Source organism: Oncorhynchus tshawytscha, linkage group LG30 (assembly GCF_018296145.1).
Source record: "Oncorhynchus tshawytscha isolate Ot180627B linkage group LG30, Otsh_v2.0, whole genome shotgun sequence".
In the NCBI taxonomy this organism is placed as follows: Eukaryota; Metazoa; Chordata; class Actinopteri; order Salmoniformes; family Salmonidae; genus Oncorhynchus; species Oncorhynchus tshawytscha.
This window is the reverse complement of record NC_056458.1, coordinates 41,498,174-41,554,295: the sequence shown is the minus strand read 5'-3', so window position 1 is coordinate 41,554,295 and position 56,122 is coordinate 41,498,174. Positions and strand designations below refer to the sequence as shown.

General features: G+C 44.4%; 1 protein-coding gene across 1 annotated transcript; it reads left to right on the top strand.

Moving 5' to 3' along the window:
• The first annotated feature begins 8,998 nt into the window (after positions 1-8,998).
• On the top strand, positions 8,999-54,450 carry LOC112236489 (neuronal vesicle trafficking-associated protein 2). Its single transcript, XM_024405079.2, has 5 exons — positions 8,999-9,213; positions 9,694-9,860; positions 15,810-15,926; positions 52,488-52,598; positions 53,085-54,450. The coding sequence occupies exons 2-5, from the start codon at positions 9,732-9,734 to the stop codon at positions 53,274-53,276; spliced, it is 549 nt and encodes a 182-aa protein (XP_024260847.1). The 5' UTR covers positions 8,999-9,213; positions 9,694-9,731; the 3' UTR covers positions 53,277-54,450.
• Positions 54,451-56,122: the final 1,672 nt, after the last annotated feature.

Sequence of the window (56,122 nt, the reverse complement as noted above, 5' to 3'; positions counted from 1 at the left end):
CAGAAAAATCGCCACCGGACAATGTACATTGACCCCCTCCCTCTTCTACACTGCTGCTACTTGCTGTTTGTTATCTATGCATAGTCACTTCGCCCCCACCTACATGTACAGGTTACCTAGCCTGTTCCCCTGCACACTGACTCGGTACCGGTGCCTCGTTATTGTTATTCTGACTGTATTACTTTTGATTATTACTTTTTATTTAGTCTACTTGGTAAATATGTTCTTCCACTTGAACTGCACTGTTGGTTAAGGGCTTGTAAGTAAGCATTTCACGGTAAAGTCTAAACATGTTGTTTTCGGCACGTGGCAAATAACATTTGATTTGGTTTAATTTCATCACTTACCCTTCCATTTCTTGACCAATTGTCCAGGACAAGGATGTTGTTTTGATGTGCCAATTCGTAGGCAAGATCTCTGGATTTGAAGCTACTAAAGCCCATGAAACTGGTCTGTAAGATTCTTGATATGTTAATCAAGCTGAGACTCCATGTCATCAGATAGGACCTGGTGTGTCTCTGCTACTCTGTCATAGCCTCTCTTTATCAAGCTCAGACTCCATGTCATTAGATAGGACCTGGTGTGTCTCTGCTACTCTGTCATAGCCTCTCTTTATCAAGCTGAGACTCCATGTCATTAGATAGGACCTGGTGTGTCTCTGCTACTCTGTCATAGCCTCTCTTTATCAAGCTGAGACTCCATATCATCAGATAGGACCTGGTGTGTCTCTGCTACTCTGTCATAGCCTCTCTTTATCAAGCTCAGACTCCATGTCATTAGATAGGACCTGGTGTGTCTCTGCTACTCTGTCATAGCCTCTCTTTATCAAGCTGAGACTCCATGTCATCAGATAGGACCTGGTGTGTCTCTGCTACTCTGTCATAGCCTCTCTTTATCAAGCTGAGACTCCATATCATCAGATAGGACCTGGTGTGTCTCTGCTACTCTATCATAGCCTCTCTTTATCAAGCTGAGACTCCATGTCATCAGATAGGACCTGGTGTGTCTCTGCTACTCTGTCATAGCCTCTCTTTATCAACCTGAGACTCCATATCATCAGATAGGACCTGGTGTGTCTCTGCTACTCTGTCATAGCCTCTCTTTATCAAGCTCAGACTCCATATCATCAGATAGGACCTGGTGTGTCTCTGCTACTCTGTCATAGTCTCTGCTACTCTGTCATAGCCTCTCTTTATCAAGCTCAGACTCCATGTCATCAGATAGGACCTGGTGTGTCTCTGCTACTCTGTCATAGCCTCTCTTTATCAAGCTGAGACTCCATGTCATCAGATAGGACCTGGTGTGTCTCTGCTACTCTATCATAGCCTCTCTATCATAGCCTCTCTCTTATCATAGCCTCTCTTTATCAAGCTGAGACTCCATGTCATCAGATAGGACCTGGTGTGTCTCTGCTACTCTGTCATAGCCTCTCTTTATCAACCTGAGACTCCATATCATCAGATAGGACCTGGTGTGTCTCTGCTACTCTGTCATAGCCTCTCTTTATCAAGCTCAGACTCCATATCATCAGATAGGACCTGGTGTGTCTCTGCTACTCTGTCATAGCCTCTCTTTATCAAGCTCAGACTCCATGTCATCAGATAGGACCTGGTGTGTCTCTGCTACTCTGTCATAGCCTCTCTTTATCAAGCTGAGACTCCATATCATCAGATAGGACCTGGTGTGTCTCTGCTACTCTGTCATAGCCTCTCTTTATCAAGCTGAGACTCCATATCATCAGATAGGACCTGGTGTGTCTCTGCTACTCTGTCATAGCCTCTCTTTATCAAGCTGAGACTCCATGTCATCAGATAGGACCTGGTGTGTCTCTGCTACTCTGTCATAGCCTCTCTTTATCAAGCTCAGACTCCATGTCATCAGATAGGACCTGGTGTGTCTCTGCTACTCTGTCATAGCCTCTCTTTATCAAGCTCAGACTCCATGTCATCAGATAGGACCTGGTGTGTCTCTGCTACTCTATCATAGCCTCTCTTTATCAAGCTGAGACTCCATGTCATCAGATAGGACCTGGTGTGTCTCTGCTACTCTATCATAGCCTCTCTTTATCAAGCTGAGACTCCATGTCATCAGATAGGACCTGGTGTGTCTCTGCTACTCTATCATAGCCTCTCTTTATCAAGCTGAGACTCCATGTCATCAGATAGGACCTGGTGTGTCTCTGCTACTCTATCATAGCCTCTCTTTATCAAGCTGAGACTCCATGTCATCAGATAGGACCTAGTGTGTCTCTGCTACTCTGTCATAGCCTCCCTTTCACACAGATACATGTTAATCGTCTTTTTTGTTAATGTACATCTTCAGTGTCATTCAGTCTATTCTTTCATCCCTTGCTGCTGTTCATATGGACTTCATCCCTTCTCTCACTTCCTTGTCTTCTTTCTCAAGAACCTCAAGGGGAGGGGGAGCTAGACCCCTGCTTGTTTTACTTTTAATACATGATGTAACAATACAAATGCACTATTACATTTAGTCTGTTTTATGGTTAATATGCATAGCATTTTTGCAATCATCACTTGAATGGGGTATGGTGGTCATTGGCTCAATTTAACCCAAGGCAAACATTTTGACTATATGAGCCCACACAGCTAAAAAGATGTACTGTCATGTAGTTTTAGGATTTCATATTGTAGCTTTCAGAGACTCCAGCAGATGCATTAAAGTCTTAAAACAATCTACCTTGGTTTAGAAACAAGCATCATGAAACCTTTAACACAATAAATTCATTTGACTTTGTGAAAATATATATTTTTTTACCTAACTTGCTCACCACTTTTTTGTATGTGGTTTCTTCATTTACAGACTCCATGAAATGACGACCTCTTTTTGTGTATGATTTCCTAGAAACAAGGGGTGGCTCAACTAACCCAACTCTCCCCTAGTGTTTTTCTTCAATGTAGACAAAATCATCTGATATCTAATTACCTTGCTATCATCCAAATAAGTCATGCAAGAGAAAAAGTTTTGGATGGCATTGCGTGGCTATCCCGCTGCAGGAAGTGTGCATAGAATATTAGTGACACAAGGCTTGGATGAAAGACCCAGATGACATAACGCCTGTCTATCTCACAGGGGAGACAAAGGTTCTGCTGAGCCAATCCATTCTGCTACCGGATGCCTGCTTCTCTCTCTCTCTCTCTCTGCCTCTGTCACAGTCAGTAACAAGGTCACAGAGAAATGGACCACTCTGTAAACACAGCTAGGTCGTGGTGTCTGGTAAAATGCATAGGAAGGCAAGGCCTCTGCCCTGGACATGTTGTCTCAGTTAGAACATTGATAAGAATCAGTACTCTAGGACAGGAATTGTACATCTTAGGTTATTGAACACTGTGTGTATCGTGTCTATCTGATCAGTCCTAAACTGGTGAAGAATTCAGTGCATTGGAAGTATTCAGACCGCTGGGCTTTTTCCACATTTTCTTTTGTTACAGTCTTATTCTAAATGGATTCTGGATTAAATATTTTTCCCCCCTCATCAATCTACACACAATACCCCATAATGACAAAGCAAAAACAGTTTTAGACATTTTTGCATATTTTTATTTTTTTTAAACTGAAATTTCACATTTACATAAGTATTCCCGACACTTTACTCAGTATTTTGTTGAAGCACCTTTGGCAGCGATGACAGCATAGAGTCTTCTTGGGTATGACGCTACAAGCTTGGCGCACCTGTATTTGGGGAGTTTCTCCCATTCTTCCCTGCAGATCATCTCAAGCTCTGTCAGGTTGGATGGGGAGTGCCGCTGTACAACTATTTTCAGGTCTCTCCAGAGATGTTTGATCGGGCTCTGGCTGGGCCACTAAAGGACATTCAGAGATTTGTCCCGAAACCACTCCTGCGTTGTCTTGGATGTGTGCTTAGGGTCGTTGTCCTGTTGGAAGGTGAACCTTCACCCCAGTCTGAGGTCCTGAGCGCTCTGGAGCAGGTTTCCATCAAGGATCTCTCTGTACTTTGCTCCGTTCATCTTTTCCTCGATCCTGACTAGTCTCCAAGTCACAGTCCCTGTCACTGACAAACATCCCCACAGCATGATGCTGCCACCCCCATGCTTCACCATAGGGATGATGTAAGGTTTCCTCCAGACATGACGCTTGGCATTCAGGCCAAAGACTTCAATCTTAGTTTCATCAGTCCAGAGAATCTTGTTTCTTATGATCTGAAAGTCCTTTAGGTGCCTTTTTGCAAACTCCAAGTGGGCTGTCATGTGCCTTTTACTGAGGAGTGGCTTCCGTCTGGCCAATCTACTATAAAGGCCTGATTGGTAGAGTGCTGCAGAGATGGTTGTCCTTCTGGAAGGTTCTCCCATCTCCACTAAGGAAGTCTGGAGATCTGTCAGAGTGAACATTGGGTCCTCTGATTGCTTAGTTTGGCTGTGCAGCCAGCTCTCGAAAGAGTCTTGGTGGTTACAAACTTATTCTATTTAAGAATGATGGAGGCCACTGTGTTCTTGGGGACCTTCAAATCTACAGACATATTTTGATACCCTTCCCCAGATCTGTGCCTCGACACAATCCTGTCTTGGAGCTCTACGGATAATTCCTTCGACCTTATGGCTTGGTTTTTGCTCTGACATGCAGTGTCAACTGTGGGACCTTTTGTAGTCCTTTTTCCTATACCCAAGAAGGTAAAGATAACTGAACTAAATGACTATTGCCCCGTAGCACTCATATCTGTCATCATGAGTGGCTTTGAGAGACTAGTCAAGGTTCATATCACCTCCACCTTACCTGCCACCCTAGACCCACTTCAGTTTGCATACCGCCCCAGCAGGTCCACAGACGATGCAGTTGCCATCACACTGCACACTTCCCTATACCATCTAGAAAAGAGGAATACCAATGCAAGAATGCTGTTCATTGACTACAGCTCAGCATTCAACACCATAGTACCCTCCAAGCTCATCAGTAAGCTTGAGGCCCTGGGTCTCAACACCGCCCTGTGCATTTGGGACTTCCTGACGGGCCGCACTGGACTTTCTGACGGGCCGCACCCAGGTGGTGAAAGTAGGAAACAACATCTTCACTTTTCTGATCATCAACACTGTAAACAGGGAGTACAGGAGAGGGCTGAGCACGCACCCCACAAGGGTGCGTGCTCAGCCCTCTCCTGTACTCCCTGTTTACCCATGACTGTGTGGCCATGCACGCCTCCAACTCAATCATCAAGTGTGATGATGACACAACAGTAGTGGGCTTGATTACCAACAATGACAAGACAGCCTACAGGGAGGAGGTGAGGGCACTCAGAGTGTGATGTTAGGAAAACAACCTCTCACTGAGGAGATGATCGTGGACTTCAGAGGGAGCACCACCCTATCCACATCGACTGGACAGTAGTGGGGAAGGTGGAAAGTTAAGTTCATCTGCGTACACATCACGGACAAACTGAAATGGTACACCCACACAGACAGTGTGGTGAAGAAGGTGGAACAGCGCCACTCCAACCTCAGGAGGCTGAAGAAATTTGGCTTGTCACCTAAAACCCTCACAAACTGTTACAGATGCACAATTGAGAGCATCCTGTCGGGCTGTATCCCCGCCTGGAACGGCAACTGCACCGCCCTTAATCGTAAGGCTCTCCAGAGGGTTGTGCGGTCTGCACAACGCATCACCAGGGGCAAACTACCTGCCCTCCAGGACAACCATAGCACCCGATGTCACAGGAAGGCCAAAAAGATCATCAAGGACAACAACCACCTGAGCCACAGCCTGTTCACCCCGCTACCATCCAGAAGGCAAGGTCAGTACAGGTGCATCAAAGCTGGTCACTTTACTGCTGGGGCGGCAGGTAGCCCCGTGGTTAGAGCATTGGGTTAGTAGCTGAAAGGTTTCTGGATTGAATCCCCGAGCTGACACGGTAAAAATTTGTCGTTATGAACAAGGCAGTTACCCCACTGTTCCGTGGGAGACTGTCATTGTTAATAAGAATTTGTTCTTAACTGACTAGTTAAATAAATGTAAATAAATATTAATAAATGGATCACTATTCACTTTAAATAATGCCACTTTAATAATGTTTACATATCTTATATTACTCATCTCATCTTATACATGTCTAAAAACCTGTTTTTGCTTTGTCATTTTGGGGTCCTGTGTGTAGATTGATGAGGGAAATACAGTGGCTTACGAAAGTATTCACCCTCTTGGTAATTTTCCTATTTTGTTGTTTTACAACCTGGAATTAAAATAGATTTTTGGGGGGTTTGTTTCATTTGATTTATACAACATGCCTACCACTTTGAAGATGCAAAATATTTTTTCTTGTGAAACAAGAAATAAGAAAACTTGAGCATGCATAACTTTTCACCCCCCCAAAGCCAATACTTTGTAAAGCCACCTTTTGCAGCAATTACAGCTACAAGTCTCTTGGGGTATGTCTCTATAAGCTTGGCACATCTAGCCACTGGGATTTTTGCCCATTCTTCAAGGAAAAACTGCTCCAGCTCCTTCAAGTTGGATGGGTTCCGCTGGTGTACAGCAATCTTTAAGTCATACCATAGATTCTCGACTGGATTGAAGTCTCGGCTTTTGACTAGGCCATTCCAAGACATACATTTTTTTCTCCCTTAAACCATTCAAGTTTTGCTTTAGCAGTATGCTTAGGGTCATTGTCCTGCTGGAAGGTGAACCTCCGTCCCAGTCTCAAATCACTGGAAGACTGAAACAGGTTTCCCTCAAGAATTTCCCTTTATTTCCCTGTACACTTAGCGCCATCCATCATTCCTTCAATTCGGATCAGTTTCCCAGTCCCTGCTGATGAAAAACAACCCCACAGCATGATGCTGCCACAACCATGCTTCACTGTGGGGATGGTGTTCTCGGGGGGGTGAGTGGTGTTGGGTTTGTGCCAGTCATAGCGTTTTCACTGATGGCCAAAAAGCTCAATTCTAGTCTCATCTGACCAGAGTACCTTCTTCCATATGTTTGGGGAGTCTCCCACATGCCTTTTGGCAAACACCAAACGTGTTTGCACATTTTTTTCTTGAAGCAATGGCTTTTTTTTCTGGCCACTCTTCCGTAAAGCCCAGCTCTGTGGAGTGTACGACTTAAAGTGATCCTATGGACAGATACTCCAATCTCCGTCTTTGTTGACTCTCTGATTAATGCCCTCCTTGCCTGGTCCGTGAGTTTTGGTGGGCGGCCCTCTCTTGGCAGGTTTGTTGTAGTGCCATATTCTTTCTATTTTTTAATAATTGATTTCATGGTGCTCTGTGGGATGCTCAAAGTTTCTGATATTTTTTTATAACCCAACCCTGATCTGTACTTATTAACAACTTTGTCCCTGTCCTGTTTGGAGAGCTCCTTGGTCTTCATGGTGCCGCTTGCTTGGTGGTGCCTCTTGCTTAGTGGTGTTGCAGACTCTGGGGCCTTTCAGCACAGGTGTATATATACTGAGATCATGTGACAGGTCATGTGACACTTAGATTGCACACAGGTGGACTTTATTTAACTAAGTATGTGCCTCCTGAAGGTAATTGGTTGCACCAGATCTTATTTAGGGGCTTCATAGCAAAGGAGGTGAATACATATGCACCATCACTTTTCTGTTTTTTTCCCCCTTCAGATTCCTTTTTAACAAATTATTTTTTCCATTTCACTTCACCAATTTGGACTATTTTGTGTATGTCCATTACAAGAAATAAAAATAAAAATAAATATAAATTACAGGTTGTAACACAACGAAATAGTAAAAATGCCAAGGGGAATAAATACTTTTGCAAGGCACTGTACTTTCCGAATGCACTGTACATACAGACAGAAAAAACATACGCTAACATTTTCAATTATTTCAATTATTTAAGTTATTTAAGTTATAATATATATCATGATCAGGCAAGACAAGATATAAGTTCCTTTAAACCTGTCTTATGCAATGTTCATATGATATCTGAGTGAGAGTGACTAAATCAATGGGGGACCCCTGGAGGTGATGGTGCCTAGGTAGCTTGGTTGCCCGGTCAGTAATTCGGCCATGATCATTAAAAGGTTTAGATAGCTGTCAAGACTAATGTTAGCTGACATGGGCTAATTGAGTTAACTTCAGCGACTGACATAACAAGCCGAAAACTGCTGACACTACCAAACTGCTGAAGCACTATGAAATTGTTAGTTGTGTGTCCTACTATCAATCCTGAACTAAACAATACATTGAGTTGAGGCCAATGACTGTTGAAGTGACCGTTTATGTCTAGAAACGGTACTGGCAATGTCCATTTTAATGTTATTTCTCCTCAGTTATACTTAACTGCTCCTCAATTCTACTTTCTAACCAAGTGGGAATGTGGTAATTACCAGTTGCGAAGTCGTAAATACGAGTTGTCTGCTTTCACGTTTTGAACTGGGAAATACCATCAAACATGGTGGTCATTAGAAGGTTTGTGAGTGTTTTGCTCTTTTTTTGGCCGACGAAAAGTATATCCAGAGCTGCTTTCACTTTCTAAATCAAAAGGAAGATGAACAGAATCAATAAACTACTGCTGATGACGCCGCCATGCTTAATGTATTTTTTTGTTGACAAATAACGTCAGAGATGTGCAGGGGAGAACGGGGATGATAGATGAGTTTCCCACTTGTAATTATCAATTGAATTGGCGTTCAAGTGGATTTCCCCAGTCATATATGCTGTTATTTACAAAGTTACTAGATGATGTGAAGGCAGTTTTATAGAGATGGCTATTTTTTTATGCAGGGGGAGAGATACAGACATGCACCGTAAATGTTGGGCGGATTATTTACTGTAATCCGATTAGACATTTTTTTTTATATATTCCGGGTTGATTACAGTTATTTATTAATTTAGCTATCCCGAAACATGTAATCCGTTACTACCTTACCCTGCCGCACAGTTATAGCGTCAGGTCCCTAGATGGCGATAAAGACTAATAAAATACATCTGAGTGAGGTTTGTGGTTTTATTCAAATCGGCCAAAACAAATGTGGGATTTCATTCAAAAATCCACCTAGTGGTGCCGTTTGCAAGTATAAAGTGAGGAGGCAGTGTTTGGGTTTGGGGGCTGGGCTGCCTATGTGATCTGCTAGTCTCTGCCTACTTTCTCGCATCAGCACCACCAAGCTTTGATTGCGTTTTAGCCCGGTCTGCCTGCTTCTGCGTTCCTTGCCTCGCGTCTTAGATATTAGCCTACAAAATAGCAGACGAAGAAACGAAAAAGGATTTATAGAAGTGTGTCCATCGTAAGTAGATGTTTTTATTTGACATATTCTGTTTTTGGACGCTAAGGACGAAGTAGTCTAGGCTAGGTTACTGCAGGTGTAGCCCTATGAACATTAGCTCGATAACATAGTATTTATTTTGATGCCTGCTCCATGGCGTTGGAAAAGGTGATTTTCCACCTTTTTTAAATGTAGAATATATTAATTTTGATAAATTAGATGGGGGAAATGATATCTCAAGTTAGCCTGCACACCCACATATTTAATTTATCAAATATTTTGAATAATTAAACGGGATTTCATAGCGTCTTATTACCCTGTTACAATATCTGATGTCGTTATGAAGTTAAAGTTGAAATCCAATGTAGGTCATTTAAATGTTTAAATAAACTTGGTTGGATTAAATAACAAACGTATCGATTTGCGTGGTCAGTAGATGTTTTATTGTTTGATAAATGACACACGAACAATGAACTAACATAGTTTTTGTTATATTTACAGCATCTGCTTGAGAAGTGTACTATTTTCTATTAGTAAAGATGGTTAAACTGGGGAGCAATCTAGAAGACAAAGGCGCTAAACCGGTCAGTGTGGAGGATGGCTTCCAAAACGTGCCGCTCATCACCCCTCTGGACGTCGGTAACCTCCAGTATGGAGCCCCAGACAAGGTAAAATGGACTATCTGTCTGCTCTGCTCTCCTCTCCGACTCAATCCTTGATTTATTGCCATTGCCATTACGTAATTGAACAGAAATCCCATCTTTCTGTCATCTCAATTGCCCTCTTGCTTCCTTTGTTTAAAGCACCTATTAAGGAAGCAGATGTATAACTGGGATGTACATGTTCCATTCAAGGAAGCCAGCAAACATGTAATCTCTAATTTACTTTGACAAGAGGGTTTATTTTTTTTGGTCCAGCACTGACGACTTCTGCTGCTTATTACACAGAATGATGATGAATGAATCACTGAACTGAATGTGTTAATGTGATTGATATGAGTAATGATATTTGTAATTGTTTAATAATGCATATAATTGAATCTTACTTTGAAGGGATTTTCAATCATAACAGCTGATCGGCTAGTGTTCTCCATATGAACACAGCAGTTAAAAAAAAAAAATTCATAGGAGTGAAGGACAGGTCCTTTGTTGTGTTGTCAAAAGGCATATCTGCTGATGTCATTTCATGCATGTTTTACTTCAGCAGGGAATGCTGATATTAATTTGACATTGAGGATGTAAAGAAATAACTGTCCTCTCTCTGTGATTTATTTGTCAGCTCCCAGCTGATCATGAGGCTGGCTCTTGGTTTATTTGATGGACAGCACAGTAGGGCCCGTGGCCCCATGCAGGCCGAGCCCGTCACTCTATAGTAACCATTAGGAGAAGAACCGTGACACTTTTGCAGAGTGGTGCTTCAGCCCTCGTCTTGTATTCTGCTGATGAAGGCACAATCTCCCAGTACACCTGCTAACTGGAGTGGCCTGTCACTCCACACAGACTTGCAGCATTACAAAAGAGCCCTGTGTCATATTTCACTAGGGGGGCAGGGTCACAATAGCAGGTCCTGCCTCTCCTTCCACAACAGTGTTATAAAGGGAGACTCTGGGGAGACGGAGCACCATTCAGAATTTTCAATGCGTTGATTCATGCCTCTCAAGTGTCATATAAGATATACCATTCAGAGGGTCAAAATGGGTCAAGAGCAGTGCTATTGGGCTGTGATTACGGGAACAGCTGCTTTAGAGAACATGTCCATAATTGCTGGTTGTTTGGAGATGGAGTTGTTGAAGTGGACTAGGTGCCATGCCAATACATTTCCCCAGGGTGGTTGGATAACTTGAAAAAATATGAAGGCTCTACTTTGCATACAGCCTTGGAAAATGCAGTTGAGTTATTTATTTTAATGGGAAATGATTGACATTTGAAACAATGCAGTGAAGGCTCATTTCATAATGTGTTTACAGTGGTCCTGTGTTCCCTGAACAGTGAAAATGACATGACATGACATCAGAGGGTTTGAATAGTCTTTGTTGTCTCTATGAAGAGTGGACATCAATGTCTCCAGATTCCCCTCAAAGCGCTGTCATTCTAGTATCTAGTTCGTTCCTGACAGAGATTGAGAGGTGGTCTAGGCAGGCTCTCAGAGCTCTGGAGGGCAGTGGTGTGTGTAGACTAGACACAGTGTAGTCTTGTTGGGCTACAGATGATGCATAGCTGTGGGTACAGTTCCATGTTCACCATCTGGTTAAAAACCTCCCCAGCCTGAGGTGATGTTACCATGTTTTCTCAGAGATTCGTGGCTGTATGTTATATAGAAATAATGTATTTTTATGGATCAGCTTTAACATTGCAGATAGATTGCAGCTTCTATCAATGTAATTGTCTGTATTATTTACAATCCACCATATATATTTTGTTTATAAATATAGATATTATTTTGAATATATTTTATATATTTTCCTTGATTATTTTCCCCTAACCCTACTGCCCCTCCCCTAATTGGAGTAAACTAATGGACAACAACACTTAGGCTTCTACTTCCAGTTTATACATACTAAATAACAGTGGAGACTGCTGCGGGGAGGACGGCTCATAGTGATGACTCGCTGGAACGGAGCGAATGGAATGGCATCAAACATATGGAAACCATGGAAACCATGTGTCTGATGTATTTGATACCATTCCACCGATTCCGCTCCAGCCATTACCACAAGCCTGTCCTCCTCAATTACGGTGCCACCAACCTCCTGTGCTATATACATTTCATGGACGCAGTATATTATACATTAGTTATCTTTTATTTGTCTTTAGTCCCACCCTTCAGCTCCCCTCAACACCTCCCATCTATCTCTGAACATCATTTAATTTCTATTTGCCATATATTGTTCAAGTGTTCTGTGATGTTTCACAAAAGTTCTGAACCTTTCTATTCTCATAGTTTTCTACAGATTGTAAATTAAAGATACACATTTTAGGTAAGAGTATTATTATACTATTGATCAATTGACTATGACTTTTCAAATCACCCAGCAGTGCTATTCGCAGAGTTAACTCCAGGTAAATGTTACAATTCTTCAGCCATTGCTGAACCTGCGACCAAAAACAAGCTACATATGGACAATAACAAAAAAGAAACTCAAATGATTCTGTCTTTTATCAGGTGAATATAAAACAATGACTGAAATAGATGGAAGAGAAAGTCAACCATGACACCCTCTATGGACATTATTACAGAGAGTGGCCTAGAGGTCTATAGGGAATTTACATTGTACCTTCAAACATAACTCAAAACACTGTGGGGTTGAGTCTATTCTGTCATCCTGTGTTGGAGGAGCTACCAGGGAGCTACAGCTGTTGATATCCCTCTAAATCTAACCAGGGCTACACAGGGCTGGACAGGGCTACACAGAGATACACAGGGCTGGTCAGGACTATACAGGGCTGGACAGGACTACACAGAGCTACACAGGGCTAAGCACGGCTGGTCAGGACTATACAGGGCTGGACAGGACTACACAGAGCTGGAAAGGACTACACAGAGCTACACAGGGCTACACAGGGCTGGACAGGACTACACAGGGCTAAGCACGGCTGGACAGGACTATACAGGGCTGGACAGGACTACACAGAGCTACACAGGGCTGGAAAGGACTACACAGAGCTACACAGGGCTACACAGGTCTGGACAGGACTACACAGAGCTACACAGGGCTAAGCACGGCTGGACAGGACTATATAGGGCTGGATAGGACTACACAGAGCTACACAGGGCTGGGCAGGACTACACAGAGCTACACAGGGCTGGACAGGACTACACAGAGCTACACAGGGCTAAGCACGGCTATACAGGACTATACAGGGCTAGACAGGACTACACAGGGCTGGACAAGACTACACAGAGCTACACAGGGCTTAGCACGACTACACAGGGCTGGACAGGGCTAGACATGGCTAGACAGAATTGGCCAGGGCTACACAGAGCTAGACAGGGCATCACAGGGCTACACAGGGCTAGACAGGGCTGGACAGGGCTACACAGCGCTAGACAGGGCTACACAGGGCTAGCCAGGGCTAGACAGGGCTAGACAGGGCTGGACAGGGCTAGACAGGTCTAGACAGGGCTGGACAGGGCTAGGTCACAGGGTTGGACAGGGCTACACAGGGCTGGACAGGGCTAGGGCACAGGGTTGGACAGTGCTACACAGGGCTGGACAGGGCTACACAGGGCTGGACAGGGCTACACAGGGCTAGACAGCGGAACAAACAGGCCAGGGAAACAGAATTCTCTGTGGGTCAGTGCTGAGAGGAATTAGACCTGATCCCATCTGGACGGCAGTGACGTGCCTGCAGGCCGCAGGGTCTCCAATATCTTGATTGGGTGGGAAACCAGCAGAGTAACTGAGCTGTGGAGTGTAATGAAGGGTGGTACATGCAGCACTTTGAATCAATCGTTTTCATAAGAATTCAGGCCCCAGGCCAAGCCTTTGATTGCACTTCTTTGAGAACAAGCTGCTGTTTTACAGGGTGAGCTGGATGACCCATCACTTGGCCCAAACATCTAAGAGCTTGTTGGTTATTGGATGAGGGATGCCATGTTGTGACTGTGCAAGTGGGTCATCTAATACTCACCTGGAGTTTCCTCTCAGAATAACTGCAGTGTTTCTTAGAAAACTGTACACACCAAAGCATAAAGGAGAATCTAGCAGAATGTGTAAAGACCATATTTGGGGACTTTTTGTTGTTGTTATCTTGCTAGTCTTATTATCTTGGTAGGTTTATTATTTTGAGTTTCTTTGGAGTTTCACCTCCTTATTCCTTGTAGCAGTGATGCAGTCATTCATGTGCATTATTCAGACAGGAAGTCATTGGGTATGTCCCAAATGGTAGCCTATTCCCTATTTGGTTCACTACTTTGACTAGGACCCTATCCCTAAAAGTAGTGCACTAAATAGGGAATAGGGTGCCATTTGGGACGTATGCATAATGACATAAAATGTTATCCTGTTCTAGGATTAGACAACAAATCTTATTATCAGCCTTTTAAAATAAATTCATAAAAAATCCTACAATGTGATTTTCGGGATTTTTTTTCTTCTCATTTTGTCTGTCATAGTTGAAGTGTACCTATGATGAAAATTACAGGCCTCTCTCATCTTTTTAAGTGGGAGAACTTGCACAATTGGTGGCTGACTAAATACTTTTTTGCCCCACTAGGTAAATTATAATGCAAATACAGTCCGTTTGATTATCTGACTCAGTGGAGCTCCTAGGATGACCTACTGTACCTGGGGAACTGCATGTCCTCACCCAAGGGTAGCCTACATATTGCTTTTTCCCCATGAATGAGAAATGAAATGGCAGTGGTAATGATAACAGTGTCTCTAAAAAAAGACTGAGAAGCATGGGGTGCAGACAGCCTGGTATTTCAGGGGGGAAATTAAATGTCAACATGATGGGGGAAGAAGTTAGAGAGGCTGTAATTGCAGAGTTCAGGGCAAGTAGCCTAGTCTCTTGGAGACTTCAGGACAATATAATGCCGTTAATTCCAGGTTGTGCTGTGGAGAGAGGAGGTACCAACGGTTTGTGGAAGCAGCAATTATTTGGTCCTATTATTGGAAGCGCTAGCGTCATTCAATTCCTGTAATTTGTCAAGTTAGAGAGGTCCAGGGGAAGAGTGTCTGCAGATGGATATCTGAGAGGAACAGTACAGTCACAGTGGCCTGTACCAGTGATAAGGAACCAGCAGTACAGTCACAGTGGCCTGTACCAGTGATAAGGAACCAGCAGTACAGTCACAGTGGCCTGTACCAGTGATAAGGAACCAGCAGTACAGTCACAGTGGCCTGTACCAGTGATAAGGAACCAGCAGTACAGTCACAGTGGCCTGTACCAGTGATAAGGAACCAGCAGTACAGTCACAGTGGCCTGTACCAGTGATAAGGAACCAGCAGTACAATGTGCTAAATTCATCAGTCATTTACTGCAGAGTATACTTCCTGACGAAATCTTCAATGTGACTTTCATACAAGCACCACAATGAGGCTCACCTGGATGTTTTTACATTTTTTAATTGAACCTTTATTTGACTAGGCAAGTCAGTTAAGAAGGTTGTGATACAGCCCGGGATCGAACCAGGGTCTGTAGTGACACCTCTAGCAGTGAGATGCAGTGCCTTAAACCGCTGCGCCACTCGGGAGCACTCAGGATGTAATCACGTGCACATTTCTATCTCTCTCTCCCCCTCTGTGTTTTGACTGCTATTCTGAGCCAATTTCAGTGAAGAATGGCAGAGTGACATTACTGGGACAGGCCTCTGCTTACCCAACTCTCTGTTCCTCTACATCGTGTTAAAAGAGAGTGGATTGGTTCTGATTGGGGTGCATCATACAGGCCAGTGCCTAAAATAGCCAACCCCTGACAGTTGCTTGGCAGAGACAGAGGTTAGAGTTTTTATGTTTCTCTCTCTGCCCTTGAATAGATAACACGGTAATGACGTAAGAGTAAGACTGTGCGGTATGATGGCTCTGTCTAACTGAAGTCCAGCTAACCCCTAAGGGACATTTGTTTGCTGCGTCACTGTAACTGACTGTGTTTTGCCATCTCCTTTCTCTGTAGGTGGTGGTGAAGACACGGACTGAGTACCAGACGGACCAGAAGAAATCCAAGATGAAGGTGCCCAAGGTGGAGGAGTTTACCATCAGCTTCACTGATGGAGTGTCAGAGAGACTCAAGGTACTCTGAAAGTTAATTTCTTAATTCACTGAGACAGACCAACTCTTCCCTCAGCGCTAAGATGCTACTTTGCTACGTTGCTGCCTGCTAGCGTTGTTAATATTAGAATTCCGCTCCTTTAAGCACATATAGTGTTCCTGAGGAGTTATCTTTGGGAATGTATCAACTTCACGGATGCAGATGTAAGTTCCTTAGGATTCCTTAGGAGCTGTACAGGGAACACAATGGTAATTGGGTTGTCATGGTAGCCAGATCTCATGCATAAGCTCATGAGAATCTCTGTACTACTTGAGCTAGCAAGCTGAAATGTCCGTGTGAATATAACAGTGTGTGATCCACAGTACCTGAGACATACTGGATGTTTCTTCTGGATTTATTACACATTATTAACATACAAAGTAGATTCCCAGGTTGAAATTGAAATGGACCTGCAGTTTCTTATAGAGCAGCTCTGTCACTAACAGTGAGAGGAGACCCAGACCGTAGAGTGAAATGGATTGACCTCATCCATAGTTAACACATGCTCTGCTTTCATTAGCCTCAATAGCAGTGGTCATTGTTCCCTCGGCACATCAAATCAATGGGCTGCAATGTCTTATACAGTCCTGAGTGAGGTCTAGGGCTGGGAATTGCCAGGGACCTCACAATATGATATTATCAATATACTTAGGTGCCCATACTATATAGTGGGGCAAAAAAATATTTAGTCAGCCACCAATTGTGCAAGTTCTCCCACTTAAAAAGATGAGAGAGGCCTGTAATTTTCATCATAGGTACACTTCAACTATGACAGACAAAATTAGAAAGAAAATCCAGAAAATCACATTGTAGGATTTTTAATGAATTTATTAGCAAATTATGGTGGAAAATAAGTATTTGGTTACCTACAAACAAGCAAGATTTCTGGCTTTCACAGACCTGTAACTTCTTCTTTAAGAGAATCATCTGTCCTCCACTCGTTACCTGTATTAATGGCACCTGTTTGAACTTGTTATCAGTATAAAAGACACCTGTCCACAACCTCAAACAGTCACACTCCAAACTCCACAATGGCCAAGACCAAAGAGCCAGAAACAAAATTGTAGACCTGCACCAGGCTGCGAAGACTGAATCTGCAATAGGTAAGCAGCTTGGTTTGAAGAAATCAACTGTGGGAGCAATTATTAGGAAATGGAAGACATACAAGACCACTGATAATCTCCCTTGATCTGGGGCTCCACGCAAGATCTCACCCCGTGGGGTCAAAATTATCACAAGAACGGTGAGCAAAAATCCCAGAACCACACGGGGGACCTAGTGAATGACCTGCAGAGAGCTGGGACCAAAGTAACAAAGCCTACCATCAGCAAGGGCATTGAAGATGAAACGTGGCTGTGTCTTTCAGCATGACAATGATCCCAAACACACCGCACGGGCAACGAAGGAGTGGCTTCGTAAGAAGCATTTGAAGGTCCTGAGGTGGCCTAGCCAGTCTCCAGATCTCAACCCCATAGAAAATCTTTGGAGGGAGTTGAAAGTCTGTGTTGCCCAGCAACAGCCCCAAAACATCACTGCTCTAGAGGAGATCTGCATGGAGGAATGGGCCAAAATACCAGCAACAGTGTGTGAAAACCTTGTGAAGACTTACAGAAAACGTTTGACCTCTGTCATTGCCAACAAAGGGTATATAACAAAGTATTGAGATAAACTTTTGTTATTGACCAAATACCTATTTTCCACCATAATATGCAAATAAATACATTAAAAATCCTACAACGTGATTTTTTGGATTTTTTTCTCTCATTTTGTCTGTCATAGTTGAAGTGTACCTATGATGAAAACTATAGGCCTCTCTCATCTTTTTAAGTAGGAGAACTTGCACAATTGGTGGCTGACTAAATACTTTTTTGCCCCACTGTATGTATTGCAATTCCCAGGATTCTATAGGTATTGCGATTCTATGCTGTGATTTTGTTGAGATTTAAATGTTACAAACATATTCACCATATGTTCCATGTGGCTCAATTGGTAGAGCATGGCGTTTGCAACACCAGGTTGTGAGTTTGATTCCCATGGGGGACAAGCATGAAAATGTATGCTCTCACTACTGTAAGTCACTCTGGATAAGAGCATCAGCTAAATGTAATATTGCTCACTATATGTCTTCTGCAGAAAGAGAAGAGAGAAAAGGAGTTTTGGTCAGTCATGGAAATAAAAGTATTTAAAACATGTTGGCTCACTATTTAAAAAGAAGATGGAGAAATACCTGAGTTTTGGTGCAGGTACAGACTACTAGTGCTAGCGAACGCTATGTAGCAAAAAAACACAACCAAAATATATATTTTTGCAAATCAATACTTGGAGTCAAAATATCAACATAATATCTTCAGAAATAATATTGCGATATGTAACTGTAACCACCCCCCCCATCACTTGTTTAGAGCTATTACCATTTTAGGTGCTGTTGAATTTGGATGGAAGAGAGGGTTCTGCAGAGTATTTGACTATAATTATTGTGAGATGGAGTCTGGCAGTGAGGAAGGAGAGCAGAGAGAGGGTAAGTTTGGCTTTGCCGTTAAAGGTCATTTGAGGAGCCGGCAGAGGAAGAGAGAGACAATGAAATATTCAACACAAACAGAGGCTGTGAAGCTTGTCTGAGTGGGGTTGTGACTGACTGAGAGGAGGATCTCTTCTGCCTTGCTCCCTTTGTGGCAGAGTGGAGAGGCTTGATCGACCATGCCTGGCTTTCCCTCCCACAGCTGGGACATGAGACGGAGGTATTTGACCTGGAAACAAGGAGGGCCTTCTCTTGCAGACTGCACGGCGCAATGCGCTATCAACTTCTGTTTGGTGGAGGGGGATTCAAATGAGGGACTTTCTTATAACTCAGTCTGATTTGTGTGCCGTAGGATCTTTTGGGGGGGCTGGCTGCCTTGCGTGACTGATTGAGCTGAATGAGCAGTGGTGTATTCTGACTATCCTCCCATTCTAGCACTAACTGGGGAGAAAGAGACGGATCTGTGTAGGAAGCTCTCACATCGTCTCTCCATAGCAGATTGTGTTGATGGATGAAGCGCTCAGAGTCTCACCTCCCTGCTCCCAGTTGAGTTGAGCATGGCCAAATTCCCCATAGTTACTTTATCCAGGAAAAGGGGGAGGAACGTCTTCCTTCATTAAACACAAAACAAAAGAAGACGGAGGTCTCTTGGTATCTGATGCAGCAAAGCGTAACATATTAACATATCATGTCAGAATAAAAGGGGGAATTAGGAGGACTCAATTAAAGTGGGGAGGTGGATGGAGGGACGGACTTCAAGCTGTCTGCTGGGGCTCGGAGGGCAGGTTGTGGCTGGCTCTCTCTTTCTCTGCAAGCAGGGAGGCAGGATGTTTGACCACACACTGCATGCCAAGTGGCTCACACAGCATGCCAAGTGGCTCACACAGGATGCCAAGTGGCTCACACAGGATGCCAAGTGGCTCACACAGCAGCAGCAGTAACAGTAGTAGTAGTAGTAGTAGTAGTAGTAGTAGTAGTAGTAGTAGTAGCAGCTGTAGAAGTAGCCTAGTAGTAGTAATAGTGGTTGTAGTAGTGGTAGTGGTAGTAGTAGTAGTGGTAGTAGTAGTAGTAGTAGCCTAGTAGTAGTGGTAGTAGTAGTAGTAGTAGTAGTAGCAGCAGCAGTAGTAGCAGTAGAAGTAGCCTAGTAGTAGTAGTGGTAGTAGTAGTAGTGGTATCAGCAGCAGCAGTAGTAGCAGTAGAAGTAGCCTAGTAGTAGTTGTAGTAGTGGTAGTGGTAGTAGTAGTAGGAGTAGTAGTGGTAGTAGTAGTAGTAGTAGCCTAGTAGTAGTAGTGGTAGTAGTAGTAGTAGTAGTAGTCGTAGAAGTAGCCTAGTAGTAGTAGTGGTAGTAGTAGTAGTAGTAGTAGTGGTAGTAGTAGTAGCCTAGTAGTAGTAGTAGTGGTAGTAGTAGTAGTAGTAGTAGTGGTAGTAGTAGTAGTGGGCTAGTAGCAGTGGTAGTAGTAGTAGTAGCCTAGTAGTAGTAGCCTAGTAGTAGTAGCAGTAGTAGCAGTAGTAGTAGCCTAGTAGTAGTAGTAGTAGTAGTAGTAGTAGTAGTAGTAGTAGCCTAGTAGTAGTAGCCTAGTAGTAGTAGTTGTAGTAGTAGTAGTAGTAGCCTAGTAGCAGTAGTAGCCTAGTAGTAGTAGTAGTAGTAGTAGTAGTAGTAGTAGCCTAGTAGTAGTAGTAGTAGTAGTAGCAGTAGTAGTGGCAGCAGTAGTAGTAGTAGTAGTAGTAGTAGTAGCAGCCTAGCAGTAGTAGTAGTAGCAGTAGTAGTAGTAGCAGCAGCAGCAGCAGTAGTAGTAGTAGTAGCCCTAGTAGTAGTAGTAGTAGTAGCAGTAGTAGTAGTAGTAGTAGTAGCAGCAGCAGCAGCAGTAGTAGTAGTAGTAGTAGTAGCCTAGTAGTAGTAGTAGTCGTAGTAGTAGTAGCCTAGTAGTAGTAGTAGTAGTAGTAGTAGTAGTAGTAGTAGTAGTAGTAGCCTAGTAGTAGTAGTAGTAGTAGCAGCAGCAGCAGTAGTAGTAGTAGTAGTAGCCTAGTAGTAGTAGTAGTAGTAGTGGTAGTAGTGGTAGTAGTAGCAGCAGCAGCAGTAGTAGCAGTAGAAGTAGCCTAGTAGTAGTTGTAGTAGTAGTAGTAGTAGTGGTAGTGGTAGTAGTAGTAGTAGTAGTAGTGGTAGTAGTAGTAGTAGTAGTAGTGGTAGTAGTAGTAGTAGTAGTAGTCGTAGAAGTAGCCTAGTAGTAGTAGTGGTAGTAGTAGTAGTAGTAGTAGTGGTAGTAGTAGTAGTAGTAGCCTAGTAGTAGTAGTAGTGGTAGTAGTGGTAGTAGTAGTAGTAGTAGTAGTAGTAGTAGTAGTAGTAGTGGTAGCCTAGTAGCAGTGGTAGTAGTAGTAGTAGCCTAGTAGTAGTAGCCTAGTAGTAGCAGCAGTAGTAGTAGTAGTAGTAGCCTAGTAGTAGTAGTAGTAGTAGTAGTAGTAGTAGTAGTAGTAGTAGCCTAGTAGTAGTAGTAGTAGTAGTAGTAGTAGTAGTAGTAGTAGTAGTAGCAGTAGTAGTAGTAGTAGTAGTAGTAGTAGTAGTAGTAGTAGTAGTAGCCTAGTAGTAGTAGTAGTAGTAGTAGTAGTAGTAGTAGCAGCAGCAGCAGTAGTAGTAGTAGTAGCCTAGTAGTAGTAGTAGTAGTAGCAGCAGCAGTAGTAGTAGTAGTAGTAGTAGCCTAGTAGTAGTAGTAGTAGTAGTAGCCTAGTAGTAGTAGTAGTAGTAGTAGTAGTAGTAGTAGTAGTAGTAGCAAATCAAATCAAATCAAATTTATTTATATAGCCCTTCGTACATCAGCTGATATCTCAAAGTGCTGTACAGAAACCCAGCCTAAAACCCCAAACAGCAAGCAATGCAGGTGTAGAAGCACGGTGGTTAGGAAAAACTCCCTAGAAAGGCCAAAACCTAGGAAGAAACCTAGAGAGGAACCAGGCTATGTGGGGTGGCCAGTCCTCTTCTGGCTGTGCCGGGTGGAGATTATAACAGAACATGGCCAAGATGTTCAAATGTTCATAAATGACCAGCATGGTCGAATAATAATAAGGCAGAACAGTTGAAACTGGAGCAGCAGCACAGTCAGGTGGAAGTTGAAACTGGAGCAGCAGCATGGCCAGGTGGACTGGGGACAGCAAGGAGTCATCATGTCAGGTAGTCCTGGGGCATGGTCCTAGGGCTCAGGTCAGTTGAAACTGGAACAGCAGCATGGCCAGGTGGACTGGGGACAGCAAGGAGTCATCATGTCAGGTAGTCCTGGGGCATGGTCCTAGGGCTCAGGTCCTCCGAGAGAGAGAAAGAAAGAGAGAAGGAGAGAATTAGAGAACGCACACTTAGATTCACACAGGACACCGAATAGGACAGGAGAAGTACTCCAGATATAACAAACTGACCCCAGCCCCCCGACACATAAACTACTGCAGCATAAATACTGGAGGCTGAGACAGGATGGGTCAGGAGACACTGTGGCCCCATCCGAGGACACCCCCGGACAGGGCCAAACAGGAAGGATATAACCCCACCCACTTTGCCAAAGCACAGCCCTCACACCACTAGAGGGATATCTTCAACCAGAAACTTACCATCCTGAGACAAGGCTGAGTATAGCCCACAAAGATCTCCGCCACGGCACAACCCAAGGGGGGGGCGCCAACCCAGACAGGATGACCACAACAGTGAATCAACCCACTCAGGTGACGCACCCCCTCCAGGGACGGCATGAGAGAGCCCCAGTAAGCCAGTGACTCAGCCCCTGTAATAGGGTTAGAGGCAGAGAATCCCAGTGGAAAGAGGGGAACCGGCCAGGCAGAGACAGCAAGGGCGGTTCGTTGCTCCAGAGCCTTTCCGTTCACCTTCCCACTCCTGGGCCAGACTACACTCTATCATATGACCCACTGAAGAGATGAGTCTTCAGTAAAGACTTAAAGGTTGAGACCGAGTTTGCGTCTCTGACATGGGTAGGCAGACCGTTCCATAAAAATGGAGCTCTATAGGAGAAAGCCCTGCCTCCAGCTGTTTGCTTAGAAATTCTAGGGACAATTAGGAGGCCTGCGTCTTGTGACCGTAGCGTACGTGTAGGTATGTACGGTAGGACCAAATCAGAGAGATAGGTAGGAGCAAGCCCATGTAATGCTTTGTAGGTTAGCAGTAAAACCTTGAAATCAGCCCTTGCTTTGACAGGAAGCCAGTGTAGAGAGGCTAGCACTGGAGTAATATGATCAAATTTTTTGGTTCTAGTCAGGATTCTAGCAGCCGTATTTAGCACTAACTGAAGTTTATTTAGTGCTTTATCCGGGTAGCCGGAAAATAGAGCATTGCAGTAGTCTAACCTAGAAGTGACAAAAGCATGGATTAATTTTTCTGCATCATTTTTGGACAGAAAGTTTCTGATTTTTGCAATGTTACGTAGATGGAAAAAAAGCTGTCCTCGAAATGGTCTTGATATGTTCTTCAAAAGAGAGATCAGGGTCCAGAGTAACGCCGAGGTCCTTCACAGTTTTATTTGAGACGACTGTACAACCATTAAGATTAATTGTCAGATTCAACAGAAGATCTCTTTGTTTCTTGGGACCTAGAACAAGCATCTCTGTTTTGTCCGAGTTTAATAGTAGAAAGTTTGCAGCCATCCACTTCCTTATGTCTGAAACATGCTTCTAGCGAGGGCAATTTTGGGGCTTCACCATGTTTCATTGAAATGTACAGCTGTGTGTCATCCGCATAGCAGTGAAAGTTTACATTATGTTTTCAAATAACATCCCCAAGAGGTAAAATATATAGTGAAAACAATAGTGGTCCTAAAACGGAACCTTGAGGAACACAAATCAAATCAAATCAAATTTTATTTGTCACATACACATGGTTAGCAGATGTTAATGCGAGTGTAGCGAAATGCTTGTGCTTCTAGTTCCGACAATGCAGTAATAACGAGCAAGTAATCTAACTAACAATTCCAAAAAAAACTACTGTCTTATACACAGTGTAAGGGGATAAAGAATATGTACATAAGGATATATGAATGAGTGATGGTACAGAGCAGCATAGGCAAGATACAGTAGATGATATCGAGTACAGTATATACATATGAGATAAGTATGTAAACCAAGTGGCATAGTTAAAGTGGCTAGTGATACATGTATTACATAAGGATGCAGTCGATGATATAGAGTACAGTATCAACGTATGCATATGAGATGAACAATGTAGGGTAAGTAACATTATATAAGGTAGCATTGTTTAAAGTGGCTAGTGATATATTTACATCATTTCCCATCAATTCCCATGATTAAAGTGGCTGGAGTAGAGTCAGTGTCATTGACAGTGTGTTGGCAGTAGCCACTCAATGTTAGTGGTGGCTGTTTAACAGTCTGATGGCCTTGAGATAGAAGCTGTTTTTCAGTCTCTCGGTCCCAGCTTTGATGCACCTGTACTGACCTCGCCTTCTGGATGACAGCGGGGTGAACAGGCAGTGGCTCGGGTGGTTGATGTCCTTGATGATCTTTATGGCCTTCCTGTAGCATCGGGTGGTGTAGGTGTCCTGGAGGGCAGGTAGTTTGCCCCCGGTGATGCGTTGTGCAGACCTCACTACCCTCTGGAGAGCCTTACGGTTGAGGGCGGTGCAGTTGCCATACCAGGCGGTGATACAGCCCGCCAGGATGCTCTCGATTGTGCATCTGTAGAAGTTTGTGAGTGCTTTTGGTGACAAGCCGAATTTCTTCAGCCTCCTGAGGTTGAAGAGGCGCTGCTGCACCTTCCTCACGATGCTGTCTGTGTGAGTGGACCAATTCAGTTTGTCTGTGATGTGTATGCCGAGGAACTTAAAACTTGCTACCCTCTCCACTACTGTTCCATCGATGTGGATGGTGGGGTGTTCCCTCTGCTGTTTCCTGAAGTCCACAATCATCTCCTTAGTTTTGTTGACGTTGAGTGTGAGGTTATTTTCCTGACACCACACTCCGAGGGCCCTCACCTCCTCCCTGTAGGCCGTCTCGTCGTTGTTGGTAATCAAGCCTACCACTGTTGTGTCGTCCGCAAACTTGATGATTGAGTTGGAGGCGTGCATGGCCACGCAGTCGTGGGTGAACAGGGAGTACAGGAGAGGGCTCAGAACGCACCCTTGTGGGGCCCCAGTGTTGAGGATCAGGATGTTGCCTACCCTCACCACCTGGGGGCGGCCCGTCAGGAAGTCCAGTACCCAGTTGCACAGGGCGGGGTCGAGACCCAGGGTCTCGAGCTTGATGACGAGCTTGGAGGGTACTATGGTGTTGAATGCCGAGCTGTAGTCGATGAACAGCATTCTCACATAGGTATTCCTCTTGTCCAGATGGGTTAGGGCAGTGTGCAGTGTGGTTGAGATTGCATCGTCTGTGGACCTATTTGGGCGGTAAGCAAATTGGAGTGGGTCAAGGGTGTCAGGTAGGGTGGAGGTGATATGGTCCTTGACTAGTCTCTCAAAGCACTTCATGATGACGGATGTGAGTGCTACGGGGCGGTAGTCGTTTAGCTCAGTTACCTTAGCTTTCTTGGGAACAGGAACAATGGTGGCCCTCTTGAAGCATGTGGGAACAGCAGACTGGTATAGGGATTGATTGAATATGTCCGTAAACACACCGGCCAGCTGGTCTGCGCATGCTCTGAGGCGCGGCTGGGGATGCCGTCTGGGCCTGCAGCCTTGCGAGGGTTAACACGTTTAAATGTCTTACTCACTTCGGCTGCAGTGAAGGAGAGACCGCATGTTTCCGTTGCAGGCCGTGTCAGTGGCACTGTATTGTCCTCAAAGCGGGCAAAAAGTTATTTAGTCTGCCTGGGAGCAAGACATCCTGGTCCGTGACTGGGCTGGGTTTCTTCCTGTAGTCCGTGATTGACTGTAGACCCTGCCACATACCTCTTGTGTCTGAGCCGTTGAATTGAGATTCTACTTTGTCTCTGTACTGGCGCTTAGCTTGTTTGATAGCCTTGTGGAGGGAATAGCTGCACTGTTTGTATTCAGTCATGTTACCAGACACCTTGCCCTGATTAAAAGCAGTGGTTCGTGCCTTCAGTTTCACACGAATGCTGCCATCAATCCACGGTTTCTGGTTAGGGAATGTTTTAATCGTTGCTATGGGAACGACATCTTCAACGCACGTTCTAATGAACTCGCACACCGTATCAGCGTATTCGTCAATGTTGTTGTCTGACGCAATACGAAACATCTCCCAGTCCACGTGATGGAAGCAGTCTTGGAGTGTGGAGTCAGCTTGGTCGGACCAGCGTTGGACAGACCTCAGCGTGGGAGCTTCTTGTTTTAGTTTCTGTCTGTAGGCAGGGATCAACAAAATGGAGTCGTGGTCAGCTTTTCCGAAAGGGGGCGGGGCAGGGCCTTATATGCGTCGCGGAAGTTAGAGTAACAATGATCCAGGGTCTTTCCACCCCTGGTTGCGCAATCGATATGCTGATAAAATTTAGGGAGTCTTGTTTTCAGATTAGCCTTGTTAAAATCCCCAGCTACAATGAATGCAGCCTCCGGATAAATCGTTTCCAGTTTGCAGAGAGTTAAATAAAGTTCGTTCAGAGCCATCGATGTGTCTGCTTGGGGGGATATATACGGCTGTGATTATAATCGAAGAGAATTCTCTTGGTAGATAATGCGGTCTACATTTGATTGTGAGGAATTCTAAATCAGGTGAACAGAAGGATTTGAGTTCCTGTATGTTTCTTTCATCACACCATGTCACGTTGGCCATAAGGCATACGCCCCCGCCCGTCTTCTTACCAGAAAGATGTTTGTTTCTGTCGGCGCGATGCGTGGAGAAACCCGCTGGCTGCACCGCTTCGGATTGCGTCTCTCCAGTTAGCCATGTTTCCGTGAAGCAGAGAACGTTACAGTCTCTGATGTCCCTCTGGAATGCTACCCTTGCTCGGATTTCATCAACCTTGTTGTCAAGAGAATGCTAGGGAGTGGTGCACGATGTGCCCGTCTCCGGAGTCTGACCAGAAGACCGCTTCGTTTCCCTCTATTTCTGAGTCGTTTTTTTTTTGGGTCGCTGCATGTGATCCACTCCGTTACACTGGTTGTAAGGCAGAACACAGGATCCGCATCGCGAAAAACATATTCTTGGTCGTACTGATGGTGAGTTGACGCTGATCTTATATTCAGTAGTTCTTCTCGGCTGTATGTAAAGAAACCTAAGATGACCTGGGGTACTACTGTAAGAAATAACACGTAAAAAAACAAAAAACTGCATAGTTTCCTAGGAACGCGAAGCGAGGCGGCCATCTCTGTCGGCGCCGGAAGTATACTCCTGCTACACCGAAATTTACAGTTGATTTGTCAGAGGACAAACCATTCACAGAGACAAACTGATATCTTTCCGACAGATAAGATCTAAACCAGGCCAGAACATGTCCGTGTAGACCAATTTGGGTTTCCAATCTCTCCAAAAGAATGTGGTGATCGATGGTATCAAAAGCAGCACTAAGGTCTAGGAGCACGAGGACAGATGCAGAGCCTCGGTCCGATGCCATTAAAATGTCATTTACCACCTTCACAAGTGCCGTCTCAGTGCTATGATTGGGTCTAAAACCAGACTGAAGCATTTCGTATACATTGTTTGTCTTCAGGAAGGCAGTGAGTTGCTGAGCAACAGCCTTCTCTAAAATTTTAGTAGTAGTAGTAGTAGCCTAGTAGCAGTAGTAGTAGTAGCAGCAGCAGCAGCAGCAGCAGCAGCGGTAGTAGCCACGTCCAGTGTCCTGCCCACACCATATAGCCAGAGAGCCTCTCATCCAAAGCAATTATCATATAATTATCTTAACTGTCTTTGTTTTTTTCTGTTGGGGAAAAAAAGGCCTGTTGCAAACAACAGAAGCAATGCCGCACTCCACTGAAGGAGAAGTTGGAGATGATTGATGTTCTAAGTACATACAGTGGGGAGAACAAGTATTTGTTACACTGCCGATTTTGCAGGTTTTCCCACTTACAAAGCATGTAGAGGTCTGTAATTTTTATCATAGGTACACTTCAACTGTGAGAGACGGAATCTAAAACAAAAATCCAGAAAATCACATTGTATGATTTTTAAGTAATTATTTGGCATTGTATTGCATGACATAAGTATTTGATACATCAGAAAAGCAGAACTTAATATTTGGTACAGAAACCTTTGTTTGCAATTACAGAGATCATACATGTCCTGTAGTTCTTGACCAGGTTTGCACACACTGCAGCACACACTGCAGCCCACTCCTCCATACAGACCTTCTCCAGATCCTTCAGGTTCCGGGGCTGTCGCTGGGCAATACGGACAAAGTAGAATCTCAATTCAACGGCTCAGACACAAGAGGCATGTGGCAGGGTCTACAGTCAATCACGGACTACAGGAAGAAACCCAGCCCAGTCACGGACCAGGATGTCTTGCTCCCAGGCAGACTAAATAACTTTTTTGCCCGCTTTGAGGACAATACAGTGCCACTGACACGGCCTGCAACGAAAACATGCGGTCTCTCCTTCACTGCAGCCGAAGTGAGTAAGACATTTAAATGTGTTAACCCTCGCAAGGCTGCAGGCCCAGACGGCATCCCCAGCCGCGCCCTCAGAGCATGCGCAGACCAGCTGGCCGGTGTGTTTACGGACATATTCAACCAATCCCTATACCAGTCTGCTGTTCCCACATGCTTCAAGAGGGCCACCATTGTTCCTGTTCCGTCATCATGAAGTGCTTTGAGAGACTAGTCAAGGACCATATCACCTCCACCCTACCTGACACCCTTGACCCACTCCAATTTGCTTACCGCCCAAATAGGTCCACAGACGATGCAATCTCAACCACACTGCACACTGCCCTAACCCATCTGGACAAGAGGAATACCTATGTGAGAATGCTGTTCATCGACTACAGCTCGGCATTCAACACCATAGTACCCTCCAAGCTCGTCATCAAGCTCGAGACCCTGGGTCTCGACCCCGCCCTGTGCAACTGGGTACTGGACTTCCTGACGGGCCGCCCCCAGGTGGTGAGGGTAGGCAACAACATCTCCTCCCCGCTGATCCTCAACACTGGGGCCCCACAAGGGTGCGTTCTGAGCCCTCTCCTGTACTCCCTGTTCACCCACGACTGCGTGGCCACGCACGCCTCCAACTCAATCATCAAGTTTGCGGACGACACAACAGTGGTAGGCTTGATTACCAACAACGACGAGACGGCCTACAGGGAGGAGGTGAGGGCCCTCGGAGTGTGGTGTCAGCAAAATAACCTCACACTCAACGTCAACAAAACTAAGGAGATGATTGTGGACTTCAGGAAACAGCAGAGGGAACACCCCCATCCACATCGATGGAACAGTAGTGGAGAGGGTAGCAAGTTTTAAGTTCCTAGGCATACACATCACAGACAAACTGAATTGGTCCACTCACACAGACAGCATCGTGAGGAAGGCGCAGCAGCGCCTCTTCAACCTCAGGAGGCTGAAGAAATTTGGCTTGTCACCAAAAGCACTCACAAACTTCTACAGATGCACAATCGAGAGCATCCTGGCGCGCTGTATCACCGCCTGGTATGGCAACTGCACCGCCCTCAACCGTAAGGCTCTCCAGAGGGTAGTGAGGTCTGCACAACGCATCACCGGGGGCAAACTACCTGCCCTCCAGGACACCTACACCACCCGATGCTACAGGAAGGCCATAAAGATCATCAAGGACATCAACCACCCGAGCCACTGCCTGTTCACCCCGCTGTCATCCAGAAGGCGAGGTCAGTACAGGTGCATCAAAGCTGGGACCGAGAGACTGAAAAACAGCTTCTATCTCAAGGCCATCAGACTGTTAAACAGCCACCACTAACATTGAGTGGCTACTGCCAACACACTGTCAATGACACTGACTCTACTCCAGCCACTTTAATCATGGGAATTGATGGGAAATGATGTAAATATATCACTAGCCACTTTAAACAATGCTACCTTATATAATGTTACTTACCCTACATTATTCATCTCATATGCATACGTAGATACTGTACTCTATATCATCGACTGCATCCTTATGTAATACATGTATCACTAGCCACTTTAACTATGCCACTTGGTTTACATACTCATCTCATATGTATATACTGTACTCGATATCATCTACTGTATCTTGCCTATGCTGCTCTGTACCATCACTCATTCATATATCCTTATGTACATATTCTTTATCCCCTTACACTGTGTATAAGACAGTAGTTTTTTTGGAATTGTTAGTTAGATTACTTGTTCGTTATTACTGCATTGTCGGAACTAGAAGCACAAGCATTTCGCTACACTCACCTTAACATCTGCTAACCATGTGTATGTGACAAATAAGATTTGATTTGATTTGATTTGATTTGACTTTCAGCTCCCTCCAAAAATGTTCTATTGGGTTCAGGTCTGGAGACTGGCTAGGCCACTCCAGGACCTTGAGATGCTTCTTACAGAGCCACTCCTTTGTTGCCCTGGCTGTGTGTTTCAGGTCGTTGTCATGCTGGAAGACCTAGCCACAACCCATCTTCAATGCTCTTACTGAGGGAAGGAGGTTGTTGGCCAAGATCTCATGATACATGGCCCCATCCCCATCCATCCTCCCCTCAATACGATGCAGTCGTCCTGTCCCCTTTGCAGAAAAGCATCTCCAAAGAATGATGTTTCCACCTCCATGCTTCACTGTTGGGATGGTAATCTTAGGGTTGTACTCATCCTTCTTCTTCCTCCAAACACGGCGAGTGGAATTTAGACCAAAAAGCTCTATTTTTGTCTCATCAGACCACATGACTGTCTCCCATTCCTCCTCTGGATCATCCAGATGGTCATTGGCAAACTTCAGACGGGCCTGGACATGCACTGGCTTGAGCAGGGGGACCTTGCGTGCGCTGCAGAATTTTAATCCATGACGGCGTAGTGTGTTACTAATGGTTTTCTTTGAGACTGTGGTCCCAGCTCTCTTCAGGTCATTGACCAGGTCCTGCCGTGTAGTTCTGGGCTGATCCCTCACCTTCCTCATGATCACTGATGCCCCACGAGGTGAGATCTTGCATGAAGCCCCAGACCGAGGGTGATTGACCGTCATCTTCAACTTCTTCCACTTTCTAATAATTGCGCCAACAGTTGTTGCCTTCTCACCAAGCTGCTTGCCTAATGTCCTGTAGCCCATCCCAGCCTTGTGCAGGTCTACAATTTTATCCCTGATGTCCTTACACAGCTCTCTGGTCTTGGCCATTGTGGAGAGGTTGGAGTCTCTTTGATTGAGTGTGTGGACAGGTGTCTTTTATACAGATAACGAGTTCAAACAGGTGCAGTTAATACAGGTAATGAGTGGAGAACAGGAGGGCTTCTTAAAGAAAAACTAACAGGTCTGTGAGAGCCGGAATTCTTACTGGTTGGTAGGTGATCAAATATTTATGTCATGCAATAAAATGCAAATGAATTACTTAAAAATCATACATTGTGATTTTCTGGATTTTTGTTTTAGATTCCATCTCTCACAGTTGAAGTGTACCTCTGCTAAAAATTACAGACCTCTACATGCTTTGTAAGTAGGAAAACCTGCAAAATCGACAGTGAATGAAATACTTGTCCTCCCCACTGTATGTGACGTAAACAGTTGTTTCAGTTGGATGAGTAATGCTGCCATACAGAATGTTCAGAGTGTATGGTTATTATGTGCTCGTCATTTTTGTTCAGAAATATGCACACACACGCACGTGAACATACACACGCACAAACACATGCTCAAACGCACACACACACGCTCACATGCACACACACACGCTCACACACACACAAAGGTAAATTGGTTTACCTGTAACAATAGCTTATAAATACTCCATTTAAACGGGAATCGATTCGGTTCTAGAAACATAAAGCCCTTTACTTTTATATACATTACATTACGATTTCAAAATAATCGCAAACGTTTCAGACAGCACGGTTCAGTGACAGCACGTTTCAGCGACAGCACGGTTCAGTGACAGCACGGTTCAGTGACAGCACGGTTCAGTGACAGCACGGTTCAGTGACAGCACGTTTCAGTGACAGCACGGTTCAGTGACAGCACGTTTCAGACAGCACGGTTCAGTGACAGCACGGTTCAGTGACAGCACGTTTCAGTGACATCACGGTTCAGTGACAGCACGTTTCAGTGACAGCACGTTTCAGCGACAGCACGTTTCGGTGACAGCACGGTTCAGTGACAGCACGTTTCAGCTTCAGCGACAGCACGTTTCAGTGACAGCACGTTTCAGTGACAGCACGGTTCAGTGACAGTACGGTTCAGTGACAGCACGGTTCAGTGACAGCACGTTTCAGCTTCAGCGACAGCACGTTTCAGTGACAGCACGTTTCAGTGACAGCACGGTTCAGTGACAGCACGGTTCAGTGACAGCACGGTTCAGTGACAGCACGTTTCAGCTTCAGCGACAGCACGTTTCAGTGACAGCACGTTTCAGTGACAGCACGTTTCAGTGACAGCACATTTCAGAGACAGCACGTTTCAGAGACAGCACGTTTCAGTGACAGCACGTTTCAGAGACAGCACGTTTCAGTGACAGCACATTTCAGAGACAGCACGTTTCAGAGACAGCACGTTTCAGAGACAGCACGTTTCAGAGACAGCACATTTCAGAGACAGCACGTTTCAGTGACAGCACGTTTCAGAGACAGCCCATTTCAGTGACAGCACGTTTCAGTAACAGCACGTTTCAGAGACAGCACATTTCACGTTTCTGGCAGACTTCTTCTGTTACACACAGGTGTTGGAAGTATGCTAGATAGCTAATTAGTATAGGTGGTCCCTCCAACTGCAGTCTGTCTTCTGTAAACACGTGCTTTAACATGGAGATGTGGCCATGTGGGAACACTAACGCAAACCCTATAAAGGTGTGCATCCATTTCTCGCTGATATGAAAGGTAAGGTCCTTATGCGTAACGCCTTTGTCAAATGACAATGACTCTTATGTGTAATGTAATGAAATGGAACTGAGAGTCATGAACAATGGCTAACTCTCAATGTGTGCACATGAGTATAGAGAAAATGAAATGAAAGAGCAGGGAGCTGAGCTGAGACGCCTCTCTCTCTGTCAAGGGACTCAGCAGAATGAGAATGAAGGGCAGGCGCTGGCTGGGTGTCTTGGCTAGCAGATGCAATCTCCACATATCCAAAACATTGCCTGTGAGCATCAGAGGTGAACCAGTTGCATACACAGCTCGAGCAAGACATTCATCAGCATTTCTCTGACTACTTTACTCCATTGAGTCAAAGAAACTTCTGATTCCAGGAGGACCATGAGCTGTTGCTATCAATAAGGTGTCTGATTTATCATTTTCATCTCGAATAGAAGTCGAGGGACTTTTGTCAGAGATTGCTTGTTGTGAGCACTGAGGGAACTTTATGCACTTGGCCAGATGATTCTGCATCTTTGTTGCATTCTTCACATAAGATTTGGCACAGTATTTGCAAATGTACATAGCTTTTCCTTCTACATTAGCTGCAGTGAAATGTCTCTACACATCAGATAGTGCCCGTGGCATTTTCCTGTAAAGAGTTTTTTTAAATTTGAAAAAAAAAGAAAAGAAATTCCATGTACAGATAAATAGATAAGCAGTTAGATTAAACAACTCCTTTGTTTACAGTAGTAGAGAGTAGTATAGAGTAGCAGAGAGTAGTTTAGAGTATTGAGTATAGAATATAGAGTGGTAGAGATGATAGAGTATTGCGTATAGAGTAGTAGAGTATGGAGTAGTATGGAGTAGATAGTATTAGAGAGTTGTAGAGTGCATAGAGGTGTAGAGAGCATAGAGTATTAGAGAGTAGAAGAGAGTATAGAGTAGTAGAGAGTGTAGAGTAGTAGAGTAGTAGAGAGTAGAGAGTAGTAGAGAGTGGAGAGTGGTAGAGAGCATAGAGTAGTAGAGAGTATATTGTAGTAGAGAGTATAGAGTTGTAGAGAGTATGAGAGTAGTAGAGAGTAGTAGAGAATATAGAGTAGTAGAGATTATAGAATATTGCATATAGAGTATAGAGTATTAGAGAGTATAGAGTGGTATAGAGTAGATAGTAGTAGATAATAGAGAGTAAGGAGTAGTAGTGAGTATAGATTAGAAGAGAGTATAGAGTAGTAGAGAGTAGAGAGTAGTAGTGAGTGACGAGTAGTAGAGTATAGAGTAGTAGAGTATAGAGTAGTAGAGAGTATAGATTAGAAAAGAGTAGTAGAGAATATAGCGTATGGAGTAGTAGAGAGTAGTGGAGAGTATAGAGTAGAAGAGAGTAGTATAGAGTAGTAGAGTATAGAGTAGTAGAGAATATAGAGTAGTAGAGAATAGTAGAGAGGAGTATAGAGTAGTAGAGAGTAGTGGAGAGTACAGAGTAGAAGAGAGTAGTAGAGGGCATAGAGTATGGAGTAGTAGAGAGTAGTAGTGAGTAGAGGGTAGTAGTGAGTCACAAGTAGTAGAGAGTAGTAGAGAGGAGTAGAGCATTGAGAGTAGTAGAGAGTATATAGTAGTAGAGAGTATAGAGTAGTAGAGTATAGAGTAGTAGAGAGTAGATTGAGCAGGATAGTATAGATTAGTATCGAGTAGTAGAGTATAGAGTAGTAGAGTATAGATTGGTAGAGAGTATAGAGCAGTATCGAGTATAGAGTAGAAGAGAGTAGTAGAGAGTAGAAGAGAGTAGTAGAGTATAGATTAGTAGAGAGTATAGAGTAGTCGAGAGTATAGAGTAGAGAGTGTAGAGTAGTAGAGAGAAATAGAGAGTAGAGAGTAAAGAGAATAGAGTAGTAGAGCGCGTAGAGTATGGAGTAGTAGAGGGTAGTATAGCGTATAGAGTAGAGGGTAGTAGAGAGTAGAATAGAGTGTAGAGTAGTGGAGAGTGAGAGGAGTTTTTAGTAGAGAGGAGTAGAGATGAGTTTTTAGTAGAGAGTAGTAGTAGAGTTGTAGAGAGTAGTAGAGAGTAGGGAGTAGTAGAGAGTATAGAGTAGTAGTAGAGTAGTAGAGAGTAGATAGTAGTAGAGAGTAGAGAGTAGTAGAGAGTAGTAGAGTAATAGAGAGTAGTAGAGAGTAGAGAGTAGTAGGAGTAGAGAGTAGAGAGTAGTAGAGAGTATAGAGTAGTCGAGATTTGAGAGTAGTAGAGAGTAGAGAGCAGTTGTAGAGAGTATATATTAGTAGAGAGTGTAGAGTAGGGATACAATGTGAAGCTGTGCATCTGTTAAAATCTCTATGTTAAGAGACAACCCCTTTTCCAGTGTTTGAGGCATCACATTGATTTACATGGCTTCTCTGTAGAACTGTACATTTGTAAATATGTTAAAACTATCATTTCTAGACTCGATTTCCACCTAGAGGCTTTTCTCCCCGGCTCTGTCACACAACTGAGGCAAGTCAATGGCCTGTATGGATCAGCCTGTTCTGTGACAGTTAGTCCTCCAGTCAGGAGCTGGGTTGTGGCCTGAGGCCAGCAGCAATCCTCCTCCAGACTATAATTTATGACCAGCCTCTCTCGTCTGTCACTTGCGCCATCCGCGTTTCTAAAGTGCCAGTCAATACAAACTCACTCACTCACTCACTCACTCACTCACTCACTCACTCACTCACTCACTCACTCACTCACTCACTCACTCACTCACTCACTCACTCACTCACTCACTCACTCACTCACTCACTCACTCACTCACTCACTCACTCATTCACCTTGGAGCCATAGAAACACTGCCAGGTCCTAGTGCTAGGGAATTAGAGCCGCCTCCCTGGTGAACGCTGGCCATTGATTGGTTGGATTAATCAGCCATGTTGTTCATGGGCAGCCCTGACCCCCCAGCCCAGTTAGCGGCCAGTGATGCAGACTGACTGCCTGACTGCCTGCCTGTCAGTGTTACGATGATCGATCGCTTCCAGTTATTCCAATTACAGCTGGGTCCTCCTCCACCCTCTCTGAGATAGAGAATCTATCAACATGGCATCGCATGGGGAGGTTCAACTTTGAATGGTTAGGAGGCATTGCATGATAGCTAAGATTGAACATGTGAAGATACTGTTACAATGAATTAGTTTACCCATTATTGCCACTACACCTCCACATGTACAAACAGATACACGCATTGGGTTATGTGGGCTACAGATGGGAAATACTATATGTTAATTTATTACTACTATTCACTGTTCCATTGGACCAAAAGGAACAACAAAAGACGGTTGGTAGTTTGTGCCAAAGGAGTAATTTATTTTTGTGATTTGCAATTTCAAAAAGGACAGCATATTCAAGCTGCCGCTGGGGCCAAGGATTTCTGTGTGAGCAATGCAGGAGATCATTTATAGCAGCAGCTGGCTTTTCCTCTGTTCTAACAGGGATTAACACTCAGCTGCCTCCAATAGCTCTCAATTATTACATCTGGTTACGGAGCTCATGTTAAATCCTCAACTTTCTCCATAATGATGTGTTCTGTCTAATATTTCAGGAAAAGTTCAATTCTTCGCCAATTTTACCTGGTTTACTTTCTGTAATCTAGAGTAACAGGCTGACTACACCGCTCGTGTCGCACGCGTCGCATAAATGTGAAAATCTATATTATTCAATTATTGTACCCACACTGCTCACGCTCGCCAACGAGTGTCTGCGTTGCCAAGGGCTAAAATAGAAGTCAGTTCTATTTGTGACGCGGATCGCACTGCAAGTCCCGCCTCTCCCATCTCCTCATTGGTTTATGGAAGCAGGTACCCACGTGCCATCTCCTCATTGGTTATACCCACGCGGGTGACTGAAAGACAAATGAAGTCAGTGGCGGTGATACACCTAATTTATGAAAGTTGCCAATTGCAATATAAAGTCCAGAGAAGAAAAAGCCTGGAAGGAGGAGAGATGACTAGAAAATATTTGGTTGACTGTTTTTTGTGTGGATTAATTGTCGGAGTAGAGGAATTTGTGCATTTCAGGTAAAATAACCACTCAATGTTTATATCACAGGACAAATTAGCTAGCAACAGCAAGCTATCTAAATGGGACAAATTAGCTAGCAATGGCAAGCTAGCTAAATTGCCATAAATGTCTAATGCTTTTCAACCTGTCCCCAAATTAATGTATTTGGTTGAGTTTGTTTTGATATTTTAATCTGCTTGTCGTGATTACGTTTGGTGTGGGGGAAGAAAATACATTTTTGCACGATGGCATACAATGGCGCACGCACGCAGCTGGTTTGGGTTCCGTGTAACACTACCCGCGGAAATTATTCTCTCTCTCTCTCTCTCTCTCTCTCTCTCTCTCTCTCTCTCACTCTCACACACACACACACACACACACATATCATTATATTTCGGCCAGGCAGGCAGAGCCCATAGAGGGCCCCCTTCATCTCCTCATCAAGCTGCTCCGAATTCTCCTCATCCAGCAGCACCTAGCTTCACATAATAAGGTGTGATTGTGAGGCGCTGGAGACTGACTGACAGGAAGATATTCATGATCGTGTCTGAGGGATGTAAACAGGAGTGTTTAGTTGTTCTTTACCAAGCCTGGGGGGTGTCTTCGGGTAAATTTCCTCCAAGCCCGAGATCAACACCCCAGCATTAATATCATATCTTCTCTTCTCCTCAACAATTTTATCCAAAATGCGGGTCATGAGAAAAATTCAATGATTCTTGTTTGCATATCCTCGTTAGTGGTGTGTTTACTTAGAACAGGTAGAAGGTAGAAGTCAGGATCACTTAATAACCAACACACTATCACAGCCTATTGTGAAAGTAGACACAAATGACACAATTATCGTTCTTCATAATGCATTTATGTACATTACACAGATTCCAATTTGTTGTGGCTAACGTTAGCTAGGTTAGCTAGTTGGCTAACGTTAGCTAGGCTAAGGGTTAAGGTTAGGGTTAGAGGTTAAGATTCGGTTTAGGGGTTAGAGTTAGGTAACATGCTAACTAAGTAGTTAAGGGTTAAGGTTAGGGTTAGCTAACATGCTAACTGAGTAGTTAAAAAGTAGTAAGTTGTTGCAAAGTTGATAATTAGCTAAAATGCTAAAGTTGTCTGTGACATAATTTGAACATGCAACATTTGGGTTGCTAGACGGTTGCGTTATACAATCTTACCGACCAATCCGACCAACCTCCCTCCTATCGTTTCTGTCTTAAGTAACCTAATGTCTTTATCTGTGATTAAAATGCACTTTATACAAAATTGTGTACTGCACACTATTTTTTTTTTACTTTTTCATGTGCCCGTCATGAATTTCCAATAAGCTATTCATGTTTATTTCAAAATAATCTGTGATATTGGTTAGCAATAACAGGATTGTGTATAACAAATGCCATCGCTCGGTGTGAGATAGTGCCATGCTGTCAGTTAAGAACAAATTCTTATTTACAATGACGGTGCACTGATCCGGTCCTCGTCTCTGTGCGTGCGTGGATTCATAGAACGTCACTAAGTGTTTCAATTGTTATCCTTAATGAAAATCTAGATTGTGTAAGTTTCTAAGTGTGAACCTGTCTTCATTAGACGTGCCAGTGTGTTCTTTCAAACCCTTGAAGTGCTATCTCCTGAGAGACCTGCCCCAATTGGGCTCATTAGCATAATGAGAAATGAACTCATACTGAACATGACGCTGCTTCCCTTCTCTAATGGATAAGTCAAATCAGATCAAATTTTATTTGCCACGTGCACCGAATACAACATTGAAATGCTTACTTACAGGCCCTAACCAACAGTGCATTTTTAAAGTAAAAAATAGGTGTTAGGTGAACAATAGATACGTAAGGAAATAAAAAAACAATAGTAAAAAGACAGTGAGAAATAACAATAACTACTATAATAGTAGCGAGGCTATAAAAGTAGCAAGGCTATATACAGTAGCGAGGCTATAATAGTAGCGAGGCTACATACAGTAGCAAGGCTATAACAGTAGCGAGGCTATATACAGTAGCGAGGCTACATACAGTAGCGAGGCTATAACAGTAGCGAGGCTATATACAGTAGCGAGGCTATAACAGTAGCGAGGCTACATACAGTAGCAAGGCTATAACAGTAGCGAGGCTATATACAGTAGCGAGGCTACATACAGTAGCGAGGCTATAACAGTAGCGAGGCTATATACAGTAGCGAGGCTATAACAGTAGCGAGGCTACATACAGTAGCAAGGCTATAACAGTAGCGAGGCTATATACAGAAGCGAGGCTATATACAGTAGCGAGGCTATAACAGTAGTGAGGCTATATACAGTAGCGAGGCTATAACAGTAGCGAGGCTACATACAGTAGCAAGGCTATAACAGTAGCGAGGCTATATACAGCTATAACAAGCGAGGCTATATACAGTAGCGAGGCTATAACAGTAGTGAGGCTATATACAGTAGCGAGGCTACATACAGCGAGGCTATATACAGTAGCGAGGCTATATACAGTAGCGAGGCTACATACAGTAGCGAGGCTATATACAGTAGGGAGGCTATATACAGTAGCAAGGCTATAACAGTAGCGAGGCTACATACAGTAGCAAGGCTATAACAGTAGCGAGGCTACATACTGTAGCGAGGCTACATACAGTAGCGAGGCTACAAACATTAGCGAGGCTATATACAGTAGCGAGGCTATAACAGTAGCGAGGCTACATACAGTAGCAAGGCTATAACAGTAGCGAGGCTATATACAGAAGCGAGGCTATATACAGTAGCGAGGCTATAACAGTAGTGAGGCTATATACAGTAGCGAGGCTATATACAGTAGCGAGGCTATATACAGTAGCGAGGCTACATACAGTAGCGAGGCTATATACAGTAGGGAGGCTATATACAGTAGCGAGGCTATAACAGTAGCGAGGCTACATACAGTAGCAAGGCCAAAACAGTAGCGAGGCTACATACAGTAGCGAGGCTATATACAGTAGCGAGGCTATAACACTAGCGAGGCTATATACAGTAGCGAGGCTATAACAGTAGCGAGGCTATATACAGTAGCGAGGCTAATACAGTAGCGAGGCTATAACAGTAACGAGGCTATATACAGTAGCGAGGCTATAACAGTAGCGAAGCTATAACAGTAGCTATAAAGGCTATAACAGTAGCGAGGCTATATACAGTAGCGAGGCTATATACAGTAGCGAGGCTATAACAGTAGTGAGGCTATAACAGTAGCGAAGCTATAACAGTAGCGAGGCTATAAGAGTAGCGAGGCTATATACAGACACAGGTTAGTCGGGCTAATTGAGGTAGTATGTACATGTACAGTAGGTATGGTTAAAGTGACTATGCATATATGATAAACAGAGAGTAGCAGCAGCGTTAAAGAGGGGGTAGTGGGTGGCGGGACACAATGCAGATAGTCCAGGTAGCCAATGTGCAGGGGCACCGGTTAGTTACACTAATTGAGGTAGCATGTACATGAATGTATAGTTAAAGTGACTATGCATATATGATAGAGAGTAGCAGCAGCGTAAAAGAGGGGTTGGAGGAGTGGCGGGACAATGCAAATAGTCCGGGTAGCCATTTGTTTACCTGTTCAGGAGTCTTATGGCTTGGGGGTAAAAGCTGTTGAGAAGCCTTTTGGTCCTAGACTTGGCGCACCGGTACCACTTGCAGACAGTGTGGCTGTGGTACAGAAAACAGTCCATGACTGGGGTGGGTGGGATCTTTGACAATTTTTTGGGGCCTTCCTCTGACACTGCCTGGTGTAGAGGTCCTGGATGGCAGGCAGCTTAGCCCCAGTGATGTACTGGGCCGTACGCACTACCCTCTGTAGTGCCTTGCGGTCGGAGGCCAAGCAGTTGCCATACCAGGCAGTGATGCAACCAGTCAGGATGCTCTCGATGTTGCAACTGTAGAACCTTTTGAGGATCTGAGGACCCATGCTAAATCTTTTTGGTTTCCTGAGGGGGAATAGGCTTTGTCGTGGCCTCTTTACTACTGTCTTGGTGTGTTTGGACCATTCTAGTTTGTGGTGATGTGAACATCAAGGAACTTGAAGCTCTCAACCTGCTCCATTACAGCCCCGTCGATGAGAATGGGGGCGTGCTCGGTCCTCCTTTTCATATAATCCACAATTATCTCCTTAGTCTTGGTTACGTTGAGGGATAAGTTGTTATTCTGGCACCACCGGCCAGGTCTCTAACCTCCTCCCTATAGGGTGTCTCGTCGTTGTCGGTGATCAGGCCTACCACTGTTGTCTCGTCTGCACACTTAATGATGGTGTTGGAGTCGTACCTGGCCACGCAGTCGTGGGTGGTGCAGGTCTACAATTTTGTTTCTGGTGTCCTTTGACAGCTCTTTGGTCTTGGCCATAGTGGAGTTTGGAGTGTGACTGTTTGAGGTTGTGGACAGGTGTGTTTTATACTGATAACAAGTTCAAACAGGTGCCATTAATACAGGTAATGAGTGGAGGACAGAGGAGCCTCTTAAAGAAGAAGTTACAGGTCTGTGAGAGCCAGAAATCTTGCTTGTTTGTAGGTGACCAAATACTTATTTTCCACCACAATTTGCAAATAAATCCATTAAAAATCCTACAATGTGATTTTCTGGATTTTTTTTCTCATTTTATCTGTCATAGTTGAAGTGTACCTATGATGAAAATTACAGGCCTCTCTCATCTTTTTAAGTGGGAGAACATTGGTGGCTGACTAAATACTTTATTGCCCCACTGTAAATGCTTCAGAGTTCAAGTAACAGACACATCTCAACATCAACTGTTCAGAAGAGACCCGGTGAATCAAGCCTTCATGGTCGAATTGCTGCAAAGAAACCAGTACTAAAGGACACCAATAAGAAGAAGAGACTTGCTTGGGCCAAGAAACATGAGCAATGGACATGGTGGAAATCTGTCCTTTGGTATGATGAGTCCAAATTGAAGATTTTTCGATCCAAATGCAGTGTCTTTGAGACGCAGAGTACTGTAGGTGAACGGATGATCTCTGCATGTGTGGTTCCCACCGTGAAGCATGGAGGAGGAGGTGTGATGGTGTGGGGGTGCTTTGCTAGTGACACTGCCAGTGATTTATTTAGAATTCAAGGCACACTTAAGCAGCATGGCTACCCCAGCATTCTGCAGCGATACACCATCCTATCTGGTTTACGCTTAGTGGGACTATAATTTGTTTTTCAACAGGTCAATGACCCAACATACCTCCAGGCTGTGTAAGGGCTATTTGACCAAGAAGGAGAGTGAAGGAGTGCTGCATCAGATGATCTGGCCTCCACAATCACCCGACCTCAACCCAATTGCGATGGTTTGGGATGAGTTTGACTGCAGAGTGAAGGAAAAGCAAAATATGTGGGAACTCCTTCAAGACTGTTGGAAAAGCATTCCAGGTGAAGCTGGTTGAGAGAATGTTATTTCATAGTTTTGATGTCTTCACTATTATTCTACAATGTAGAAAATAGTAAAAATAAAGATTAGTCCAAACCTTTGACTGGTTCTGTCTGTCTGTCTGTCTGTCTGTCTGTCTGTCTGTCTGTCTATACAGTGCATTCGGTAGACTTTTCCCACATTTTTTTTAACGTTAAATCAAATCAAATCAAATTTTATTTGTCACATACACATGGTTAGCAGATGTTAATGCGAGTGTAGCGAAATGCTTGTGCTTCTAGTTCCGACAATGCAGTAATAACGAGCAAGTAATCTAACTAACAATTCCCAAAAAACTACTGTCTTATACACAGTGTAAGGGGATAAAGAATATGTACATAAGGATATATGAATGAGTGATGGTACAGAGCAGCATAGGCAAGATACAGTAGATGATATCGAGTACAGTATATACATATGAGATAAGTATGTAAACCAAGTGGCATAGTTAAAGTGGCTAGTGATACATGTATTACATAAGGATGCAGTCGATGATATAGAGTACAGTATCAACGTATGCATATGAGATGAACAATGTAGGGTAAGTAACATTATATAAGGTAGCATTGTTTAAAGTGGCTAGTGATATATTTACATCATTTCCCATCAATTCCCACGATTAAAGTGGCTGGAGTAGAGTCAGTGTCATTGACAGTGTGTTGGCAGTAGCCACTCAATGTTAGTGGTGGCTGTTTAACAGTCTGATGGCCTTGAGATAGAAGCTGTTTTTCAGTCTCTCGGTCCCAGCTTTGATGCACCTGTACTGAGCATTTCTCCTCGCCTTCTGGATGACAGCGGGGTGAACAGGCAGTGGCTCGGGTGGTTGATGTCCTTGATGATCTTTATGGCCTTCCTGTAGCATCGGGTGGTGTAGGTGTCCTGGAGGGCAGGTAGTTTGCCCCGGTGATGCGTTGTGCAGACCTCACTACCCTCTGGAGAGCCTTACGGTTGAGGGCGGTGCAGTTGCCATACCAGGCGGTGATACAGCCCGCCAGGATGCTCTCGATTGTGCATCTGTAGAAGTTTGTGAGTGCTTTTGGTGACAAGCCGAATTTCTTCAGCCTCCTGAGGTTGAAGAGGCGCTGCTGCGCCTTCCTCACGATGCTGTCTGTGTGAGTGGACCAATTCAGTTTGTCTGTGATGTGTATGCCGAGGAACTTAAAACTTGCTACCCTCTCCACTACTGTTCCATCGATGTGGATGGGGGTGTTCCCTCTGCTGTTTCCTGAAGTCCACAATCATCTCCTTAGTTTTGTTGACGTTGAGTGTGAGGTTATTTTCCTGACACCACACTCCGAGGGCCCTCACCTCCTCCCTGTAGGCCGTCTCGTCGTTGTTGGTAATCAAGCCTACCACTGTTGTGTCGTCCGCAAACTTGATGATTGAGTTGGAGGCGTGCATGGCCACGCAGTCGTGGGTGAACAGGGAGTACAGGAGAGGGCTCAGAACGCACCCTTGTGGGGCCCCAGTGTTGAGGATCAGCGGGGAGGAGATGTTGTTGCCTACCCTCACCACCTGGGGGCGGCCCGTCAGGAAGTCCAGTACCCAGTTGCACAGGGCGGGGTCGAGACCCAGGGTCTCGAGCTTGATGACGAGCTTGGAGGGTACTATGGTGTTGAATGCCGAGCTGTAGTCGATGAACAGCATTCTCACATAGGTATTCCTCTTGTCCAGATGGGTTAGGGCAGTGTGCAGTGTGGTTGAGATTGCATCGTCTGTGGACCTATTTGGGCGGTAAGCAAATTGGAGTGGGTCAAGGGTGTCAGGTAGGGTGGAGGTGATATGGTCCTTGACTAGTCTCTCAAAGCACTTCATGATGACGGATGTGAGTGCTACGGGGCGGTAGTCGTTTAGCTCAGTTACCTTAGCTTTCTTGGGAACAGGAACAATGGTGGCCCTCTTGAAGCATGTGGGAACAGCAGACTGGTATAGGGATTGATTGAATATGTCCGTAAACACACCGGCCAGCTGGTCTGCGCATGCTCTGAGGGCGCGGCTGGGGATGCCGTCTGGGCCTGCAGCCTTGCGAGGGTTAACACGTTTAAATGTCTTACTCACTTCGGCTGCAGTGAAGGAGAGACCGCATGTTTCCGTTGCAGGCCGTGTCAGTGGCACTGTATTGTCCTCAAAGCGGGCAAAAAAGTTATTTAGTCTGCCTGGGAGCAAGACATCCTGGTCCGTGACTGGGCTGGGTTTCTTCCTGTAGTCCGTGATTGACTGTAGACCCTGCCACATGCCTCTTGTGTCTGAGCCGTTGAATTGAGATTCTACTTTGTCTCTGTACTGGCGCTTAGCTTGTTTGATAGCCTTGCGGAGGAATAGCTGCACTGTTTGTATTCAGTCATGTTACCAGACACCTTGCCCTGATTAAAAGCAGTGGTTCGTGCCTTCAGTTTCACACGAATGCTGCCATCAATCCACGGTTTCTGGTTAGGGAATGTTTTAATCGTTGCTATGGGAACGACATCTTCAACGCACGTTCTAATGAACTCGCACACCGTATCAGCGTATTCGTCAATGTTGTTGTCTGACGCAATACGAAACATCTCCCAGTCCACGTGATGGAAGCAGTCTTGGAGTGTGGAGTCAGCTTGGTCGGACCAGCGTTGGACAGACCTCAGCGTGGGAGCTTCTTGTTTTAGTTTCTGTCTGTAGGCAGGGATCAACAAAATGGAGTCGTGGTCAGCTTTTCCGAAAGGGGGCAGGGCAGGGCCTTATATGCGTCGCGGAAGTTAGAGTAACAATGATCCAGGGTCTTTCCACCCCTGGTTGCTGGTTGCGCAATCGATATGCTGATAAAATTTAGGGAGTCTTGTTTTCAGATTAGCCTTGTTAAAATCCCCAGCTACAATGAATGCAGCCTCCGGATAAATCGTTTCCAGTTTGCAGAGAGTTAAATAAAGTTCGTTCAGAGCCATCGATGTGTCTGCTTGGGGGATATATACGGCTGTGATTATAATCGAAGAGAATTCTCTTGGTAGATAATGCGGTCTACATTTGATTGTGAGGAATTCTAAATCAGGTGAACAGAAGGATTTGAGTTCCTGTATGTTTCTTTCATCACACCATGTCACGTTGGCCATAAGGCATACGCCCCCACCCGTCTTCTTACCAGAAAGATGTTTGTTTCTGTCGGCGCGATGCGTGGAGAAACCCGCTGGCTGCACCGCTTCGGATTGCGTCTCTCCAGTTAGCCATGTTTCCGTGAAGCAGAGAACGTTACAGTCTCTGATGTCCCTCTGGAATGCTACCCTTGCTCGTATTTCATCAACCTTGTTGTCAAGAGACTGGACATTGGCAAGAAGAATGCTAGGGAGTGGTGCACGATGTGCCCGTCTCCGGAGTCTGACCAGAAGACCGCTTCGTTTCCCTCTTTTTCTGAGTCGTTTTTTTTTTTTTTTTTGGTCGCTGCATGTGATCCACTCAGTTACACTGGTTGTAAGGCAGAACACAGGATCCGCATCGCGAAAAACATATTCTTGGTCGTACTGATGGTGAGTTGACGCTGATCTTATATTCAGTAGTTCTTCTCGGCTGTATGTAATGAAACCTAAGATGACCTGGGGTACTAGTGTAAGAAATAACACGTAAAAAAACAAAAAACTGCATAGTTTCCTAGGAACGCGAAGCGAGGCGGCCATCTCTGTCGGCGCCGGAAGTACCTTATTCTAAAATGTATTAAATACATTATTTTCCTCAATCTACAATTTATTAAACATAAAAAACTGAAATACCTTATTTACATAAGTGTTCAGATCCTTTGCTATGAGACTCGAAATTGAGCTCAGGTGCATCATCCTGTTTCCTTTGATCATCTTTGAGATGTTTCTACAACTTTGTTTCTACAACCTGTGGTAAATTCAATTGATTGGACATGATTTGGAAAGGCACATACCTGTTTCTATAAAGTCACCCAGTTGACGGTGCATGTCAGAGCAAAAAACAAGCAATGAGGTCAAAGGAATCGTCCGTAGACTGCCGAGACACCATTGTGTCGAGGCACAGATCTGGGGAAGGGGACCAAAACATTTATGCAGCATTGAAGGTCCCCAAAAACACAGTGGCCTCCATCATTCTTCATTGTAAGAAGTTTGGAACCAACAAGACTCTTCCTAGAGCTGGCCTAGAGCATTTCTCTCTACCCTATGGCAGAATTTGTAGAATTGTGGGAATTAGCTATAAAACAGTTAATTTTCTTCTCTGCCCCATGGCAAAATGTGTAGAATTGCACTAAATTAACTCTAAAATGTAAAAAATGTCAAGCTGGGGGCACCAAAAATATTTGGCTGGCATTATGAGGAGGAGGGGGTTCAGCCTTGCAGCTTTTTTATGGCCCCCATAAAAGTTGCCCATCCCTGTTCTAGACATTGTTACCTCCATGGCACCACCTCTCCTGTGCATCACTCCTTTCCTTCCTCAGCCTCTACCCTAGTGGGCATCCCCCTTCAGGTTGCCATGTAGCTCAGTCATCTAAAACCATCTCATAAGGGCTTGAGAGGGAAATCTAAGACCATTACATTCAATGAAAAAGATGGTTGTAGTTCCCTCAGTCTTACAAAGCTCCCTTCATTTTAACAGGTCTTAGCCTCAGAGATACAGTTAACTGGTCATGTGAAAATGGCAGGTAAAGCCCAATTTTCTTCTTCATGTTATCAGAAAAACTGAACCCCCTCCTCTTCATATTGTGAGCAAAATCTTACAATAGAGGAACAGAGTTTCCTCTTCTGTGCTTGGCTCTGTATTGAATGCCAGCTTAAGCATTCCAATATGATTCACAGACAATAGGCTTTTATTCCTCAATCATAGATCTGACTATCTCTCTCTGCCTCTCTTTAGCTCTCTCTCTTCCCCCCTCTCTCTCTCTGCCTCTCTTTAGCTCTCTCTCTTCCCCCCTCTCTCTCTCTGCCTCTCTTTAGCTCTCTCTCTTCCCCCCTCTCTCTCTCTGCCTCTCTTTAGCTCTCTCTCTTCCCCCTCTCTCTCTGCCTCTCTTTAGCTCTCTCTCTTCCCCCTCTCTCTCTCTGCCTCTCTTTAGCTCTCTCTCTTCCTCCCTCTCTCTCTCTCTTCCCCTCTCCCTCTCTGCCTCTCTTTAGCTCTCTCTCTTCCCCCCTCTCTCTCTCTCTGCCTCTCTTTAGCTCTCTCTCTTCCCCCCTCTCTCTCTGCCTCTCTTTAGCTCTCTCTCTTCCCCTCTCTCTCTCTGCCTCTCTTTAGCTCTCTCTCTTCCCCTCTCTCTCTCTCTGCCTCTCTTTAGCTCTCTCTCTTCCCCCTCTCTCTCCCTCTCTGCCTCTCTTTAGCTCTCTCTCTTCCCCCTCTCTCTCTCTGCCTCTCTTTAGCTCTCTCTCTCTTCCCCTCTCTCTCTCTCTGCCTCTCTTTAGCTCTCTCTCTTCCCCCCTCTCTCTCTCTCTGCCTCTCTTTAGCTCTTTCTCTCTTCCTCTCTCTCTCTCTCTCTGCCTCTCTTTAGCTCTCTCTCTTCCCCCCCCTCTCTCTCTGCTCTCTTTAGCTCTCTCTCTTCCCCCTCTCTCTCTCTGCCTCTATTTAGCTCTCTCTCTTCCCCCTCTCTCTCTCTGCCTCTCTTTAGCTCTCTCTCTTCCCCCTCTCTCTCTCTGCCTCTCTTTAGCTCTCTCTCTTCCCCCTCTCTCTCTCTGCCTCTCTTTAGCTCTCTCTCTTCCCCCTCTCTCTCTCTGCCTCTCTTTAGCTCTCTCTCTTCCCCCTCTCTCTCTCTGCCTCTCTTTAGCTCTCTCTCTTCCCCCCCTCTCTCTCTCTGCCTCTCTTTGCCTCTCTTTAGCTCTCTCTCTTCCCCCTCTCTCTCTCTGCCTCTCTTTAGCTCTCTCTCTTCCCCCCTCTCTCTCTCTGCCTCTCTTTAGCTCTCTCTCTTCCTCCCCCCTCTCTCTCTCTGCCTCTCTTTAGCTCTCTCTCTTCCCCCTCTCTCTCTCTGCCTCTCTTTAGCTCTCTCTCTTCCCCCTCTCTCTCTCTGCCTCTCTTTAGCTCTCTCTCTTCCCCCCCTCTCTCTCTCTGCCTCTCTTTAGCTCTCTCTCTTCCCCCCCCTCTCTCTCTCTGCCTCTCTTTAGCTCTCTCTCTTCCCCTCTCTCTCTCTCTGCCTCTCTTTAGCTCTCTCTCTCTTCCCCCTCTCTCTCTCTGCCTCTCTTTAGCTCTCTCTCTTCCCCCCTCTCTCTCTCTGCCTCTCTTTAGCTCTCTTCCCCCCTCTCTCTCTGCCTCTCTTTAGCTCTCTCTCTCCCCCTCTCTCTCTCTGCCTCTCTTTAGCTCTCTCTCTTCTGCCCCCTCTCTCTCTCTGCCTCTCTTTAGCTCTCTCTCTTCCCCCTCTCTCTCTCTGCCTCTCGATTTCTCCCTCTGGAGCGACTATAAGAGTTTTTGCGCTCACATACTGTAGTCTTGGAAAAGTGGTCTTGCTGTGAGAGTGGGCGAGGGTTGCATTCTAACAGCATAAGGCAAGGAGACTGGAATTACAAGATAGGGCAAGAGTTAGGAAGAAAATAAAAGATCAAACTGACACATATATAGAAAAAACCTATGTCTGAGGGAGACAAATGGCAGAAGCATAGCAGCCACATGTTGAAATTTTCCCCATATTCAGAACAGTAAATTTGAACAGAAACCTATTACACGGAGCCACAACAGACCCAGCTGAACAACGTGTGAGGGAGAGGAGATTAGGGGTGATAGAGAAAAGGGATGATGTACCACAGCCACTCTGTCTGTACTGTACCACAGCCACTCTGTCTGTACTGTACCACAGCCACTCTGTCTGTACTGTACCACAGCCACTCTGTCTGTACTGTACCACAGCCACTCTGTCTGTACTGTACCACAGCCACTCTGTCTGTACTGTACCACAGCCACTCTGTCTGTACTGTACCACAGCCACTCTGTCTGTACTGTACCACAGCCACTCTGTCTGTACTGTACCACAGCCACTCTGTCTGTACTGTACCACAGCCACTCTGTCTGTACTGTACCACAGCCACACTGTCTGTACTGCTACAGTAGCACAGTAACACACCCACCGTGCACTCCAGGGATGTTTAGCCAGTGAATAAATCCTGCTGCTTCCTAGGGATTATGGGCCTCCGTCTATGTGGATTATAGTGATGCCAGATTACGACGCCGCCAACAACAACACAAACAACAGCAGCAGCAGCAGAAACATCAACCTTGTCTGCCTGTCTGTTTTGTCTCTGCCTGTTTGCCTGTCTGTCTGTCTCTGTCTGCCTATCTGTCTTTCTGTCTGTCTCTGTCTGCCTATCTGTCTGTCTGTCTCTGTCTGCCTATCTGTCTGTCTGTCTCTGTCTGCCTATCTGTCTGTCTGTCTCTGTCTGCCTATCTGTCTGTCTGTCTGCCTGTCTGCACTAAGACTATAGCTGCCATATTTGGGGCAGATTTGACCTCGTTTGATGACGTCCGTCCCTGTCCTTATTGAGTCAGGTGCTTTAGGGAAAGGTTGACATGTATGCCAGCTGGCACAAGGACAAATACAGCTAGTCAGCAAAACCTTTCAAAATGAAGCAGTCTGTATTTAATCAAAATACAGATGAAAACAACCAGTCAGATGGGAATTGGATCATGGTGGATCTGCCGGTGCACCCCAGTTTAGTCCCCATTATCGTCAAGGCAAGGGAAAATAGAGGTCATTCCATTCACAACTAAGCCAATAATGGCAGATGTGTATGTTGTATTACTGTAGTCAGGACATTTGATGTGTTGGAAATGGGCAAACGTATCCTCACCTAGAGTTGGACTATACTAGACTACGGTGTATGATTCAGACTGTTTAATAGTAGGGTTCCATTCCTGTAGTGTTCTGACTAGAAGGCCAACCATTTTATTGGTGCTACCTGGTGCTGTGAGGGCACACTAAATATAGGATGCTAGCTGTGAGATTAGTATTATCATCAAATCAAATTCATCGCAAATTTGACTCATCTCAAATTTGAAATAGGTTTGAGCTGAATCTTTAACATGATGAAACAAATGCTGGCCACCAGTAATGAAAATATCCTAATGTAACAATGTAGTATAATAATAGTAAAGGTAATATGTAGATATAGATCAAGAATGTCCAATGCGCCCCCCAGGTGATGCAGTGGTTAAGGGCACTGCATCGCAGCGCCAGCTGTGCCACCAGAGACTCTGGGTTCGCGCCCCGGCTCTGTCGCAGCCGGCCGCGACTGGGAGGCCCATGGGGCGACGCACAATTGGCCTAGCGTCGTCCGGGTTAGAGAGGGTTTGGCCTGTAGGGATATCCTTGTCTCATCGCGCACCAGCGACTCCTGTGGCGGGCCGGGCGCAGTGCACGCTAACCAAGGTTGCCAGGTGCATAGTGTTTCCTCCGACACATTGGTGCGGCTGGCTTCCGGGTTGGATGCGCGCTGTGTTAAGAAGCAGTGCGGCTTGGTTGGGTTGTGTTTCGGAGGACGCATGACTTTCGACCTTCGTCTCTTCCGAGTCCGTACGGGAGTTGTAGCGATGAGACAAGATAGTAACTACTAATAATTGGATACTACGAAATTGGGGAGAAAAAGCACAATTTGTGGTGTTATTTCACATCCTGGTGAAGTTTAGGATTCATTGAGATTAAAAAGAAGCTAATCATTAATATTAACGTGAACCCCATTTTTCTGTCAGGTTAAAAGCTATCAACTGATATTCCATATAATAAATAATAGTAATGTGTTTCTGTCATTTGGACAGCTGCCAGAGAGAGAGAAAAAAAGAGTTTTGTTGTTGCATTGATTTAGCAAGACTGATTGAGTTTTGAATGACTAATTATGCTTTAAAATCAAAACGCAAGATGTAAAATAGTAGATAGCTACAGTAGATGTGTATTTAATTATTTGTGAGCCTAAAATCCCTTTTCAAGCAGCCATTTCAACATGTTTCGGGTTTGTGATAAGCCAATGTAATTGAACAGAACGTCAGACAGATCCAAGCATGTGTCCTGACATTAACACAGAAGTCAACTGTCTACAAATCATCCTGATCTCTGCTAATCAGCACTATAATTACCCTAGCCTAGCATCCTGCCGAAATGGTGTGGTGGCCAGTACGAAGGGAGGCCATCGGAAACAGGGAAATTGTTTTATGGCGCAATAGGATGAATTGTGAAACTGAGGATGAAGATAGCACTTCAGTCACCTGATTTGACACTGTGGTAAAATCAGAGCTTTTACTGTACCACCACCTAATGTAGAGTGTTGGCGTGTGCACGTGTCCTTTCACTCCTCTTTAGAGTCTTCACTTGACAATACCATTCTTACTTCTCTCAGCTGTCCTTTATCTACATTTGCATCATTTTAATGAACCGGTGCTCCAAAGCACCCAATCATAGATTCAGGAGGAACAGGGAGAGCATTGGTCCTTTTATATGTTCATCTCTCACTATAAAACTGGCTCGTCTACCAGGGAAATACACATTTTAAACACAACATTTCCACATCAAGACGTACAGATGTACTTATTTGAATCACTATTGAAAGTAATGTGTTCTTATTTATTGGATTATGTGTTTTTTAGGGATGTGGCTAGTGATAAATTATAAATTAGCGCTGCTCAAAACAGTTTCACACTTCTCCATTTCACTCATTTCCAAACCAAGCTATTTTTGTCTAGCCTCTGTCTGCATCAACTGCATTTTGTGACCAATATGGGTGCTAAATTGTGAAAAATTGAATTAGTGAAGGTTTTTTATTAAATCTGTTTGTCTCGACTGAGTTTAATCTGGCAGCCAATGAACACACACTGAGCTTTCTCCCTCTACCTCACTACTCAGATGGAAACTTCTAGAGCTAATGATGATGAGTTATTAACATGTCCGGACGATACAAGTATCACAATACTCGTTAGTATCGTGGCAAGGAAACAAAACACAAAGCGGATTTAACTTCTTTAGGAAAACAGCCCTACTGTTGCAAACAAACATCATTATGTTGTCACCCAGGGTCATGTGCATTTTTCTTCCAAGCTATAGCACACAATATTTGATCATACTTTATTTAGATAGTGTCAGTAGAACAATCCGGACTATCAACAAACTATCTGTTGTAAAGTAACTGCTTGCTAAACTTAGGTTTAGAATAATTGTTAGGGTTAGGTTTAGATACGTATTAGGGTTAGGTTTAGAATAAGATTAAGGGTTAGGTTTAGAATAAGGGTTAGGGTTAGGTTTAGAATAAGGTTTAGGGTTAGGTTTAGAATAATTGTTAGGGTTAGGTTTAGAATAAGGTTTAGGGTTAGGTTTAGAATAAGGTTTAGGGTTAGGTTTAGAATAAGGGTTAGGGTTAGGTTTAGAATAAGGGTTAGGGTTAGGTTTAGAATAAGGGTTAGCTTTAGGTTTAGAATAAGGGTTAGGGTTAGGTTTAGAATAAGGGTTAGGTTAGGTTTAGAATAAGGTTTAGGTTAGGTTTAGAATAAGGTTAAGGGTTAGGTTTAGAATGTTTTAATTGTTGTCATGGAAACAATCTTGTGATACTGGTTTCGTCAAATGCTAATGCATATTCACTTGTTTTCTCTCACCTTGTCACCAGACAAGTGATGGTTAAAAATGTATTGTGATAGAGGTTATTTTGGTTGTTAGTTGTCGAGTGCTCTTTTGAACACAATTCATGGTGTCAAACCTTGCTTCAAGACCTTCGCTTTGACAAGAGACCTGACATTGCCGGCAGCTATAAAATTGACCGGAGTATTTGTCATCTTTTATTCCCAGGTCACGATTCTGATAGTCCTGGCCTTGGCCTTTTTGGCCTGCATAGTGTTCCTGGTGGTGTACAAGGCCTTCACGTACGAACACAGCTGCCCAGACGGATTCATATACAAGGTGAGTGGGCCCTGTCTTATGTGGGGTCATATGTGTGTCGCAAATGGAACCCTATTCCCAACGGGCTCTGGTCAAAAGTAGTGTACTGCATAGGGAATAGAGTGCTATTTGTGACAAAACTTGAAAACTACACTGGCTAGTCATCTGAACAGTCACCTTTGGAGGTTATTGCTGTGGACTACATGTTAGCTGAAGCAAATCTAATTTTAGACACAGCCGCTGCACTCTTCAGAGAAAAAAAAGAACCTCTTCACCAGAAAAAGCCCTTAGTGTTGTGCAGCAGTCTGTACGTGAGGAGAGTATGTTCTTGAACCCTCTCTCTCTCTCTCTCTCTCTCTCTCTCTCGCTCTCTCTCTCTCGCTCTCTTTCTTTCTCTCTCTCGCGCTCTCTCTCTCGCTCTCTCTCTTGCTCTCTCTCTCGCTCTCTTGCGCTCTCTCTCTCGCGCTCTCTCTCGCTCTCTCTCGCTCTCTCTCTCTCCCCCTGCAGCATAAGCGATGCATCCCTGCCTCTCTGGAGGCCTACTACACAGCTCAGGATGCCAACTCCCGAGGGCGCTTCTATACGGTGATCAGCCACTACAGCATGGCCAAGCAGACCACCTCCCGCTCCGTCTCTCCATGGCTCCCCGCTGGCGCTGCCCCGCACGACGCCAAGCCGCCCAACACAGACGGGCACTGAGTCTGCCTGCCCAACCCTCCCACCAACCCCACCTCTTCTGCCCGTCTCCATGACAAGCTTTTAACAGGGAGTGTCTGTCGTTCTCTAGTGTCTCGCTAGGCTCAGAGTACTGTCACGCCCACCTGCCCGCCCCAGCCCATCAACCCAGCACCACAATCTCTGCCTCTCCTCCCTTCTGTCTGTTTTCTTTATTTATTTATTCATTATTTATCATCACTAATTATTTTTTAAACTTGTTATTGGTATTTTGTATTTGAACAAGTGTTTGTACAAAGTCTCGAGTCAAAGTTGAAATCCATTCAGAGTATATGCTTTTCTGAGCTGCTACTAACTGAGTGAGTCAAAAGTCATTTTTCAGATGTGTCCATTTGATGTGTCCATTTGATGTGTCCATCTGATGTGTCCATCTGCTCGGCCCCCTGTAGTGTCATGACTCTGTGTAATCAAAGTCATGTTATGATAAACTCTGATTCAAGTCCAGGCATATCCATGGCATTTTGGTTCATACTCATACTGTAATACATTCTTATAGAAAGGGTTTTCCCAAATTAGTACCTATTTGTACGTCTATGGAAGTTAAACTTCAACACCAATATACAGTAGATGTCCTGAATTATCTGAGCAAAGCTAGCTAAGTATTCTCTATCATGACGGTTTGATATCGGAACACTCTTTAATGTACTGTCCTGTATGTCCTAATTCCCTTCTTGAGCCAAGCTGTATAAAGCCCAGTGCATTCATGCTAGTTCATGTGTGTGCATGGTTGTAGCTAGGTTTCATGACAGTTTAACTATTTTTCGTGGGAAAAGAGCGACCTTTATTGCCAGTTACATTTCGCTTTAGCAGACAGTCCAGCCACTGTACACAACATGAATATGTGGGTCTATTGCTAAGGATAAATACCCAAGATGTGGTGATGATGGGAAACATTGTGTATATCGCTGTCTTTGCCAAAACTCTGGTTCCTGTAATGTTTAGAACCATTTGTAGATGAGCTTCTCTGCAGAGTTTTGTTCTGTTACCATTTTATTTCTTTTTTTTTTATCTTGTCAAAAAAAAAAAAGCTTTTTGAACTATTGTGATGTTTGGTAGTTGATATGTAGCAAAGTCTGGAGTAGTTTCTCACTGTACATCCCATAGGTTTGAAATGAAAATAAAGCAAGTTGTGACCTGATCAGAAAGTCTCTGTCCTGTTGTTTTCAATGCTCCACCATTTGGTTCTGTTCTCATTATCCTGGTCCACATGTGTTCTGTGTACATTAATTAGTCAACTCTGTTGACTATCGTTGGCAAGTCATAGGGTACATGACACAAGATGGGGGGGTTAAGGGTTAATTACACATACTGATCTAGTCCTAGCTATCTCTGCATTGGAAGCATCATAGAATCCAGGGCAGGCTCCAGGCATAAGTGATATAAGCGGCTAGGGCCCCTGAGAGTTGACAGTTAGAATAGTAGAATACACAGGGTTGTGCATCAGCAGTTTTTCACTCATTTTGTCAGTCACTGACAATCAGTTAATTAGCCAAGTCAGCTAACAATGTTTAGATATCACTCAGATATCATTAACATGGCATAAGTTATGGCAAAATGTGTAGTTCCAGGAAATTAGCTTTAAAACTGCAACACCAAATCTGCACCCTGGCAAAATGTGTAGAACTGCACTAAACTTGCTATACAACCGCAACATGTTCTTTACGCCACATGGCAAAATGTGTAGAATTGCAGGAACTTAACATTAAAACGTAAATGTTTTCTCTGCCTTCAAGAGGGGGGGCAACACATTTTTTGTTTCTTCGGGAGCTGTGGAAACATGTAATTAGATATACACAGAACACAGAGACAACGTGAAACAGGAGAGATTTGTTGTACTAACATGGAACAATGTGAGCAAACAGGATGATTGCATAATAAACTATACAAGCAACATGCAGTACATTCCTTTACATAAAGTACATAGTTCCTGACTGAAATAGGCATTGCTCTTAGATTCTCATTCATCATCGCATGGCAAGTCTTCAGCCATTACGGACTTAAGGGCTTGATTGTTAATATTGAAGATTTACCTGAATCAAAGATAGTTTCCTACATGGGGATTGTTGTAATTGAAAATAGCCTCAAACTTGTGTTGAAGCTGGAATCTTTAAAATGGCGATCAGCGGCTGAAACAATACGTTTTTCCTCCCAGCCACTGTTTGGCTTAAAAGCTGCTGGTGCTGGAGAAATGTAACCACTCTCAAATTCAAAAGACAGAGCTATGGATGCAAGGACTGACCATCCATGATATAACACCATGCTTTGAGGCTATACAGGGTTTGTTCTCATTTACTTACCGTTTACAAACATTGGAGTAGAATAATACTACAAAAAATAAGTTACTGCAAACAAGGGACAGTGTTTTTCCCCTTCGGATATCATTGCACGTGTGATAGAATAACAGAATATCTATGGCATTTTTTCACCTCTGCTTCCTCAACAAAACTACAACAATAACAAAACACTCGGGCGAACGTCGGCACGGTTTGCCCTAATGAGGATTCCAGCATTAAATGTCCAGGCTTATCAAACCCAATAGACACGGCACTAGTCAAGTCACTGTTAAAGACCGTCCGTGTGGACAGTGTTTTCTATGAGGAGAGTAGGACAGGAGTTAACAGGGGCGATGCAGCTTTGCGCTGACTGACACCCTCATGTTGACGTGTGGAAATTAACATCCGTTTATTTTCTCGTTTGTTGTCTTTCCTCACCAGAACAGCCATGTTTAAAGCTCCACGTTTAATACTGATGCTTTGTTTGGTTGTTTTCAATGCTGCCCAATAGTATCAAAAGGCTGCTCCACCGGCTGT

Coding starts and splice junctions, on each gene's coding strand:
- LOC112236489 (XM_024405079.2), top strand. CDS start 9,732: ATGGTTAAACTGGGGAGCAATCTAGAAGACAAAGGCGCTAAACCGGTC. Junction 15,927..52,487: donor GAGTGTCAGAGAGACTCAAG/GTACTCTGAAAG, acceptor TTTTATTCCCAG/GTCACGATTCTGATAGTCCT. Junction 52,599..53,084: donor CAGACGGATTCATATACAAG/GTGAGTGGGCCC, acceptor CTCCCCCTGCAG/CATAAGCGATGCATCCCTGC.